Source organism: Dermacentor andersoni, chromosome 7 (genome assembly GCF_023375885.2).
Source record: "Dermacentor andersoni chromosome 7, qqDerAnde1_hic_scaffold, whole genome shotgun sequence".
NCBI classification, from domain to species: Eukaryota; Metazoa; Arthropoda; class Arachnida; order Ixodida; family Ixodidae; genus Dermacentor; species Dermacentor andersoni.
Window position 1 is genome coordinate 12,946,411 of NC_092820.1, and position 72,089 is coordinate 13,018,499.

The 72,089-nt window shown below is 45.6% G+C and overlaps 1 long non-coding RNA gene across 1 annotated transcript; it reads right to left on the bottom strand.

Moving 5' to 3' along the window:
• Positions 1-1,056: 1,056 nt before the first annotated feature.
• On the bottom strand, positions 1,057-40,887 carry LOC129386007 (uncharacterized). Its single transcript, XR_008613476.1, has 2 exons — positions 40,746-40,887; positions 1,057-2,577 (listed from the first exon to the last, which is right to left on the bottom strand). It is a non-coding gene; the product is annotated as an uncharacterized lncRNA (long non-coding RNA).
• Positions 40,888-72,089: the final 31,202 nt, after the last annotated feature.

Sequence of the window (72,089 nt, forward strand, 5' to 3'; positions counted from 1 at the left end):
CTACTTGTTCAGCATTCAAATTTGGACTGGCCATAGTGCTTTCCTTGCTCTCTTTCCCAACTACATATCCCATTTTCAAAATGATGCGTTTATGGTCACTCCCTATGCTGTTAAACCCTTCCTCATCGATGATCATTTCTCTCAGCTTATCATGAATTCCTTCTGTCATCAGACAGTAATCAATGGTCGATTGCCGGTTTCCCACTTCCCACGTGATCTGTCCTTCACACTTAGCCCCTGTATTCACGATCACAAGGTTATGTTGCTTGCAAAGGTCTAGCATTGACTTCCCGTTATTGTCGGTATAGCCATCTAAATCCTGTGTGTGGGCATTCATGTCACCTAATAGGACAATTTCAGCACCACTCCCGAAACCCTTAATATCAGCGCTTATGCATTCCACTAACTCTTTATTCTTCTCTGTGCAATTTTTTCCGGTCCACAAATACCTTACTCCCAGCCAAGTTTCTTTCCCACTCATTGTACCTGATAACCAAAGATGCTCTTGACATTGTGAATTTACTCTTTTCCATCTGGCTCCCTGATGGATGAGCATTCCGACTCCCCCTCCCTTTCTTTCCGACTTAGTTCGGTTGCACCCTTCCCAAACATAATTCTCAATAACTGGCGGCTCTTCTGAGTCTCTAAGGTGCGTTTCTGTAACCGCATACACCCCTATTTGTTCTCTGTGTAACTGCTCCTCAATCTCTGCCCACTTTTCCTTTCTTCTGCCGCCCTGCATGTTTATGTAGCCTATTGCATGGCGAGCTCTTGTTCTTGCTTTCCTCCTTTTTCTGTTATCGACAGCGATGCTCAGCTGATGTTCCCCTAGGGGACCTTCTTCATTACTACCTACTCTGACCTCCTGAGCGCCCGCGGGCACCCTAAATAAGCAGCAGCGCGACTCCCAAGTCGCCAGCCCACTTCTCGTGCTAGCCTGTAATTGAAGTGGATCCCATCTTGTTTAAAACCACCACATAACCACCATATAACCACTACATAATGAAGAATAGAAGCATCCCCTGGGGAATAAAGAACTGAAATGAATAACGAAACTGAATATAACAACAGTATTTATTTATTCATTTATTTATTTATTTACCATACCCTCAGGGCCAGAGGCATTATAGAGGGATGTGGTACAAAAGAAAAAGTGGTACATAGGAAGTAAAGAAAATGCAGTGATTATTATGAACAAAACAAAATGCTGAAATACAAGAGGTTTCTTTCTGTACAATGCTGGCTGCTGTGTCACAAAAAAGAAATTTCTGGTTATAGAATGTTAGCTCAAATTTCATGAAAAAGGCTACTATCACTAGTAGTATTTACGATGTCAGCGGGAAGGTGGTTCCAGTGTACACATGCACAAAGAAAGAAAGACTGGGAAAAATGCATCGCATGACATAGATAGGTCCAAACTTTATGACAGTGATCGACAAGCTGTGATACATAATGGGGTCTTGTAAAGAATTGTGTGTCCAGTGTAGGATGATGATAAATCCTGTAAAAGCGTGCTAGACGTGCAATTCTATATTGAATTGACCGCAAAGGAATACAGATTATGTTTATGGGAAAAATGCTCGCAGTTCTATTATATTAGATGAGATAAACCAAACTGAGTTATATTGGACAAGTTCTAAGGCCATTTTCAGGTAAGCAGAGAAATGGCAAAGTGGCAGAAAAAATTACATCCACACAGCTAGGCTCAGAGCAATCTTTCTTGTTCAGAAACATGTGAGCTACTAACTCAAGTGCACAATTAGAAACTGTTTGCATAGGTTGGCAGAATAAGTCGATACTCACTCAGCAATATTTTCACAGGCTATGTCCTCGCTCACACTCATGTAGAAAACCTTGGGCCAAGCAAAATATGAATGACAACGATAAGGTGTATCTGTCCTTCAACAAGGTCAAGGTAAATGGAAAACTGTTCCATTGGGACGAGGCTCAGGGGAAGCAGATTCCGTTTAGGCCATAATCAGACTGCCCCATTCATGACCATGCACTTCAGTCATCAGCAACAGAGAACTCTCAAACTTATTCCAACAATGCCAAACGAAAAGGGCAGTTTCACAGTGTAGAAGAACCTTGAAGGGGCCCGGAAACACTTTTTGAACATATTTAAGAAAACTCCGATCTGTTAATGAGGCTCCAGTGGGCCAAATATGGGCCAAATATTATTGCACTGCAATGCAGCAGGGAATTTACAATTTCATATTAAAACTGATGCTCGCACTCATATCCACAATGTTTTCATCGAAAGCTCATCGAAAGCAGTTGGCCAACCAAAGCTACTTGCGAATTTCGTGATCATAAGAAGATTCTCAGTAACACATTATTGCTAATTTAGAGTTGAAGAAATGGAAAATCTATATGCCTTTTATCGCAAAATGTCAAAGATTATTTTTTAATTGCGTGCTGCACCTGCTGTGCGCGGCCTCTGAGATGGCAATGGCGTGCTGTGCAGCGCAGTCGACTGTCACAGCGCGCCACGACGAGCCCTGTCATCGCTGCGATGCTCAACCTTTGGCCGGGGCTTTGCCCTCTTGGCTTGTCCACTGTGTAGCTTCCAGTGCCCTGGCGGAGACAAAAAAAGAGAAAGCCGAGTGTCGACACAATTAATCCACACTTTTATTTGAAGGATTCGAAAAATTTTGCCACCATGAGATTCACCAGACAATTTACTTTATAGTGAGGCCACTTTACTATTAGTTAAGAATGTGTTTCAGGGCTCCTTTATTGCCAGAATCGCCTAATAAATATGATGATTTTGAAAGTGTTCTCCTTAGCTAGGGTCCAGATGTCACAATAACAGAAAGGTAGCTAAATAGTGAAATTCCAGACGCAGATGTTATAACCAGATCCCACGAAATTGTGCACTATAATGGCAACTCCAGGGATGGTGGTGTAGTGTTGAAAAATGCCTCGAGTATACATCTGTTCCACATAACAGAAATATCGAAATAACATGGACTGCCTGCGCCAGCTAAATGTTCTTGTCAGCACTTTTTTATAGACCTCCCAATGCTGACATTTCAATCCTGGAAGGATTGCACGATTTTCCGTCTCTCTGTACTAAGCGCTATGAAAGCATAGTCTTGTGCAGCAATTCCAACTTGCCGAAGGTAAATTGGGATTCACTGCGTGCTATGGTGATTCCGGTTGCACAGTGGACACTTTCCCCAATATTGTAACGAACACTTGAGGGAGTTCAGAAACAACTATTTATTGTGGGCGAACTTGTGCCCTGGGCGTAAATAAAAGACTGCCGCGTTCTAAACAGGAGATCAGGAATGCCTTCTCTCTCTCGAGCGTCGCTTCACCTCTTCTTCTTCTTGTTGTACACGCCGACAACGGCCACCTACGATGCGAGTGCGTGCGGCAAAAACACATGCCATTATTTCGTCATCTTTTCCTCCAATACGCCGTTGTCCTATTGGGAGGGCGCACGAAGCTGTCCACGTTCTTTAAATATGTTTCTGCATTGCATCATTATCCTCCCTCCAAAACGCATTGTCCCGATGCGTAAAGCGACGAAATTGTTCACAAGCTGTTGTCCATACTAAAGTGGTAATGGCACAGAATAGATGTTTGGTAGAATATTCACTGCCTGTCATAATATGGCTTCAGTCTGACCACATGTACAGTTTCTGTGCGACGCCGGCATCGTGATGAACTCACGTGTCCTTCTGGCGGAACTTCGTAGTTCAGAGGACTGATGCAACAAAGCACTCGGTAAGGGCCGAAATAACGGCGCAATAGCTTTTCGGACAGGCCACGCATCCGCACAGTCCCTAGTACATACTCGACTTCTCTTCACTGCAAGTTGTATCGGTCCGCGTCGATGCGCTGCCTTTGTTGGATGCAATGTCGTGCCAGCTGACGTGCTTCTTTGGCCCTCTGTGTAAAGTCGCTGATGTCAGGGTTCCGTTCTGTACTGTCGCTGACAGGCAGCATTGCCTCCAAGGGTGTGGTAACTGTTCGACCAAAAACAAGCTGGAATGGCGTTACTTGAGGTGTCTCTTGCAATGTGGTATTGTAGGCGAATGTTGCATAGGGTAGCATCTTGTCCCATGTACTGTGCTCTAAGTCTACGAAAATTGACAGCATATCGGTCAGCGTCCTGTTCAATCGCTCGGTTAGCCCATTTGTTTGAGGGTGATAGGCAGTTGTTTTCCTGTGGCTGGTATGAGTGAGTTTCATGATGGATTGCATCAAACCAACTGTGAACAAAGTTCTTCGGTCAATGGTAATAATTGTAGGGGCACCATGTCATAATACTATCTTGGTGACAAAGAATTCAGCCACTTCAACGGCTGTTACACTGATTAAAGAGGATGTCTCGGCATATTGGGTTAGGTAATCCGTCGCTACTACAATTCATCGTTTCCCTGATGATGTCGGAAAGGGACCGAGCAAGTCCATTCCTACTCATTCAAACGGAGCTCCTGAGGGTTCTATTGGTTGAAGGAGGCCTGCGGTTTTTAATGGAGGCATTTTGCGTCTTTGGCAGTTATGTTGTACTGAATTCAATAGCTTTGGCCAGTAGTACTTAGCATGAATTTGGGTGAACATTCTGCAAACTCGGAGGTGTCTTGCTGATGGGCCATCGTGACAGGCTTCCAAGATTTCGGATCGCAAAGCTGAAGGAATGATGAGTAGAAATTCCTCTGCGCTGTGCTCAAAATTTCTTTTGTACGGGACGCCATTTCTCATTACATACAATGACAATCCCCGGCAGAAAAATCGCGGAACGTGGACGGGGTGTTCTTCGAGGTGCCTGATGAGTAGGAGCAACTCGGCGTCAGACTGTTGGTGTTTGGCCGTCTCAGGTGTGGTCACGGCTCCAAGAAACGGAAAGTCGTGTCCATCTTTCACAGGAGCAGATTCAACCAGCGCACGTGATAAACAATCAGCGTCACTGTGCTTGCGACCTGACTTGTACACGACCACTATGTCGTATTCCTGCAGCCTCAGACTCCATCTAGCGAGTCGTCCAGAAGGATCTTTCAGGTTTTCAAGCCAGCACAATGAGTGATAGTCGCTGATTGCTCGGAACGGTCTACCGTAATGTATGGTTGGAATTTTCCTATGGCCCATATTACTGCGAGGCATTCTTTTTCTGTGGCTGAATAGTTGGTTTCAGCCCTCAAAAGAGTGTGGCTAGCGTATGCAATCACTCCTTTCTCCCCGTTTTGCCACTGAAATGAGGATGGCACCGAGTCCTAAATTGCTAGCGTCTGTGTGAATGTCTGTTACCGCTTCCTCATCAAAGTGCGCAAGGACCATGTGGTTTTGAAGTAGCCATCGTAGCTCATTGAATGCATCTTCTTGTTCACTTAGCCAGACGAAAAGCATATCTTCTTTCATTAATCACGTTAACGGCTCGGCAATCTTCGAAAAATTTTTGATGAAATGCCTGTAGTAGGCGCAAAGCCCTAGGAATTGCCTAACGGCCTTTTTATCGGTTGGTCTAGGAAACTTTTCTACTGCTGCGGTCTTCTCAGGGTCAGGACGGATGCCTTCGGAGCTAATCACATGGCCGAGGAAAAGGGGCTCATGGAAGCCGAGGTGACATTTTTGTGGCTTTATCGTCAGCCCTGCTGAACTAATAGCTTTGAGCACAGTACTTAGTCGTTCCACATGCTGAGCAAAGATGGTAGAAAAAATCACGACATCATCAAGATAAACCAGACAGGACTGCCACTTTAACCCGGAGAGCACAGTGTCCATCATCCGCTGAAAGGTGGCAGGTGCGAAACAGAGGCCGAATGGAAGTGCCTTGAATTCGTATAGTCCGTCTGGTGTGACGAAAGCTGTCTTCTCACGTTCTTGTTCGTCCACTTCTATTTGCCAATATCCACTTTTGAGGTCGAGAGAGGAAAAGAATTTCGCTACCCGTAGTCTATCGAGGGTGTCATCAATCCTCGGAAGTGGATAGACATCCCGCTTTGTGACGACGTTTAGCTTCCGATAATCAATGCAGAAGCGCAAGATCTGATCCTTTTCCTTTGCCAGCACCACAGGCGAAGCCTACGGGCTGGTCGATGGTTCAATTACGTTGTCTCTAAGCATTTCTTTGACTTGTTTGCTGATGATCTCTCTCTCCTTTGGTGACACTCGGTAGGGATGCTCACAAATAGGCCTCACAGCTTCGTCGACAATGATACGGTGTTTGGCGATGGATGTTCTCTGGACTTTTGATGTCGTTGAGAAACACGAGGCCAATTCTCGTACAGGTTCTCTATTTGCTGCTTCTGGTTCTATGATAGTGCTGCTTCGATGTGGACAGATGCAAGTATGGAGTCTACGTTGTCAGAATCTAGTAGTGCAGCATCGGAAGGGCTCAAATCGGTAATCTGGTCATAATCGTTCAGCCGGGCAATGACGGTTCCCTTCGCAACATGCTGGACTTCATTTCCAAAAGTAGTCAGGAAGAGATTCGAACACCCGGCGGCCTGTCCGGGTTCAACTAATCCACGTAAATTCTGGAGTATTGTTGGCGACAAGAAAGCTGACTCCATTTAGTTCATGTAGATGGCAGTGATTTTGACGAAAACCAGTGTTGCACTGTGTTAAATGAAGCATTTACATTATTTTTTTTGTGATGATAACCTTGCCGGTTTACCAAATATTCCTAATTCCTTGTTTTGTGCTACGGATCCCATATTATTTGATTGGGTTAGTATTAACCGTTTGATTGATAATCAAAAGATCTCAGCTTCTGCAGGTCCTGATCTTATTAATTCAAGAATGTTAAAATGTACTGCATTATTTTCATTTATTATTCTATCTAAACTGTATACTCAGTCAGTACAGTGCTCATCGCTTCCTACAGACTGGAAAACGACGAGGGTGGCTCCAGTCCATAAATCAGGTAACGCAGTATGTCCCGAGAACTACCGACCCATCTTATTAACTAGCATTCCATGCAAACTCTTAGAACACGTAATATATTCTCACCTCATCGATTTCCTGGAAAGCAACTCATTCTTCCATCCATCTCAACACGGTTTTAGAATAACTTTTTCATGCAATACTCAACTTTTTTGTTGCACTAACAATTTGTTTGCCGCCTTAGATCAAGGATTTGATATCGACTGTATTTCTTTAGATTTTGCCAAGGCTTTCGACACTGTATGTCATAACCTACTTATCCATAAACTTAATCAGCTTAATATTGACCCAAATGTGTTGTCTTGGATTAAGGAGTTTCTTTCTAATTGAACTGACTATGTCACAACCAATAAGTGTTCATCTGCTTTGTCAACAGTTACATCCAGAGTGCCACAAGGCTCCATCTTGGGGCCTTTACTCTTCTTGATTTATATTAATGATCTTCCTAACTGTGTAACGTCATCATCAATTAATCTGTTCACAGACGATTGCGTAATATACCGAAATATCACTAACCCTGATGATTCAGATAAACTGCAAGGAGATCTTCACAATGTATCACTCTGGTCTAAGAAATGGCTCATGAAACTGAATGCTAGCAAGTGTAAATCGATGTGCATATCACGTACGGCCAGCAATAGCAATCAGTGCCAATATGTAATGAATGCCACTTCATTAGTGTCCGTTAACACTCACAAATATCTTGGCCTTCACCTAACTAATGACCTTTCATGGAATATGCATACTAATTGTATTACTGCTAATCTTAATCGCATGTTAGAATATCTTCGTCGTAACTTTTCTAGCGTTCCTACTTCGGTAAAATTGACACTCTAAAAAACCCTAGTTTCTCTCAAAACTTGAATACGCATCTGCCATTTGGGATAACAATCAAGCATCACTAACCGTAAACCTTGAAGCAAATTAAAATCGAGCAGCTTGCTTTACTATAACTATTCCCGCCATTCCAGTGTTACATGTATGAAAAAAACCCTGAATCAGGAAGATCTTTCATTACACCGCAAATGCGCTCGTCTTTGCCTATTCCACAAGGTTTATCACTCTAACCACATGCTCAAGAATCAACCTATCGCCCCACCTTTCTACATTTCATCCCATTCTGACCACAGATATAAAGTTGCCGTCCCATCCTCCCAAACGAACAAGTATCACGATTCTTTTTTACCCCACACAAGTGTCGACTGGAACCACCTTCCTGCTTCCATCATTCAGATCACAGTTATATCCTAATTCAAAACAGCAGTCTACCACAGTATTGCTTAACATTGTCTGCATACCATTGTCTGCATATTACATTGCTTTGCTATGTACCACTCCTTTCTGTAGTACCTTAGGGCCTTGAAAGTATGTATAATAAATAAATAAATAAATAAATAAATAAATAAATAAATAAATAAATAAATGGCAGCAGTGAGCCGTCTGCAGTCATTTGCAGAACAATGACACACCAACACCTGTCACTTCTCCCCATTCCTCGGTCCTACCACATAAAAAAAGAAGTCTAAGCAAACGTTGAAGGACAGCTGCGATTGTGGTGACAGGAAGGCATTGCAAGCAATTCCAGATGGCAGCAAACAGATGCCGTCAAAGGATAATTGCAGCCGCTGGGGAGGCGTGGATGTAAAGAACACAGCGAAAAAGGTGTGCCAAGTGTTCCCAAGCCATGTGCAGCGCTGTACAGGCAACACGAGTGGTTCGGGCTTTGCTGGCCTGTTGATAGCAAGCACACAGCTCTGTCTGTATGGGAGCGTGCTGAAAACAATAAAGAAAAACCTGCAGGGTGGCATGAGGGGAGAAAAAGGAAGAAAGAATGTGGCTTTTCCTTGCCTTCCATATAAGACAGAAAAAGAAACGAAGAGAACTTGTTGCAGTGAAGCTGACATTTCCCTTCCTGCTGGATTACCAAAAAAAAGGCTTGTAGTAAAATGGGGAGCCCAAGGGTATTCTGCCGTTTTAAGAACAACACAAGTGCCGAGCCGGAGAGGGTGTCAGGGCAGATTCTCTATGCATTCGTTCTCTCTCCATTGGTCTGACATTTCTGCCCGGCAATCGTAAACGTGTCTCTTTGGAGTCACTGGCCACTTCTGTTTGCGTGCAGAGAACTGTGGTAGCAAAATGAGAGGACATGCTGCAACAACCAAGCAAATGAAACTTGCAATTTACTTCAAGGAAGTCCTAACAGATGAAACAGGCAGACGAGAAGAGCTACCTCCATCAATGGACTAAATTGACCCTTCCTCTGCACAGCTGAAAAGCCAGGTGCATTAGAACTTCTGTAGCGACTTAGCAAAATGTGCAGGCATATGTGAGTTATCCGAGAACGAATCGCAGCAGGCCCTAAAGGATGACAAGCATGACAACCATGCACCACCAGGAAATAATGGCAGCCACCACGCAACTCCAAGTGACCTTTGATCTAGAGTCAGCGCCATGCAAAGTGACGCCTTCACCACGGAGCAATACCCAAGCAAGGTGAGTAGCGTGGCACCTACACATTCTGGTTCACCCGCCCTCGGTGGAATGAGTGCAAATATTTGACTTGGGGCTTTTTATCTCAAAGACTTGATGTACTTGATCCAGAGACGATGGAGAGGCTACTGCTTGATCCCTGTGCCCCTCCAGCTAACTGTGATTATCCAGCCACAGAGAAAAGAAACCTGAAGTTCCAACCTCACTGGGTAGATTGTTACCCAAGGTTTGTTTATTCAGACAACTTTCCAGGAGCATTATGCAAATATTGCATAGTCCTCGCAGGCGAGTGTGCCGGAAAAGGGGAGAACCAGTGCTTGGGCTGCTTTGTAACTAAGGCGTTTACCAATTACAAGAAAGCCATGCATCCAGCAGTTACCACACCATGTCAACAATGCTATCCGAGAACTTTCTAGTAGTTCAGTCCCGCTCACAGCACGACATCTTAACACGACTTGACCATGACCTTAAAAGGCAGGCAGAAGAAAACAGCAAGAACTTGCTACCAATAATAGAAACAATCCTTCTCAGTGGCAGGTAAGAAGTGCCGCGTCATGGCACAGATGACACTGGCCCAATAAATAAGTCTCATGTGCTCCCATTGACAAATGACAAAAATTTCCCTGCACTGCTTAGGATGAAGGCCAAATGTGGAGATGGCTCCTTGAGAGCTCATGTTGAAATGTCTCTGGCAAATGCCTTGTACATAAGCCCAAAAATTCAAAATGAGTTGATCACCATCTTTGGTAAAATCATACAAAGAAAGATAGTTGACAATGTCAACTCGGATTCATGTTTTTCAGTTCTAGCTGATGAGGCCACTGATATATCTTGCACTGCTCACATTTCTCTCTATGTGGGATGCATTGAACACTAGGCTTTGGAACTACCCATACTTAGAGAAGATTTTGTAGATTTAGTTTCCGTGTATGATTTAATAATAATAATCTTTATTTTTTTCCATTAACGTGATGGGGGAGGTAAGGGAAAAAAAGCTGAAACAGACAGCTTGACTAGTTCCCGCCCCCCCAAAGAAAAAAAATACATTCCATAAAGGCAGACAGTTCAGCTATCGACAAGAAATAAAAACACATTTTTTGATTGTACAAAAATAATACCTATAACTACAAGCATCTTTGTGGCGTATAAATATGCACATTCCCAAACGTGTGAACATGTAACTGTAGTAATGACATTACGTTTACAGGACACTACTGGAAGACATATGTAAACACCACAACACAACAACAACTTATTAACATCTGCATAATGGTATATCATGAACATTCATCACTAAATTTCACAATGAAAAAAAGAGTTCAGGAAGCACGTCAGAAGACAAACAGAAATTTGATATGCATACCAATTTATACAAACGAGAACAATGTTCAGGGAAATACAACTGAGGCAGAAAAGAACAATTTTAATTGCTGTTTTGATGTATGTTCTAGCTGTATAGCGTCTGTGACAAAAATTCAATAATTCTGGCAGTTTTCTTTTCATCATTTGCTGTCCATAGGTAGTTCTACATGTCTCTACATTGCAAATTTCCCTACTACGTGTATCGTATAAAGGAGCTTTCTTTGACAGAGAAGCTAAAGCTGAGAGAAAGTTTGTTTTCTTTCACATCCTTTTTATATGTTAAACACAGACGGTATGGATACATGTGAGTAATTTTCATAATTTCCAACTTTTCAAACAAAGGCAGAGATGGGTGATCTCGAGGAACACCGAGAACATGTCGCAACATTCTTTTTTGCATTGTAAGAATTTTACGTAAATTTGTAACAGCCGTAGTTCCCCAAACTAAATGTGCATAATTAATATGAGAGTGAAATAATGTATTGTAAAGAATAACCTTGACCTGCACAGGCAGTATCTCTTTATTAATGTACGTAGCTCCTACGACACTTGAAATCTTAGAAACAACATGTTCCATGTGGTCTTCCCACGTTAAGTTCTCGTTGAACACAACGCCAAGAGTTTTGAATGCGCGGAGTATTTCTATTTTTGAATCGCCTAACAAAAGATCTGTATTTATAAAAACGCTCTTATTCCTCAGACGGAAAAGTATGGCTTTCGTCTTGGCCGTGTTTATTTTTAATACATTAGCACTTGACCACTCATTCAAACGTGACAGTGAGCTATTTGCTTCAGAAATTAAGTCATTCGGACATGCAGCAGAGAAAAGCATAGTCGTGTCATCGGCATAAATTATATGTTTAACGTTCGGATTAATACATATAAAGTCATTCAAATAGATATTAAATAAAAGTGGTCCAAGGATACTTCCCTGAGGTAGTCCTGATGTTTTTTTATCTGAAAAGAAACCATTGAGGTAGACATATTGTCGATTTTCTAAATAAGATGCTAAAAGTGCTAGTGCATTACCACGAATTCCATATGTATCTCATTTTTTGAGTAAGAACGAATGTTTAAGAAAATTAAATGCTTTTGTGAAGTCTACAAAAACACCCAAGGCTACTTCTTTTTTTTCAAAGGCGTTTAAAATAAATTCTTTCTGCTCCAGCAAAGCCTGTTCCATTGACCTGTGTTTACGGAAGCCAAATTGTGATAGGGAAAGTACACTGTATTTATCGCAGAAATTCATTATTTTGGCGTAAATTACTTTTCCAGCCCTTTAGAAAAAATAGGGAGTATGGACACGGGTCTGTAGTTTCCAATGTCAGTCTTATCGCCTTTTTTATAGAGCATTGTCACCCGAGCAACCTGCAATCGTTTTGGAAACAGTCCCTGTAAAAAACGCAGATTAAATATGTGTGTTAGGCACGGTGAAATTAGTTCTATTACATATTTGACAGGTGCAACTTTTATACCGTCTGCATCGCTGCTTTTACTGTTATTTAGTCCTCGGAACGCCGAAATAACATCAGGCTCTATTACAGGACTAAAAAAAAGGGATTCCTGGTTTTTAGTTCTGATATAATCGAGTGCCCCTTCAGTCGGACGTTCTACTTTAAAATCAACAAAGTATTTGTTAAATTCATCCGCTAAACAAGCGCCTGTGATCTCTTCATTGTTACGCTCAATCTTTGTAACAAAGCTAAAGTTTTTGTGGCGATTTAGGACTGTATTTAGTTTTTCCCATATTTCGTTTGTCTTTCCTGCAGAACTCTGAAAGAAATTGCAAATGTAATCATTTCTGACAGCTCTAATCTCCTTCATTAATTTATTGCGGAATACTTTAAATGTCTTTAATATATCTGGGTTGCGTGTAGCCATGAATTTTGCATACAGTTTATCTCTAATGTCAATCTGTCTGAGAAGTTCTTTTGTAATCCATGGCTTGCATATCTTCTTTGGCTTCGAAAATACTTTTTTGGGGAAACATTTATTATATACTACATCAAAAAACAGACTCAGAAAGATGTTAAATGCACTTTCAGCATCTGTCTCGTTCAGCACAATATGCCAATGTACACAAGAAATTTGTAATTTGAAAATGTCCATATTTGTTAATGAAAAGTCTTGAAAGTATTGCTGTGGGGGTTTCATTTTACGCATATGTTTATCTAAACACATATATATACCGAAGTGATCACTTATATGTGTGTACATAGTTCCAGCCTTCATATTAGATGCATGCAAGTTGGTTATAAACATATCAAGTAACGAAGAAGATACTGATACTGATTCACTACTGGCAAGGCACTGCAGCAAGGATACGGCATTAATGAGCGGCCTCCTAATGGTATTCAAGCCTTCATTCGTCAAACCACGCTTAAAGTGTTGTACGTGCATTGTGTTGCCGACTCATTAAACCTTGCTCCGCTGCACACATGCAAACTCTCCAGCATTCGCAACTGTTTGGGAACTGCATCTGCAACTTGTGCATTTGTGGGGGCTTTGCCACAGAAGACGAACCAGCTGCAAGACAAAGTCGAAAACACAAAAAAAATCAGTTCTCTTTTTGGCAGACAAGGTTGGTGGAGAATCATGGTGCAGTTCAGTGTTTTCTTGAGTTATACATGCCCATTGTCCAATTTCTCGAATATTTGGAAGAGGGCATGTGATCCTATACTTCATCAAAGGCTTTTCGACAGCTCAGTGCTATCCCAAAGCCCGAGTTTATCGTTTCACTTGAGATCTTTAGCAACCTCTTTAACAGTGCCGCTTTGCAAGTTTCTACAAAAAGTTGGCTGTGACTTGCCTCAAGCATGTGATACCGTAAAGAATGTCATAGGCTTTCTTTCCAGAAAAAGGGCAAGTGCAGAAACAGAATTCAATAACATGTTTCAGAAGTTGCTCTTTGCTGCAAATCACAATGTTCAGATGGCCCTACCATGCATCACCAGAAGGCAGATGCAAAGAAGCAACGTATGTTCTGTTACTCCTGAAGAACACTACCGCAGAAATGTGTATTTGCTTTTGCTGACGGACTTCAAAAATCGACTGAAAGACCGTTTCGATGCCCATAGGAAGGTTGTGGTTGGGCTTAACATGCTGCTGCTGAAATTCTACACATCGGCTAGCTTTTCTGCTACTGATGACACAGTAAGGTTTTACCTTGGCAACACTCCTTTGGCTGATGCCATCGAAGCAGAGTTGACGCTGCGGATGAGCAAATGCTGCCAAATCGAAGAAAACGATCACCCAGCTTGAGTTTTGCATGCCTTAGAGATGTGCAACCGCAACTTTTTTCCTAACATCCACAGCCTGCTTTTTATCCTGGCTACCTCCAGAATCATATGAACCAAGACAGATTGAGCGGACTAACAGTGCTCAGCGCCTATAGAGAAATTTAAGTGACCCCCAAAACGGTCCTCACAGATTTTTGCAAGTTGCCAAGAAGGAACAACTTCTTTGTTCAAACTGCTCTCAATGTTTCAAGAGTCCATTAAAAGCTAGCCCCAACTAGCCCAAGCTGCAACCCTTTTATGCTCTCTGCGAGTCCAAGGAAACTTCTCAGCAAGCAGAACGTGAAAATGGTAACAAAAAGACCCGAGTATCAGGCTACTTGTTTGTTCTACATTCATACCTTTCTTGTGTCACGGTTACATTGTGTTATGTCAGGAGCCGTCGGTAAACAGGGATCGGTATCTCATCAAAAACAAACAGTACCTTGAGAAGAACTTATTATGTGCACAAATAATGGGTCTGCATGCCCAACAATGTGCAAGCAAAATGTAATTCGATCTAACATCACCATTTGCGATAAGTGCATGTATTCATCTAAATATAAATTGTAATTAGTGTTCAGAACTGAAGGGAAAAACATGTTTCGCTGACTGTGGAAAAAAATTTTGCTCATAGCTTCCAGTATACATGTATAGGCAAGGTGCACGGTAACAACAAAGCAAAGGCAGTTTTCATTCATAATACACACACTGCGGTGGTGGTGGTGTGTCTTCGGTGGTGTTATAGTCCAAACTTTTATTTCTTGCCTTAACCAGAATTTAAGTTTAACACACAAATTCTTTTTCACTTGTTTAGGTACAACTAATTTAAATGTGCCCTCTAATTATTATAGGTAAGCGATGTGCTTGATTCACATACAAAAATAAGCCAGTATAGATCTTTCAAAATGGCAGCCGTTTTGCCCTCCCTGAAAACCCCCCTGGTGTTAGCGTCCAGTCTCGCACATCACAATAAAAACATTTTACTTCAACCATGCCGAAATGAAAGCGCATTAGATCTTCTTGAGATGGAATATGATAGTTTTACTAGTAAACACATGAATGGTCTATTATATCTAAATGACTGATGGTTGTATTTTAAAAGAATAGTCTACATGCGTATCAAAATATGTGCCTCTGAGATAAAAGAAATGGCTAAGCACGTGAACCCTTGGATCACATGGGATATACTGCAACTAATGTGACAAGTCAAGTGGCTTTCAGTGAAGAAAAGCAGAGGCTCATGTATTAAGAATGGGATGCTTTCTAATCTGCACTGGGCTCTGATGGCCAAAATAAAAGGCTCCAGATACCACTTCTTTCACATGAGCATGCACGAACATCTCTTTAACACGACCATCAATTTGTAAGAAGCCATGCGAAGTGGTAGCCGCCGTAGCCACGGTTTATTTAGGCCAGCCTTCCATGGTGCCACAGGATCCCAACACTGCCGCCGCTCAGGTCGAGTGCGCTAGCGTGTTCTATTCTCGCGCTGCATGCATGCGATCAGTCTTCTTCGCTAGCTCTGAAGGCGATAGTTGCACTGCCGTCTCCCACAAATTCATGACCCAGACAACCAAACCCAGCCTTCCCACAATTTGGTGACCTGAATGACCGAGCCCAGCCATGCCAGCATCAACACACCGACTCTACCAAGGCCAGTGACGCAGCCTCATGCAGTCTGGCAGACAGCCCGCCGTTGTAGCGTGTCTGGGACTTCTACATCGACATGCTGGACATCTGGTGCATCCAGCTAGACAGCCACTTCCTTCTCAACAAGGTTTCAAGCTCTCGCTGTGTTCCAGGCCCTCCGGTTGCCACCCCAGGGCCCAGACTTCTACGACAATTTGTGGGCAGCCGGTCTTGCTCACAATGTCACCTCAAGCACTCAGTCATAACTGCTATTGCCATTTGAACCATCGCATCATTTCGTATCTTGTCATCCCATATCGCCTGCATCCACCTGTGCCGGTCATCAGCATGCTCCGGCCCCAGCATCACACCTCTACTCGATCCGTGAGCCTCATCCTCATCTCAAAGGCAGCTACGCAAAGACTCTTTCCAAGGAATTCACTGGGCCAAAGGCGAGCCTGTTCTACTACCCTATAGCCAGTCTCTTTCCTTCTTTGGACATTTTCGCAAGCTATCCGTTTTCCATTCAAGGGCACCTCACTCATCGCAGATTCAGAGGCCCTGCTACCAGCTCTACTAGGTGGAAACTTCTCTCGCAAGTACGGCGACAACACAAGCACAACCTTTGCAATGCATTCAATGACCATCGCAACCCTGATGCTAGTGGCATTCGAGATTTCACCACAAGCAGCAGCAGGCGAGCCATCCGATGTTCTGTGCTCACACCCTCCACAGATGCATGGCCTATCCAGGTTTTGGAGGAGCAGTTCTGCCATCTGGTTTCTTTAGCTCGAGAATCACTTCTATGTCAACAACATGAGTGACCAACACTTGTGCTATCTCAGCGCAAGTCCTGAGCTGCCAGACAGTCTACTTTTGGAGCTCCGACTTCTACAGGCCTGGGCATCTATGAGAACCTGTGCCAGGTCACAATTTCGCGCTACAGTATCACTGTGGCCATGCCTCGCTGACAACCTACACTGCCGGTGCTGCCTAGTACATCTCTCTACCAATGGTGCCACCATATGCAGACTTTACGTGGACTTTACTTCAATTGTGCTTCGCACTAGGAGGGGGGCCCTGTAGCGGCATGACTATCGCCTCCAGAGCCAGCGAAGAAAAAGACAGCTCGCGTGCATGTAGCACGAGGATAGAACACGCTAGTACACTCGATCTGAGGAGCCGCAGTGTCGGTCACTCCCAAGATCCCACGGCACCACAGATGACCGGCCTAAGCAAACCATGGCTACAGTGGCTACCTCTCCGCGCCACCTCACACAAATTGGTGACCAGGATGACTCAACACAGCCTCATTCCCGCAATGTGATTTCAGCAAAGCCTTCTATAGGGTCTCTCATTTTGATTTGATAACAAAACTATATAAGCAACTATGGCTTTGCACCAAACCTATAGTAAACTGGATATCTACATTTTTGTGCATATGCAGGCAATTCATCGATGTTGAAGGCCATTACTCTGGATGTCTACCCGTCCACTCCGAAGTGCTGCAAGAAAGCGTGCTCGGACCGCTACTTTTCCTAGTACCGTATTTTCTGGTCTATAAGTTGCGCCTTTGTGTAAGTTATACACCCCTCCAACCTCAATATAAAACGCACATCTTCGTTTGGTAAACAATGTAAAAAAAATACAGTGACGTTTCACTCCGTGAACGTGGGTCACGCGCAAGCACGTCAGTGCCATTCCTGTAGAATCTCAATAGTAATGATGTGGACACTCCAGGTGCATTTCTGCCATCGTGGTCGCCGTGATGTTCCGTATAAAGTCCAACGGCGATAACATCAACCCCACGCACTGCATGCTGTATATGCAAGTGAAAGCGCACGACGGTGAGCCAAATCGCACACAAGGGAGGAAAGCGGCGAGGAAGCGTGGGAGGTAGGGAGAGCGTGGCTCGTACTCTGGTAGCAACTGCGTAGTTTGCACAGCAGTGCACGCCGTATCTTGAAAGCGATCTGTAAATGCGACGACTTCGGGGTCGGTCAACTCGCGGCTGGTCTGCCGCCGCTTGCATTGCTGCTCCGTCCTTCTCGCACAGCGCTCGGCAACTCGATCACAAAAAGAACCCGGTACCTCCATAGCGCGCACGCAACCCGTAGCAACTGCCAGGGGAGGTCAACGCAGTGTGCTTCGCATAGCCATAGCATGCACTCCGAGTTTGACGGCAGTTTTTCCGAAAAAACAAAAGCGATGATAAGTCACACCAATCTTCAAGACGCAACGACGAAAAATTCAGAAAAAGCCACAACATATACACCAGAAAATACAGTATGCATTTCTGACATAACAGCATGCATCGACGATTAAGTATTAAATTATTCGCAGATGACTGCTTAATTTACAAAGTAATTAACGATGCTAATCACCAAGTAATCCTGAATAAAAGTCCTGCTGCGATTTCTGAATGGTGCAATACCTGAGAAATGAAACTGAATGAAGAAAATACCAGTTTTATGTGCATCACCAACAAATAACACCCTATAGCATATCAATACGCTATTAAGCAACCTGAAGTCACTGAAACAGACGCTTTCAAATATTTAGGTGTAACAATCAGCAGTCGCTTGAACTGGTCGCAATACTTTGATGTTTGTGCGTCTTCTTCGCGTAAACTCAGCCTGCCAAGGCACAAGCTCAAACACTCACCTCCATCTGCAAAAATTTTTGCCTTCAATACACTGCTAAGGTCGCAATTGGCATATGCTTGTGTCAGCAGGGACCTTCTCACAAAAGAAAAACATTACCAAACTGGAGCACATAAACAGACTTGCCATCCGCTTCACGTTTAATTGTTATGGACATTACGATTCCCCATCTCATTTTATGAATGAAAATAATATTGCCACCCTGGAATCCCGAAGAAAGGTAGGACGGCTAAAATTGCTTTTCTACTTCTGCAAATGTAAATTACAATTTGATCATTCATCCTTTCTACAGCCCCTATCAGTCATCTCCAAGGAATCATCACCCTCACAAGACAACCTGTATGTTTGCGTGCGCAAATTGCTTTAAGTTTTTCTTTTTCCAGGAACAATCAATGGAACTTCCTGCCAGCCTATATATATTCCTGTCCAACAACATAGCATATGCCATTGCAAAACTGCATTCACAATAAATGTGCCTGCGTGTGCGTGCTTTAATGTGTGTTAGCCTGCATGTAAAAAGGATCAGTTATGCTTGATAAGACTGCGATTACTTGTGTTGCAAATCTTTCTTCACTCTTCTTTTTTCCACAAAAAAATTCATTGATTTTATTTCACCTTACGTGATCCCTTGCATTGTAGATCATTCTTTTTATTGTGACATTTTTCTTTTCCTTCTCCTATGAATGCTCATATTTCTTATGATTACCGTATAACCAAATCCACTCCTGCTTGGGCCACATGTTGGCCTGCAGTATTCTGTAAATAAAGAAAATAAAAATAAACTATCTTACGAGCGGCCTGAAGAAGTTCTTGTTGTACTTGACTGAGAATGAAACAGTGGGCAAACTGCGACATGATGGCTCCTACCTTACTGATGCACTTTACACAGTGTTTCGGCTCACTGTGTGGCGATGAATGAAACAGATGCCAAGTGCTCGAGACTTGATGTGCCTAATTGCCATGCTCGTCAACACGAAAAGACTTGTCCATCGGGTGTGTGCAATGGGATTATGCACCAGCGCAAATCCTACTACCCTTTGTTCACTTCCTGTACACCAGGCAGTGGTTTCTCTTCGAATTCCTGTCTGTGGGTTGAGCAGTGTGTTGACCCGAGGTGACCTACGCTCCCCACCTCTCCACCAGTGAGTGGGTTTTCCCCGTATTACTCTGTGTGGATTACCAGGGAGTGGTTTTTCGCTGTATTCTTCTGTGTGGGCTGACCAGTGTGCTGACAAGGCCCTCTACCAGGAAGCAAGTGAGAACGAGGTTTCCCAGATGGTGTGGGGCATAAGAAGGCCACCGAGATGCCACGAACACATCTCTGCTCATGCGTGCAGAAGCATGCTGAACGTTTTTGTACTTTTTGTCTTGGAGCACACCGCTCACCCGTGACGATCTATTAAACTTCTGTTTTGTCTTTGCCGAACCCTCTCCGATGACCAATATAGTTCAAGCTCCAAGCAGATGCTGTTGAAGGTCGCCGAAACATAGTCCCCGTACGAATTTCTACCAGCTGAAACAACTGGTAAGCAGCGGAGGGATATGGATCTACAAGCCTCGTCTACCAAGTTGCAACTGAATGCGACGCTTGCAATGGTCTAAGCTGGATTTTGGGCTGCAAGGTGGTGAAGTGTGAGACTTTCGCTGTTGAGTTTTACCAGATTTTGTTGAAGGGTCAGACCAGAACGGGTAATTCCAACTATTGTTATCGCCTAATCAGGTCGTGGCAAGATAGTTGTGTACAGTAGAGAGAGCACCACTGAAAACAGCCATGAATTCGAAATTACTGCGTAAACCGAAGTTGTTGGAGCTGGCGAAGGAGTTGCAACTGGACATCAGTGACGCACTCCGAAAACCCCAGTTTTGAGGCTATTCTTGCTTTAGAGGCAATGGATGATGAGCTTCCGAAATGCCCAGAGATCATTAGAGAGTGGGAGACTGCAAAAAGTCAGGCAGGAGGGAGTGAACAATGGGAATGTGAAGAACGAGAACAATAAAAACAGAAAGAGCAGAAGCGTGAACAATGGGAACGTAAAGAACAAAAAGAAAGAGAACACGCACTTGAAGTGACTGGAGCTTGAAATGGAACGGGCTCGAGCAGCAGGGAAGAGAAGCAAAGGAAACAGCACAGGAGAGCGCTTATCATTAAAGATGACAGAGCTAATGCGGCTCTTTAAGCTCAAGAGGACATTGGTTTGTTCATGGTGAACTTGAGCGGATGTGCGAGAAGCAAGAGTTCTCCCGCAAAGCGTGACCACAGCATTTGCTCACACCGTTACCGGGTGAGGCAACGGACGTAATTGTCACTTAACTAGAGAGGAAGCTGAAGATTACGATAAAGTCCAGTTTGCTGAGGAAGTATAAGCTGTCAGTGGAAGCGTTTCGGCAGAATTTCTGCAAGATTGAAAAGGCTAGGAATGAGTCCTATACTGAGTTTGCATATAAGTTTATGTCAAACAGAATGGGAGCGTGTGTTTATGTCAAACAGAGTGGGTGTATGTACAGCACTGCGATGTGGCTTACTAATCCACTCTGCTTCTTCGTCCAGGTTACAGCATGGGTTTACTTGAGTGCCATACTGCTATCCTCATCTACCAATGATACCAGCAAGTTGCCCTGTCAATCCAACGACGCGTGAGGATCCCCTTGGCTATGCAGCAGACATTTTCACGATCATCCCTCTACCACAACAACAATTTGTATCAACGATAACATCATTTTCTGCTACCTATATGAAGAGCTGGCGGAAACCCGGCATCCTTAGTGGGCCCATGAACATCACTGTGATGTGGCTTACTAATCTGCTTTGCTTCTTCGTCCAGGTTAGTCCTGTTACATGTATGAATGCTAAGAAATCGAATAACGTTTGTCTGTTGCTGTTCCCATGCCCGGGAGTTTTGTTTTGCATGTTCCTTGAGTACTTTGACATTGCAAACCAACATCTTATGCTGTCTGGAGATGTTGAGCTCAACCCTGGGCCTAGCACGAGAGCACAAACCCTAGTGCAGGGCTCCGTGCTTGATTCCCAGTCTAAGCAATTTGATCAGATGTTAGTGATGTTACAAACAGTAAACACGCGAGCAAAAAAAAAATGGGAAAGGAACAGATGGATTTAATCAAATCTGCTGATGACCTTAAAAAAGCACAGGCTAATTTTCAGGAAAATAAACAGCTATAGACGAAAGATTAACGGAGGTTGAATGCAAAACGGTTGCACTTGAGGAATTAGAGGAGGATGTACAGTGCCTTTGCCAGTCTATTAATCAAATTAAGAGTGAAAATGTTCAACTGCGCTCTAAGCAAGCTGAGCTTGAAGACATGCAGTGGTGAGACAACCTTTTATTCTACGGCCTATCAGACACCCAGTCAGCGTCCTGGGCTCAGTCAGAGGGAAAGCTGGTCAATGTGCTTACGTCCTGCTTGAATATGTCACCCTCTGAAATACTGATCAAGAGAGCACGCAGGCTCGGCGGGTATACTTCGAATAAGTGCAGACCAATTATTGCCAAATTCTGTTCATTCAAGCTCAAACAGCAAATACTCCTCAATAACTGTAAGCTGAAGGAAATAAATATTACCATTAGTGATGACTATTTACCCACTACTCATCTTGCTAGGAAGAAAGTGATTGAATTTGGCAAAACGCAACCCTTAACTTTCAAGCTTTGCTTCAACAAACTGTACATAAATAAAAAGTGCTACACCTACAATCCCTCTAATCATTGTGTGCATGAAATTTCTAATGCCTTCATGCCATCGGTAGAATCTTGTCATGTTTCTGCGCCACCCACCATTGAATAGCACCACGCAAGGGACCCTGGATAAAAGTTACCGGTAAGTAACCAACTTTCGCTTTATTTCACAAACGTGGCGATATTTGCTCTGCTATCGATGCTTCTGATGCCAACATGTGTCTCACTGAAACCTTGTTGTCTGCGAAGATTGATAACGAATTGTTTGATTGTAACAAACACTAACATTTAGCGGTGTGACAGGGGTGCTAGGTGTAGCAGATAGCAGTATCTGATGCTGTTTTATCTTTTCCTATCCATCTTACTAACGATTTAGAACTTGTCTTGGTTGAAGTACAAACATGCTCTAAAAATTGATATTGGGTGTTTATTATTGTCTGCCATCCTGTTCACCCACCTTTGCTGACGACCTTCACGATGTCATCCATATGATTACATTTCGGTATCCGAATAGCCCATTCATTTCACTAGGTGATATTAATTTCCCTAATATAATATGGTCTAATGCGCATTCCTATTGTCATCCTTTTTCCAGTGAAGGCAACAGATTTTTGAATTTGTGCAATGATTTCAAATTGTCCCAGCTTGTAATGCAGGCCACTAGAATTACGTCTACTACTTCTAACATCCTCAATTTAGTACTCACCACTACGCCTGATCTTTTTCATCCCATATCATACCTACCGGGGCTAAGCGATCACTTACTGCTTCATTTTTCTTTGACTTGCACTGTGCCTCACAAGAGCAGCCACAAAAAATATATCCGTGACATAAAAACACTGATTATGATGCTATTAAAGATTAGCTCTCTGCCTTTTTAGATGATGACTTGCCTAACTTTCATGATCGCTCTGTGAATACTAACTGGAATTTATTCAAAGAAAAAGTTTCATCGCTCACCGAGAAATATGTTCCCCGCATAGTCATTGCATCAAACTGGCAATTGCCATGGTTCACTCAATCATTAAAGGGACACTAAAGGCAAATACAAAGTCAAGCGAAAGTGATAGATAAGTGCTCAAGAATCTAAGGCATCAATATTATAGCGAACAGAGCTTTAATAATCGAAAAATCAAGGTAAATGCAGGACATTACAGACTCCCCCAGGACACTCAAGCGCTTGCCTGATCATGAAAGCACTCCTCAGTTAAATTCTGTCACTAGTACTTAACTACTCATTGCAAAACACATCCTCGTATTGTATTATAAGATTAAATACAATGCTATTTGTGCAGTTCCATTTCATGCTCAGAAAAAAAAACTCATTGAAATTACCGTTGACAACGATGCGAGTGGTCGAAAGGTTTCATTTTCACTCAACTCTGCGCTGCCTACACTTTTGCGTTTCAGTACTTTCCCGATCGCGTAGTGCTGCACTGATTTTGCTGGCTTGTGAAACTCGCAAAAACCAACTAGCAGAGAATTCAACTTCCATGTGATGTTGTGGGATGCCTGAACGGTCTACGCCACTTGACCAAAAAGTAGCTGCAGCGACAAATCTGCCGCTCAGCCTTGGCTCGGTGCCGCCGTCTGTCAGGCGCCATTGTACTCACCAATGGCAGCAAAGGGCGGTTATGGCGTATGCAACATCACCACTACACCGGTTGGGTGGCGGGGGATTTGAATTTTGAAAAAGGTTCAGATGCAATTTTCTCGTGAACTCTCTTCTGGCACTAAACAAGGGTTTCGAGGTTTCTGCAATGGTATTTAAACAGTCCACATTGACTTGGTATTTGCCTTTAGTGTCCCTTTAAAAAGGCTCTGTAATAAGAAAAAATTCATTTTCGCTCTGCAAAACTGGTACTCAAGAACGTTGGACTACTTGTCAGGCCGTGGCTACCGAATACAAAAAAGCTCTCAAACATGCCAAGAATTAATTTTTCAATACTAAATTACGATCTCTTCTAATTACTAACCCTAGGCAATTTCGGAGCGTAGTAAAAAAAAAAAAGACAACTCAGCTATCACCCTTAAAGACTCAGGCGATCAACTAATCCAACTTGATCAATGCGCAAATGTTCTTACCTGTGTATCTGTTTTTGCTTTTTCTAAAAATGTATGTTCTGCAACCCCTACTTATCCCGGTACTGACTTTTTACCAACGGACCCTATTGTCTTTGATATTGCTGGTCTAGAAGGAATAATAGATAAGTTAAGATCGTCATGTGGCACTGATAATATAAATTCCAATTTTTTAGTCAGTACTACAGTGTAGAGTGCTATAATACTTTCTCATCTATTCCAGCAATCTCTTCAGACAGCCTGCATTCCAGAAGACTGGAAGGTGATTCCCTTGCACAAGTCTGGGGACGGCCATTCGCCATATAATTATTGGCCCATTTCACTTACGTGCATTCCCTGTAAAATTATGGAACACGTCATTTGCTCCCACCTTGCATCATTCCTACAGTCAAACGCCTTTTCTACAGAACATCAGCATGGATCTTGCAAGTCATTTTGCTGTGAAATTCAACTTTTATTGTTTACACATGATCTAAATTCCATATCTGACAGAGGTTCCATTGTTGACTGTATATTCCTAGATTTTTCGAAAGCATTTGACAAGGTTTCTCATCAACTACTCCTTTTAAAACTACGTAAACTTAACCTTGATGCTAATTTCCTTCAATGGCTGCACTCTTTTCTCAGCGATTGTTCACAATTTGTCACAGCTAATAACACTTCCTCTGTCACTTCTACAGTTGAATCAGGTGTACCGCAAGGCTCTGTGCTGGGCCCTTTGCTTTTTCTCATTCATATTAATGATTTACAGAAGAGGTTACGCTCATCAATTAATCTTTTTGCAGACGACTGTGTCATATATCGCGAAATTAACAGTGACTCCGATATAGGTCTTCTTCAGTCTGATATCACCCATGCTCTTGACTGGGCTAACACGTGCAACATGGAACTAAACATTAACAAATCTAAGTGTAGGCATGTTTCTCGTCGTAATATTACACTGCCCTCATACCATCTTAATACTAGTAACCTCGAATCTGTGTGTTGTTACAAATATCTAGGCGTTTTTGTTTCTTCTAATCTTCCTTGGAAGATGCATGTAGATCATATAATTAACAACGCTAATCGCATGCTGGGCTACATATGCCGCAATTTTTATCTTTCTTCTATTTCAGTGAAACTACTTCTTTATAAATTGTTAGTTCGTACTAAACTTGAATATGCTGCATCTGTCTGGGACCCCAGTGAAGAGACGCTCATTTATCAACTTGAATCTATCTAGAACCGGGCGGCTCACTTCATTCTTTCTAATTATCACTGCAGCTCCAGTGTCGCTACTATGAAAGCAAGCTTATCATTACCATTTCTATCCCAACGTAGAAAAATATTCCGCCTTTGCCTGTTCCATAAGGTATATTATGACAACCCCATTCTTAAGAATAAATTGATAACCCTCCCTTGTTATGTTTCAGCTCACATCGATCATTGTCATAAGGTTGGTATTCCTTCATGCCACATCAATAATATTTTTCAATTTATTCATGCCCAGTGCGTCAGCAAGTTGGCATCGCCTTCCTCAATCTGTCGTCGAAATATCTAATAATCCTAACTTCAAAGCTGCTTTAACTAACCTGCTGTTGTCATATACACAAAAGATTGTAGCATTGTCATCCTTCTCATTTTTGCTTAGCCTTTTTTTTTGTTTCCCACCAATCTTTGTCTTGTAGGCATATATTACTCTTTTGAGTGCCATTTCTTTTGTTTTCTTTCTTTGTTGATAAGTTCTCTTTATGCTTTGTATGCTCAGCAGCTTTTTTTTCTCCATGTACTGTGCACTATTTATCGTTAATTTCCACTATTGTACTGATGTAACCTTGTTCTTTTTTTCTTTTTAGTTTTATACAAATTGACTGCAGTTATTTTTCGGTTTCCACTTTATCGAATGTACCCACTCCCCTCTGTAATGCCCTTGGGCCCTGAAGGTAATGAGATAAATAAATAAATAAATAAATAAATAAATAAATAAAATATGGATGAATGGCTCAAGGAACAAAAAGCCTATAGTGATCACGTGAACGTTGTTCAGTGCTTTCCACTTGAACAATTTTATAACCGGTTACCCGAGATTGTGAGGTACTGAGTTCAAGATAGGCCAGAAGTTAGCGTGACAGCCAGCGCCACTAAGCTAGCCAAAGAATATGTGACGTGTCGGGCTCATGATGCCAGCAATGGTGGAAAAGGCTATCCCAATTTCAGGCTCGGCAGGCCAAAGCCCAGGCAAAAAAAAAAGAAAGCACTTGTCTGTGATTGAGGGTACCCCCAAATGTTGAAAGGGACCCCCAAAGTTTAGGCAGAGCAGCAAAAGAAATGGGAAGTGAGGAAACCCTTTCTTCGCTACAACTATCACTAGCCAGGGCAGATTGCTATGCAATGTAACAAGGCAAAGGTAGTGTTTTTATCAGTCAGCTGCAGCAACGAAAACATGAAGCTGCTCAAACCACACATGCACAACCTTGAGGTAAATAGGAAGCTATGTCATGTACTGAGTTAATCCATGTCTCCAATGGACATGGGTCACAGCTCTTATGTGGAACCTAAGATGCTCACGGGTGAATGCACCTGGATTAAGCAGGCTGTAGAAGCTCACAGGGCATGTCTTCCGGTTGCAAACGTATCAATTAAAGGTCCTTTCAGCACACTTGAGAGGGAAGCTGTCCTATCACCTCAGCTTCCTCCACAGTACCCTTACCTGTTCTCAAGTAGGTCGGATCAGATTCTGCACGAGAAAGGGTTAATGTTGAGAGAGGCTAGCATGATGGCACTAACGAGATTGAAAGCTTGTGAGTTAGCTAAATGAGGTGGATGTCTGTTCGGAACCTCGGAAAGCGGAAATCGAGAATGCCGCCGCTTTGGAACTGCAGGGGATTGAATCTGCACACACAGAGATCTCGGTAGTGGCAGCAGCCGAGTTATCAGAAGTGCAGTCGCCAGATTTCTTTGTAGTGCCTACCTCGGAAGGCCTACAGCAGCTGTTGGAGATAGATAGTTCAGCCTTGAAGTCCGAGCAAAACAAGGACCCAAGCCTGCGAAACATCTGAGGCAACCTAAACAAAGGTGTGGCATGGAAAAACTAATTTTTATGAGGCAGCCTGCTGTACCGGAAGTATGTAGATTGCAGGGGTGTCACATCTGGCCAACTGGTGCTTATCAATAGGCTCTTTTGCACTTGTCGCGCGAAAGCTCTTGTTCTGGTAACTTAAATGTCAAGAGAACTAAGGATAGACTATTACAGGAGTATTATTGGCCAGGTTGTTTCCGTGATGCAGAGAAATTTGCAAAGACTTGGGACACATGCCAGCACGTGGGAAAACCAGGTGAAAAGACGAGAGAGCCAATCAAGCTAGGGCCGATCATCACCGAGCCCTTTCAACAGCTTGTAGCCGACACAGTAGGCCCACTTCCAGTAACAACCTCGAGATACCATCATATTTTGACAGCAATTAGCCCCACTGCTAAGTTCTCCAAAGCGATCCCACTTAAAGAACTTAGTTCGGTGGAAATAGTTAAAGTGCTCCTCTTGATATTCACGCGAGCTGGTTTTCCCGCCAAAGTGCAGTCCGACCAAGGCACTGTGTTTACTAGTGCCCAAACTACGACCTTTCTAGAACGATGTGGGGCAAGGCACATTCATAGCTCAGTGTACCTACTATCTGCAGTCCAATTCCGTAGAGATGCTACACTCTATTACAAAGCGTGTGTAAAGGGTGTTATGCTTCGAAAGGAAGATGAACTGGGAACCGTGCTTGTCTGCTACCATGTTTGTGTTGAGGACTGCACCACATGAAGCAACTGGTTTTTCGCCAGCAGAGCTCCTATACTATAGCCACTCGCTGTGATCACCACTGCGCATGCTCTGCAAATCATGGGAAGGATATGGGGAAGATTTAGTTGTGGTCGAGTACATACTTAAGCTACTAGAACGCTTAAGCAAAGTGCAGAAGTTGTCAGAAGAGGCCATGTCTAAAGCCCAGCATCGGTCCAAGGTGCATTACAACCGGACAGCCAGGACCCGTCGAGTTGAAGTTAGCACTAAGGTAATAATTCTGCCACCATCGCACAAAAACAAGCTCGAGGTGCAGTGGGAAGGTCCCGCAAATGTGGTTCAGAAACTGTCTGACGCAAACTACGTTATAAGCTGGCCTGGAAAGTGGAAGATACAACAGGTTTATCACTGTAATCAGCTCAAGCCTTACAGAGAATGGGAAGCAGTTGTATGCATGATGGTAAACGTTCCCAAAGAGATTCCGGTAGAGCTTCCGGTGCTCGTGTCAGTCACTAACGGAGAGGCTGGGGAAAAGCTAATTATGGAACTAGTCTCTAAAATGCAACTGGAGCCTCAACGATGGAGCCGATGGAGCCGATGGAGTTACAGGAAATCCCACAGGAGTTCCAGGACTTATTTGTAGGTAGGCCAGGAAGGACAACTGGGCTGTCCAACGGGCCTGCGACGCAGCGGAGAGGCTCGACCTCTCTGTCCCGACGTGGGAGCGGCCCGCTGCGCACTACTGCACGCCCTAAAGGACCCTAATAAAGTTTTTCATCCATCCATCCAGGAAGGACATCAGTTCTTACACACAATATCAAGCTCACTCCAGAGCTGGTATGTTCAAAGGCTTATCAAGTGTCACTGCGCCAACGTGACATTATGGATGTGGAGGTGGGAAAAATGTTGAATCTAGGTGTGATCGAGCACTGTGAGAGTGTTTACACCTTGCCTTTGACCTTAGTTGAGGTGCTGGGTAAAAAACGGCACCCTTGCGTAGATTACCACAGGTGAAACACAATCACTAAAGATCAGATTTATCCTATACCAAAGATCTAAGAGCACAGCGAGAAAGTTAGTAGCACTTGATTCATTTCTCCCTGGATCTAGTTCAAGGCTACTGGAAGGTTCCACTCACAGAATGGGCTAGCAGATATTCCACCTTTATATCTCCATTGAGAACATTCCACCCTAAGATCCTAAGCTTCAGTTTGAAGAATGCACCGTACTATTTTTTAAGCCTTATGGATAAAATGTTGCGAGGACAGGAAGAGTTCGCCTTGCTTTACTTACATGATGTCACAATATATTCTGCACCCTGGTCAGAGTGTATGCAACACTGAGGGCAGCATTGGCCCACTTGCGTGAAGCAGGCTTAACCGTCAAGGCACCAAAACGCCAAGTGGCAGAAGCGGAAGTGATCTATTTCGATCATGTAATCGGACTGGGCCATGGCTATTCATCTAAGCTAAAGGTGGCTGCAACATGAGATTTCCTGCAGCCGCGTACAGACTGGCATCCAATATTTCTTAGGGGTCGCCGGGTGCTACCAGTGGTAAATCCCTAGGTATTCTGAACTATTTAGCGCTCTAGCTGATGCTCTCCAAAAAACTGAGCCACAGAGTGTCCTCTGGGATGAAAAAAAGAAATCCTGTTTCAACGCCCTGAAGAGCGCAGTGATGAGTCAGCCCATTCTAAGATTGGTGGACTACACAAGGGGATTTGCGGTTCAATGTGTTCTGAGCGAGCGAGGCATGGGTATCGTACTATGCCAAAAGGGAGAGAGCGAAGAGGAACACCCCATCCTTTACACAAGTTGGAAACTCACTAGTTGAGAACAGGCATACAGCGCTACTGAGAAAGAATGCGCATGTCTCATATGCGCCGTTCAAAAACTGTCTTGCTATCTTGTGGGCTCGAGGTTTGTCATCGAAACGAATCATTGTCCTCAAATGGTTGCAGACGTCTTCCAAAAATGGCTGTCTCCTGCACTGGAGTCTTGCTTCACAGCAATATTCTTTTGAGATACGCTATAAAAAGGGGACTCTCAATGACGCCGATAGCTTGAGTCGAAGCCCCTAGAATAAGAACCAGCCTCAAACGTTTCCCACAACTCTGGTTCTTTCTTCCTGACGTAGAATTGGAAGGGTCGACCTTATATTGTTTCACGCAAGTGGGTTGAGCCATGTCTTTGTCAAGCATGTAACCAGTTCATGTATGTATCTAGTGCTGCTGTAAGTCCAGTAAGACTGTCACTTTTGAGTGAGGAAGTGTGGTGGAGCTCAGCAAGAATTTGTCTCGTGCTTGTTGACTGAGTGGCTGAGTTTTGGTGTAGTTCTGTCAAGGTGTGCTATAAACGAGAAACTGCTGCAGACCCTCCTGAGGCATCTAGACCTGGACCTAGACGTTGGCAACATAGGAAAACGGCTACAGTGCTTCGTGCTACATAGAGCTGTGCAACAACCGACGACAACTACAAGCACCAACCAGCGTCATCCCTCTGGCCAGCGGATGTTGTCCCCTGCCCATCAGGATCTGCAGCGGCAGGGCAGTCTGTTATGGTTCACTATGTGCGGCGATGAATGGAATGGATGCCAAGCGCCTGAGACTCTGTGTGCGCAATCGTCACACTCATCAACATGAAAACACTTGTCCATCAGGTGTGTGCGATGGGATTATTCACCAGTGCAAATCCTACTCTCCTTTGTCCTACATTCACCCTGTCTATGGCAGGGAGTGGTTGCTCTCTGAATTCCTGCATGTGGGTTGACCCGATGTGACCTACGGCTCCGCACAGCTACACCAGTGAGTGGGTTTTCGCCGTATTCTTCTGTGTGGCCTGACCAGTGTGCTGACAAAGCCCTCTACCAGGGAGCAAGCAAGAATGAGGTTGCCCGAATGGTGTAGGGCATAAGAAGGCCAGCAAGACACCACGGACACATCTTCTCTGTGCGTGTGTGCAGGAGACGCACGCTGAACATTTTTGTACTTTTTTTCTTGGAGCGCACCGCTCACCCATATTGATGTATTAACTTCTGTTATTTGTTTTTACATTATCTGGTCTTCCCTGCCAAACCCTCTCCGATGGTCAATCTGGTTCGAGCTCCAAGCAGACACTGTTGCCGAAACCCCATCTCCACAACAACGGTAACCAGCTCGTGACAACTGGTGGCAGGCATAACAATAGCGTCATGTTTTAAGATCATGTTTAAAGGTCTTTGATAGGATATCGCACAAGTTCATGGTAAAACTATGAAACCTTCTAAACAATGACAAGGTATTACAGTGGCTTGACTCTTATCTTTTAGACAGACCACAGCATGTTAAAATAGGTGCGCCTAAGCCATCCTTGCTGCCAGTCTTATCTGAAGTCCCACTGAGCTCAGTTCTTGAACCATTCCTTGATATATATCTAAAAGGCCCCTTACCAGGCCCCGTTGCGAAGGTTGGTTATGCACCAGAAGCTGTAAAGTGCCATCTCAGAAGCATTTTACCGAAGAATTTTTTCAGATCGGTTCATTATTGGAGGAGACAGAAAAAAATTAATGGCCCTGTTATCATGCAGTCAGGAGGCGAGTATCACTGTTGACAGAGACACTCGCTCCCTCTGCCTCTAGTAGCGTTCCCAAGCGGTGCTCCTTCCTTGTCTTCTCCCATACCAGAGCCGAGGGACATACTGCAGCGTAAGCTCTACGTCCTTTCTTGTGCCTTCCACTTTGGATGACTAGTCATGGCAAGTGAGGAAACACGCACATCAATGAAGAATGTGTGACTATGGTTGGGAGCGTGCTGCCTCGAGAGTGAAGGAGTGTGGTGTTTGCTTTTAAATTTCAGCTGCAGCATGCATAATGCTTTGCAGGCATGACTGCCGGCATGTCATGTATGCACTACACTTGTTTGCTACAGATGGCAACACCTGGTAAGAGGCCCTTTAAATGACCTGTCACTCAATTCCCCTGCCATTTCTTTACAGATAAGTGTGTTTTGTATCACAGCACTAAATCCAAAAACGACCAGGTTATTCTTAATAACTACTCAACTGCAGTGTTTGACTGGTGTCACACTTGAGACAAGAATATTAATATTTTAAAATGCCCACACTTCACTATGACACGAAAGAAACAATTATTTCATTTCAAATATCAGATAAACAACAAGAAAATCACACCAGCTAGTTAAATCAAGTATCTAGACGTATACAGCAGTTCAAATTCAAGTTAGAGTGCTCAGCTGTATGCAAAAAATTGTAGCTGCTAAAGCACCAACTGTAGCACTGCATGAGTAAAACAAAATTGGTTGCCTACACATTCCTTGTATGTCCGGCTCTTGAATATACTGACGCTGTTTATGACCCATATCTAAAAAGTTACATCCATTGTACAGAAATGGTGCAAGGCCCTACAATTTATCTAATACACCTATGGTAGACATGATGATGATGATATGTGGTGTTTAATGGTGCATGGGCCAGGTATGGACAAAGAGCACCACAACAAATGGTAATCTTAACGATGTATTGTTAATGGCATGGACAGTGAATTCATCATGGTAGAAGTGACATGGCTGTAAAAGGGCCTAAAAACTGTCACTGTAAATGGCATAAAATATCATCATCATCAGCCTATATTATGTCCACTGTAGGGCAAAGGCCTCTCCCTGCGATCTCCAATTGCCCCTGTCCTGCGCCAGCAGATTCCAACTGGCACCGGCAAATTTCCTAATTTCATCGTACCACCTAGTCCTGTCGTCCTCTAATGCGCTTCCCTTCTCTTGGTACCCATTCTGCCACCCTAATGGGCCAACGGTTATCTACGCATTACATGACCTGCCCAGTGCCATTTTTTTCTCTTCATGTCAATTAGAATGTCATCCATACCCGTTTGCTCTCCAATCCAAACCGCTCTCTTTGTCTCGCAAAGTTATGCCTAGCATTCTTTGTTCCATTGCTCTTTGCGCAGTCCTTAACTTGTTCTCAAGCTTCTTTGTCAGTCTCCAAGTCTTTGCCCCATATGTCATCACCGGTAAAATGCACTGATTGTATACCTTCCTTTTCAATGATAACGGTAAGCTTCCAGTCAGGAGCTCACGATATCTGCCGTGTGCGACCCAACCCATTTTTATTCTTCTGTGAATTCCCTTCTCATGGTCAGGGTTCCCTGTGATTAGTTGACCTAGGTAAACGTACTCCTTCACAGACTCTAGAAGCTGATTGGCGATCGTGAATTCTTGTTCCCTTGCCCGGTTATTCATCATTATCTTTGTTCTTCCACATATTAATCTTAAGCCCCACTCTTACACTCTCTCTGTTAAGGTCCTCAATCATTTGTTGTAACTCGTCCGCAGTGTTGCTGAATAGAAGAATGTCATCGGCAAACCGAAGGTTGCTGAGGTATTCACCGTCGATCCTTACTCTTAAGCCTGCCCAGTTTAATAGCTTGAATATTTCTTCCAAACACGCAGTGAATAGCATTGGAGCGATTGTCTCTCCTTGTCTGACTACTTTCTTTATAGGTATCTTCCTACTTGTGTAGAATTAAGGTGGCTGTGGAATCTCTGCAGATATTTTCCAAGGTATTTACGTAAGCAGCCTGTACTCCTTGATTACGCAACGCCTCTATGACTGTTGGTATCTCTACTGAATCAAATGCTTTTTCATAATCTATCAAAGCCATATAGAGAGGCTTATTGTACTCTGTGGATTTCTTGATAACCTGATTAATGACATGGATGTGATCCATTGTAGAGAATCCCTTCTTGAAGCCCGCCTGTTCCCTTGGTTGACTAAAGTCCAGTATTGCCCTTATCCTATTGAAGATTATTTTGGTAAATATTTTATATAATACTGGGAGTAAGCTAATGGACCTGTAATTTTTCAGTTCTTTAATGTCTCCCTTTCTGTGGATTACTATAATGTTTGCATTCTTCCAGTTTTCTGGGACCCTTGCAGTTGACAGACATTTCGTATAGAGAGCCGCCAGTTTTTCAAGCATTATGTCTCCTCCATCTTTGATTAAATAGAGTGTTATTCCATCTTCTCCTGCCGCTTTTCCCCGTTTAATGTCTTGCAAGGGCCTTCTGACCTCATCCCTAGTTATAGGAGGAGTTTCTGTATCCTGTTCGTTATCGTTCAGAATGGAAAAAAAAAACATTTAAATTATGGGGTTTTACGTGCCAAAACCACTTTCTGATTATGAGGCACGCCGTAGTGTGGGACTCCGGAAATTTCGACCACCTGGGGTTCTTTAACGTGCACATAAATCTAAGTACACGGGTGTTTTCGCATTTCGCCCCCATTGAAATGTGGCCGCCGTGGCCGGGATTCGATCCCGTGACCTCGTGCTCAGCAGCCCAACACCATAGCCACTGAGCAACCACGGCGGGTGTTCAGAATGGAGTTCTCCTGAGTACTCTGGGTACTGTACAGGTCAGTATAGAATTCTTATGCTGCATTTATTATACCTTCGAGATTGCTGATAATATTACCCTGCTTATCTTTCAGTGCACACATCTTGGTTTGTCCTATGCCAAGTTTCTTTCTCACTGATTTCAGGCTGCGTCCACTGTTTACGGCTTCCTCAGTCTTTCTCACGTTATAATTTCGAATATCACTTATTTTCACCTTGTTGATCAGTTTTGACAGTTCCACGAATCCCATCTTATCTCTTGAGTTGGACACTTTCATTCTTTGTCATTTCTTTATTAGGTCCTTTGTGACTTGGGAGAGCTTGCCTACTGGTTGTCTTGGCGCCTTGCCTCCCACTTCAGTTGCTGCCTCTGAAGCCAGCCTCATTACGGTTTCATTCAATAGCTCTATGTCATCATCATCATCTCTGTTCTAAGGCTGCAAATTTGTTTGCAGGTACCAGCCTAAATTTGTTTGCTTTTACCCTTACTGCCTCTAAGTTGACCTGTTTCTTCTTGACCAATTTTACTCTTTCTCTCTTCCAATTGAGGTGAATCCTAGCCCTCACTAACCTATGATCACAGCACTTTACCCTACCTAACACTTCTACATCCTGCGCTATGCTGGGATTGGCATAAAGTATGAAATCTATTTCATTCCTTGTTTCACCATTAGGGCTTTTCCAGGTCCACTTTCTGTCGCTACGCTTCCCGAAAAACGTGTTCCTTATTCTCAGCTTATTCCTTTCTGCGAATTCTACCAGCACCTCTCCTCCAGCGTTTCTAGAATCAACCCCATAGTTGCCAATTGCCTGTTCACCCGCTCGGTTTTCCCCCACTTTTGCATTGAAGTCACCCATTACTACTGTATTGGAGTTCACACTTTTCTCATCATTAATTCAACATCTTCATAAAACAGATCTACTTCCTCATCATCGTGACTGGATGTTGGAGCGCAGGCTTCTTCTACCTTTAATCTATACTTCTTAAGTTTTATTACGACTATGGCTACCCTCTCATTAATGCTGTAGAATTCGTCAATGTTGCCCGCTATGTCCGTATGGATTAAGAATCCTACTCTGTATTGCTTCTTATCAGGGAGACCTCTGTAGCAGAGGACATGGCTGTTATTCAGCCACGTATAAGCCTCACCAGTTCTTCTAATCTCACTAAGGCTGATGATATCCCAAACAATGTCTGATAGTTCCTCAAAGAGTCCTGCTAGGCTAGCCTCCCTCAACTGAGTTCGGCAATTAAAGGTTGGCAGGGTCAATTTCCATTGGCAGCCTGTCCGGACCCAGATATTTTTAGCACCCTCTGCTGCATTACAGGTCTGACTGCCGCCTCGGACAGGTGCTCCGCAGCTGCTGGGGACTGAGGGCCGTGAGTTAATCGTAGATATCATTGGGGAGGTTGTGGCTGAATGCTGCACCAGGGAGGCCAATTCCTGTTCTGGTGAGGGAGTGTCTTTGTTCAAGCTTAGTAGGCCTTCCTAATTTGGTTGTACCTGGATTAGTATAGCCCCACTCGCTCTCGGCATCTTTCACCGGTGTCAGGTGCCACTCCAAGCCTGCAGATCTAATGCACTGGAGGATGTCATACGCAGATACACTATAAAATGTATAGGTACTAAAATAATGACACTAATTAGTTAGGGACGTGGATGATGACAATTGTGTTTTGGTAAAAACATACGACAATGAAACAACAGTGACAGTAGAGCTTCAAGAGGGCCCTCGAATACAATGGCTGTTAATCATGTGTTAGAGTTACCTGGCCAAATTATTTTCAGGGTGTCGGTTTCGGCTAAGAAATCTAAAACTATTATCAGTTTAAAAAGCGGTTCATCACTCATAAAAAAATGCAGGGTGAAGAGGTATATTCTCCTGATATGTAGAAGGGAAATACTTTTTTTCTTTCTATTGCCATTGAGGCTGTCAACAAGAACTTCATTCTGGCAAATGAGAAAGCTCAGAAGGTAAAACGCAAAGCCATTTCTTTGTTGGAAAATATGGGCCTCACCAAGATTGTGAAAAATGTAAAACAATGTAAGGTACTTGCTCTAGAGGTTTTTTTCACTGCAAAAACGCACAAACAGGATGTGCCTTTCCGTACAATAGTCAGTGAAAACAACTGTTGGCAGGTTTTGGTTAGCCGCTTTTTGCAAAAACAATTGAAGCATTTAACTATTGACGATCCTTATGCCATAAAGGATTCTTTCGATGTTGTTTCCTTTCTGGAAGACAACCATTCAGTAGCTGACATTTTTTCTGTTGACGTCGAAGATCTTTACTATTCAATACCGCATGATGAGCTATTTCGCAGTGTGATGACGTGCATCGAAGAAAGTGGCGAGGTAGATTTTCGCAATGTGACCGGGTTGTCTTCGGAAAGTTTCATGTCCCTTCTTGAATTTTATTTAAGTGCAACTTTTATCCGGTTCGAAAACAACCTTTTTATCCAGAAAAATGGTGTGTGTATTGGTTCATGTGTGGCGCCTGCTCTTTGTAATATCTTTTTATCGTTTGTCGACCGCGCTCTTAAGAGTGCCTTAAACAATGACTCAGTTCAAATTTTTAGATATGTTGACGATTTTCTTGTTGTGATGAAACAGACTAACAATGACTGCTCCGTGACGGTAGCTGATATTTTAACTCTGTTCAATGACAACGGCAAAGGATTAACTTTCACACATGAGCTATCTAGGGACGGAAAACTCCAGTTTTTAGATTTGCAGCTTTCCTTACAAACAGGCCACGCCTGTTGGATGTATTCGCCACGTGCACGTAAGGAACTTTTACCTTACGCGTCTGCGCACTCAAAGACTGTGAAACGCGCCATTGCTTTGATGTGTTTAGAATCTTCCTTAATGAAATCTTGTCATCACTCTGCGAAAATGAGTTTCATTGCTCAGTTAAATAGGCTGCAGGCTGCTGGTTACCCAAGTGTGGTGGTGACGTCAGTCTCGGAGGTATTGCTTCAGAAACTGAAAGGGAAGCGGCACAAAAGTAACCGCATCATACAAAAGAAGAGGCCTGAAGTTGTGCCGTATTGCCACAGAGTGGCTCACAATCTAAAGAATGTCGCCACTAGATATCAAATTCCGGTAGTGTTTTCCGCTCCTCAGAAACTGTCAATGTTGTGCAGCCGTATTTCTAAAACAAGTAAAAAACCTGATTGTGAAAAGAACCACGTGAAGTTTGTAGATTGCAGAGTCGGTGTGGTTTATAAGATTCCCTTGTCATGTGGCAAAGTGTATGTAGGGCAGTCAGGCCGCTGTGTTAACGAGCGCCTTAGAGAACATGAGCGATCCATACCAACAGGCACAGGTTCCCATTTGGCTCAGCATTGTAAAACATGCAAGTGCAAACCCATGTTTCGTGATACCACGATTTTGAAAAAGAGCTGTGACACCACCGCCCGAGAGTTATCGGAAGCTTTTTTCATTCAGTCATTGGGGTCACAGTGCATTAGTGTGCCTTCCTTAACCTTGTACAGCGCTGAATTTGGTTTTTTGGATTCTGTCGCATGAGTGCGCTCTTGGGATCGGATGTTGGTGGCTCCACCGCATGGTGCTCACTGCGCATGTTCCTCTGGTTTGAGCGGTCTATAAAGGAGTGACGCAATAAAATGATGTCAGTTGAGAGTAGCGCCTTGTCCTGTCGTCTTTCTTGTCTCTGTCGTTTTGCGCTAAACAAAGTATTCATGAATCAACTTTCCATTGAGGAACATGTGCAGGACATGCAGTTTGTTTTTTAAAGTTTAGAACGATGGGGAAGTGATCACTTCCATAAAGGTTATTAATGACATCCCACTCTAGATATGGCACAATTGTACTGGATGCTACGCTTAGGTCTATGGAAGAAAATGTTTTGTGTGTAGAACTGTAAAATGTTGGCCTTTTCTTGTTTAGCAAGCAGGAACTTGAAGAGAATAGGATGTTTTCTATAAGCCGTCCTTTCACATCACAGCGAGAGCCGCGCCACAGTGTACTAGGCGTGTTTAGATCACCGACGACTATGTAAGGGTGATGGGTGATGATTATCATCAATAAAGGTTTGAAATGTTCTAGAGAGTTGATAAGTTGGGGATATGTATACAGATGTGATGGTAACTAGTTTACTGAATAGCACTGCTTCGATAGCAACTGCCTCAACAGGAGTTCAGAGTTGCAGTTGCCGACAAGCAATGCCTCTGTCGACTATTATTGCTACCCCGCCAGATGATGCAACAGCATCGCCTCGGTCTTTCCAGAAAATAGCATATTGCCTGAGAAAGCTTGTACAGATTTAAGATATGTCTCTTGAACACACAGCACCTTTGGATTGTATTTGTGTAAGAGTTCTTTAATATCATCAAGGTTGTGGATCAGACCTCTCATGCTCCAGTGTAATATTTGTGCATCCATATTGTTTGTGTTTATGTGCTGTGTGTTAAGAAGAGCCAGTTGGCTTATGGAGCCTTTCCAGGCCCCGTGATCTGGGCTTTGTCTTTCTTGGAGGGTCACGAGAAGCGCGCCGCTCCAGATGCGCTGAATGTGCCGCCTGGCTTGTGGTTGTGTCCATCGACTCCTGGGAGCCGCTGGACTTCTGCTCACTAGGGCGGGGTGTTCTCAAGGTAGGCCTTGCCTCGAAAAGCAGAGCCTTGGAGGCCACCAAACCAGAGGTAGATGGGCCCTCCTTTAGAGACGGCACAGCAGCACTCGCTGCTGTCGCCTGGGGGCACTGCTATGGCCACACTCTTTGTGGGCCGATGCCCCAGTCATCATCATCATTTATTGACCCTTAAACACCCTGTTGGGGTATTACATAAGGGGGGAGCATACATAAGAAAAAGAAACATACAAACAATCATGACTGAAGTAAGAAACAATAACATTCAGAAGGGTAAAGAAGCTGTAATAAAATGAATGTCAAACACAAAAAGTAACAAAAGCATTAAAGAAAAGTGCGATGTAGTAAAAATAAGTCAAATCCATTAAGCATCAATACTCAGAAAGTTCGTTAGTATGTTTTGAAACTTGGTAGGGTTACGTTCGATTACTACGCAGTCCGGTAAACTATTCAATTCTGCAATAGCTACCTGCAAGAAAGAGCTGTTGAAGGATTTAGTAGAGCCGTGAAGATGTCGAATACTGAGGTTGTTTGAGAGACGGCATGAAGTACGGTTGAGTGGCAAAAGAAGTGTGTCGCGTAAATGCGGGAAATTGTAATAGAGCTTTTGAAAGAGGCATAAGCGTGAGATTTTTCGGCGATGTGCTAGTGATTGGATGTGAAGGGATGATTAGATGTTTCTAACACTTAGCCGATAGTCGTGCTGGGATGTAATAAACCGGGCTGCACGATTTTGGAAGGCTTCCAGTAGCTCAACAAGGTACGCTTGACGGGGATTCCATATTACAGACGCGAATTCCAGTTTAGTACGGATAAATGTTTCATATGCTAGTTGACGGATCACAGGGGGTGATGATTATAGTGACCGACTTATGAATCCCAGGGATCGATTAGTGGCAGTAACCAGATTTTGGATATGTTCTGACCATGCAAGCTTGCTAGTGAAGGTGATACCTGTTATGTATCTCCTGGCGCCCCCTACAAATCCGACAGTTTTAATAAAGGCTAGGCCAGTCGTGGCCGCCAGAGTTGTTCTCAATAATGGAGTCTGTCACTCGCGGCTTCGTGCCGTCGCATCTAAAATCCCAACGCAACCAACCCAAACAACATAACATGGTGTCAGAAGTGTAAGCAGATTGTCCCCGCAATGCCTGAAATCAACAAAATGGCCAACGTTTTCATCCAGCCCCCGGCTCACTTCGAACCTGGTGACACTCCTCAGACCGCATGGAAAGAATGGCGGGAAGCATTCACCATGTATGAACTGGCTTGTGAGTACAACACTAAGCATAAATCAGCGCGGAAGGCACGGAGGAAGGAAACTGAGGAGAGGCCCTGACGTCACTCTTTGTGAAGCTAAAGTGAAGCCGGAAGTTGAAGTTGTTCATGGCATTGCTCCGCCTATCGGACCAGCTCTCCTCTCTTGTTTACATCTCTTACAAAACCACGCCGCGCTGCGCGCAACCGTACTGCTTGGCCGCGCGCGGTCCTCAGCAATACTAAACAATCGTTGGCACGTTAGCATGATTCCACCAAAGAGGGCAAAATTTCCCGTGGATATTCCTTCGTCCGTTGCCGTTGCCATGGCGTGGTACATTGCGTACAGCGTTGCACGCGCATTCATTTCACGAACTTTAGTTCCTCCTGTCCCACCTGGCCACAGCAACATCCGGCAGAGCACGGTCCAGATAACGCAGCGCAACAAAACACGGAAACTAACGCAAACCTGCCCGCACGGCGCCTTTGCCACGGTACGAAACCTACGGAGCAACACGTGTGCGCGCACAGACCAATAACAAAGCCGCCATTGTGGCCCGAAAGGCGTGGCCGCTACAGCAAAGAAATAAAAAATCAGCAAAAAAAGGAGAACCTACTACGTCATTTCCTCCACACTTTTCTCCTAGCGTGCGGAGGGAGTAGGGCCTCTCCTCAGTTTCCTTCCTCCATGGCGGAAGGCATTGTTGCTTCTTGTACTTGGCCCGCATGCTCGTCGCATCGCACAGACGTTCCCTCCAGACCCTGCCGCCAGAAACGAAGATGCAGATCCAGTGAAATACATACTTGACAAGTTTTACGAGTTATATCGCCCTTACAAGAATGTCATACAAGCAGCGGCAGTGTTCAACTCGATGGCACAAAAGCCAGGTCAGTCAATTGACGATTTTGTTACTGACCTTCGACGACAGACACAGAAATGAGTCTTTGGTGACAAGTGCGACAGACTCATCGGCGACCGCGTGGTGGTTGGAATCCTCGATGGAGCTCTCCGCGAACGGCTTTTTCGGGAGCGCGACCTCACTCTGGAAAAAATCGTCTCAGCGTGCAAGGCAGCGGAAATATCAAAGAAACATGTGCAAGAGATCGTAACCAGGGATCAGCAGCCAGAAGTGAATGCCGTTCACACGTATAATCGGAAACCCACGAAGACAACTGGTCGTCCGCTAGGTATCAACAAGCCTCAGCAGCCTCATCACTCGTCTCAAAGGTCTAATCGTAAATGTTCTCGCTGCGGAACCTCGCACCCTCCACAACAGTGCCCAGCTTTTGGCAAAAACTGTTACAACTGCGACAAACTTGGCCATTTCGCGCACCTGTGCAAGCAGCCACGTCGGTAGACAGCAGCGCAACGACCGCGAGTCAGACTGCTTCATGAGCATCCACAACAAGACTCACAGGAGGAATTATACTTGGGCTTCTGTACTACGTGCAGTGTCAATGCTGACGCAACAGACTGGAGCAAAAGTGTCAGTGTTAATGGACACGAGGTGACATTCAAGTTAGACACCAGTTCGGACGTCAACATAATTCCAGAACATATGTTCAAGCAGTGGCCGTGCAGACCAGCAACCAAACCAACCACAGCTAAAGTGACTACGTACAGTGGCCACCAGCTTCCAATAGACAGTGAATGTGAACTGTCTTGTGCGGTAAACAACAAGGAGTGCCGTCTGAAATTCCTGCTGGTGAAGGAGCCACTCAAGCCGATACTAGGGGCCGCTGCATGCACAACTCTGCACTTGCTTTCCCGTGTGAAGAGCCTTCAAGCAACGACAAAGTCCACTGACACAGTGTTGCAAGAACAGTTTCAGAAAGTACTGAATGATTTCCCTGACATATTTGTAGGAATCGGCCAGCTTCCGGGACATTATAGCATCCAGCTGCGTGAAGGTGCAGTGCCGACAGTTTGTGCTCCTCGCAGAGTACCTAGTGCACTCGAGGATAAGGTCAAAGCAGAGGTGAAGCGCATGGAGAACAATGGTGTAATCACGCGAGAGTCAGAACATAGTGAATGGGTCCATCCCATAGCGGTGATAACCAAAAAAGACGGAACTGTTCATTTGTGCCTTGATCCACGGAACCTCAATGCAGCACTAAAAAGGCAACACAACCGCATACCAGTACCAGAAGAGCTTTTTGCAAGCCTGAATGGCTCAACAGTCTTCTCTGTCCTTGATGCCAAGAGTGCTTTCTGGCAACTGACTTTGGATCAACCAAGTTCACGGCTTTGCACATTCGCAACACCATGAGGCCGTTACCGTTTTCTTCGAGTACCGTTTGGGCTTGCGACAGCCCCCGAGCTGTTCCAACAGGCCATTGACAAGGTATTTGAAGGACAGGCCGTTGTGAAGCTGTATTTTGATGACATACTGGTTGCCTCAAGGACTCCAGAAGAACACAAAGTCCATCTCAGAACTGTTCTGACCATAGCTAGACAAAACAACCTGAAGCTTAACAAATCAAAACTGAAGTTAGGACTTTCAGCCATTAAATATCTGGGTCACCAGCTCTCCTCAGATGGGCTATCTCCAGACCCTGACAAGGTAGATCAATTGAGGCCATGTCACTTCCATCAAACAAGTCAGAACTGCAAGGATTCTTAGGAATGGTGACATATCTCACGAAGTTCATCCCTAATTTTTCGGCAACTACCAGTCCTCTGCGTGAGCTTCTCAAGGCAGATGCAGCGTGGCACTGGACAAGCCAGCACACAGAGACTTTCAAGCTCATCAAACAGAAGCTCACAACAGCACCTGTGTTGCATTATTTTGACCCATCCAAGCCGATCACAATTTCAACAGATGCCAGCTCATACAGCCTGGGATTAGTTCTCTTGCAGGAAGGCAGACCAATCGCATATGCTCCTGCAGCCCTTACACCTCCCCAACAACGTTATGCTCAAATAGAGAAAGAACTTCTAGCTGTGGTGTTCGCATGTGAGCGGTTCCACTATTACACTTTTGGACGCTCTGTAACAGTGGAAACAGACCACAAACCTCTTGTTGGACTGCAGACAAAGGATCTAACAAAAATGTGACCAAGACTGCAAAGACTTTTGCTCCGGCTACAGTGCTATAGCACTAAACTAGTGTATGTACCGGGGAAACAGCTAACTGGGGCTGATGCCTTGTCAAGATCCCCAAACCCCGAATCGAAGATGGAAACTGCAGACAGTGATCTAGGACTGTTGGTGTCCAGTCTGGTTCTGGAGTGGGCATGTGAGCAGCGTTGCAGCGACAATGACTAACAGACCGCCTTTGTTTGCCATCCAGGTGCTGCTTCCACTTGTGGCGCACAGCATCTACAGTATCTGCCATCCTGCTCGTGACAGTGCTTCTTTGCACCAAGTGACGCAGTTTGCCTCCTGTCAATTGCCTCCGTTCGTTCATCAGGCGGCGCCCTCAAGATTTGTGAACAGTCCTTTCCACTCCAGAGATGCGGCATGGTCATCGACAGCAAGTTCAACGCCAGTATTTAAGCGCTGCTATCCGTGGGACCGCCGGTTCAGTGGGCACGTGAGCAGCGTCGCAGCGACAATGACTAACAGACCGCCTTTGTTTGCCATCCAGGTGCTGCTTCCACTTGTGGCGCACAGCATCTACAGTATCTGCCATCCTGCTCGTGACAGTGCTTCTTTGCACCAAGTGACGCAGTTTGCCTCCTGTCAATTGCCTCCGTTCGTTCATCAGGCGGCGCCCTCAAGATTTGTGAACAGTCCTTTCCACTCCAGAGATGCGGCATGGTCATCGACAGCAAATTCAACGCCAGTATTTAAGCGCTGGTATCTGTGGGACCGCTTCAGTGGGCACGTGAGCAGCGTCGCAGCGACAATGACTAACAGACCGCCTTTGTTTGCCATCCAGGTGCTGCTTCCACTTGTGGCGCACAGCATCTACAGTATCTGCCATCCTGCTCGTGACAGTGCTTCTTTGCACCAAGTGACGCAGTTTGCCTCCTGTCAATTGCCTCCGTTCGTTCATCAGGCGGCGCCCTCAAGATTTGTGAACAGTCCTTTCCACTCCAGAGATGCGGCATGGTCATCGACAGCAAGTTCAACGCCAGTATTTAAGCGCTGGTATCCGTGGGACCGCTTCAGTGGGCACGTGAGCAGCGTCGCAGCGACAATGACTAACAGACCGCCTTTGTTTGCCATTCAGGTGCTGCTTCCACTTGTGGCGCACAGCATCTACAGTATCTGCCATCCTGCTCGTGACAGTGCTTCTTTGCACCAAGTGACGCAGTTTGCCTCCTGTCAATTGCCTCCGTTCGTTCATCAGGCGGCGCCCTCAAGATTTGTGAACAGTCCTTTCCACTCCAGAGATGCGGCATGGTCATCGACAGCAAGTTCAACGCCAGTATTTAAGCGCTGCTATCCGTGGGACCGCCGGTTCAGTGGGCACGTGAGCAGCGTCGCAGCGACAATGACTAACAGACCGCCTTTGTTTGCCATCCAGGTGCTGCTTCCACTTGTGGCGCACAGCATCTACAGTATCTGCCACCCTGCTCGTGACAGTGCTTCTTTGCACCAAGTGACGCAGTTTGCCTCCTGTCAATTGCCTCCGTTCGTTCATCAGGCGGCGCCCTCAAGATTTGTGAACAGTCCTTTCCACTCCAGAGATGCGGCATGGTCATCAACAGCAAGTTCAACGCCAGTATTTAAGCGCTGCTATCCGTGGGACCGCTTCAGTGGGCACGTGAGCAGCGTCGCAGCGACAATGACTAACAGACCGCCTTTGTTTGCCATCCAGGTGCTGCTTCCACTTGTGGCGCACAGCATCTACAGTATCTGCCATCCTGCTCGTGACAGTGCTTCTTTGCACCAAGTGACGCAGTTTGCCTCCTGTCAATTGCCTCCGTTCGTTCATCAGGCGGCGCCCTCAAGATTTGTGAACAGTCCTTTCCACTCCAGAGATGCAGCATGGTCATCGACAGCAAGTTCAACGCCAGTATTTAAGCGCTGCTATCCATGGGACCGCCGGTTCAGTGGGCACGTGAGCAGCGTCGCAGCGACAATGACTAACAGACCGCCTTTGTTTGCCATCCAGGTGCTGCTTCCACTTGTGGCGCACAGCATCTACAGTATCTGCCATCCTGCTCGTGACAGTGCTTCTTTGCACCAAGTGACGCAGTTTGCCTCCTGTCAATTGCCTCCGTTCGTTCATCAGGCGGCGCCCTCAAGATTTGTGAACAGTCCTTTCCACTCCAGAGATGCGGCATGGTCATCGACAGCAAGTTCAACGCCAGTATTTAAGCGCTGCTATCCGTGGGACCGCCGGTTCAGTGGGCACAAGAGCAGCGTCGCAGCGACAATGACTAACAGACCGCCTTTGTTTGCCATCCAGGTGCTGCTTCCACTTGTGGCGCACAGCATCTACAGTATCTGCCATCCTGCTCATGACAGTGCTTCTTTGCACCAAGTGACACAGTTTGCCTCCTGTCAATTGCCTCCGTTCGTTCATCAGGCGGCGCCCTCAAGATTTGTGAACAGTCCTTTCCACTCCAGAGATGCGGCATGGTCATCGACAGCAAGTTCAACGCCAGTATTTAAGCGCTGGTATCCGTGGGACCGCTTCAGTGGGCACGTGAGCAGCGTCGCAGCGACAATGACTAACAGACCGCCTTTGCCATCCAGGTGCTGCTTCCACTTGTGGCGCACAGCATCTACAGTATCTGCCATCCTGCTCATGACAGTGCTTCTTTGCACCAAGTGACGCAGTGTGCCTCCTGTCAATTGCCTCCGTTCGTTCATCAGGCGGCGCCCTCAAGATTTGTGAACAGTCCTTTCCACTCCAGAGATGCGGCATGGTCATCGACAGCAAGTTCAACGCCAGTATTTAAGCGCTGCTATCCGTGGGACCGCCGGTTCAGTGGGCACGTGAGCAGCGTCGCAGCGACAATAACTAACAGACGCCTTTGTTTGCCATCCAGGTGCGTAACCACATTCCTTTGAATGCTAAGAAAAGTGACAATCGATGCTTACTGCTGCTCCAGTGCCCACGGGTGTTTTTGAGCGTGTTGACTGAATGCTTCAACAGCTGTCTTCTCTTGCTATTGTCGGGAGATGTGGAAGTAAATCCAGGTCCTTCTCACACGTGTACCAAAATTATCGGCGGTGCTTCGAGCACAGACACCTCGAGCGAGGAAAGCAACAGTGCTGCTGTCATATTAACACAATCGGAGCAAAACATGGAAATACTTCGTATCTTGAAGGAATTGCAGGCACAGTCAGTCGCGCTTTCAGCAAGTAACGGAGATATAAAGAAAACCATGGAAGAACTACAGAGCGGACAGCAGAGTATTAATTCAGCTCTCACAAATATGAATTCCAGGCTTACGACAGTTGAACACTCACTTGAAGCAATTGACAAAGTAAAGCAGGACCTCGAATGCACTGCTCTTCATATTCGCAAACAAAATCAACTGCTGCAGGCACGAATTCATGAATTGGAAGACCAGAGTCGTAGAAATAATTTAATTTTTCATGGTATCGCCGATAAGAATGCCCATGAAACATCGGATGAAACGGAACAAAAACTTCTAAATGTCCTGTCAAAATACGTTGACCCCGAACTCTCGCCGAATGACATAGATAGGGCTCATCGATTAGGGCGGTATTCTGATTCTGGATGCCGTCCGGTGATTGTGAAGTTCAACAACTTCAAAACCAGAGAAAGAATTCTGAAGTGTAAAAAAGACATAAAAGAAGAAGACATTCAAGTGACAGAAGATTACTTGTTTGCCACACGCCAAGCACGCAAAAAACTTATTGGCTTCGCCAAATCACTGCCCGGCTTCCCATCTTTTAAGCTAAAATACAATAAGTTGGTCGTAAACGACAGATCCTACATGTATGACCCTGTAAACGATAAAACATTTGAGATTACCGCAGAACACATCAAGCCGGTAACCCAGCGCACGCCTTCGCCTCTCCCCGCTGCATCTAGCTCTTGTAAATCTGCCTAACGGTTACCGAGGGGCAGTGACCGTTGTTTAAGCGCACCTCAAACATCAGTTTTATTTACTAATATCCGAAGTGTCATCAAAAGACTTACTGAACTCTCCTCTGCCATAAGTGCGTGTTCCGCTGACATCGTCGTCCTAACTGAAACTTGGCTACACGAATACATATGTGATTCTGAGATATTTGATTCATCAAATCAGTTCCACTTCTGTCATTGTGACAGGAAAGATTGGCAAGGTGGTGGCGTACTAATAGCAGTCAGTAAAAAAATAGAGTCATATTCTCTTCACATAACGTCAAGCATCGAAATTATATGGGTATCTCTTCAACTAGGCTACCGCAGAATAATCCTAGGCGCATGCTACCGACCGCCTAATGCCTCTCCTACATTTGTTGCAGACCTTCACAATACCATTAATGTCATAGTAACGCGTCACCCCTCATCATCTATCTTTCTATTGGGTGATTTTAACTTTCCGGGCATCAATTAGTCCTCGGTGCAACCATCCTCCTCTTCGGCACTATGCAAGGAATTCACTCATTTATGCTCACTGTTCAATCTTACCCAAATTGTTACTCAGCCTACAAGAATTACTGAAGTTACAACAAGTACATTAGACCTCGTACTAACAACATGCCCAGAACTGTGTTTGGAAATAACCTACATGCCCCAGTTAAGCGAGCATTCTTTGCTAAATTTTTCTGTAAACATTCAGATCTGCTAGTCACACTCTGCTAGTCAAAATCTGCTAGTCACACTAAAATAATATGCATGTATCATCGCGCAGACTTCAACAAAGTTAATAATGAACTAGGCTTTTTCCTGGCCACCTTCTTCGACAAATTCGACTCGTGATCGGTGAACACAAACTGGCTCTTATTCAAGAACAAAATATTAGATCTCACCAGCCGTTTCATACCCACTCACGTAGTATCTTATCACCTGCATGCGCCATGGTATAACGCGCATCTTAAGCGCTTGTCTAACCGTAAGAAACGCTTCTTCCGTTAAGCTAAAGAATCACGCACTGAACATCATTGGTCCCGTTATCGGTCTGCAGCTTACACTTACAATTCTGCGGTCAGGAACGCTAAAGCAAATTACCAGAATAGCACTCTACCAGGTATGTTGCTCAATAACCCAAGAAAATTTTGGAGCATCATTAACCCCTCTGAAACGTCTAGAATAATACTAACGAATTCAAGTGACGAACCTATATCCGATACTGCCTGTGCAAATGTACTGAACGATGTTTTTTCGAGCTTTTTTTTCATATGGTGAAACTACAAATTTCCCTCAATTGGATCATAACAACTTCCTCTCAATGTACCCTGTAGTCATCCATCCTGATGGTATAGCTAAAATAATTGACAATCTTAAGATATCTTCCAGTGCTGGTGTCAATTGCATTACTACAAAGTTCCTGAAAAGTAGTAAAATGTATTCATCACTTGCCTTAACTAAAATATTTCAGCAATCATTGGAAAACGGTGAACTACCGGCCAATTGGAAAATAGGTAAGGTGGTTCCTGTACATAAATCTGGTAATAAACACTCGCCTTTTAACTACCGGCCCATATCTATTACCAGCATCCCATGCAAAATCTTAGAGCACATACTCTTTTCACATATTGTCACTTTCCTTGAATCAAACTCGTTTTTTCATCCTTCTCAGCACGGTTTTAGGAGGTCCTATTCATGCGAAACACAGCTACTCTTATTCACGCACAAACTTCACGCAATTTTAGACTGCCGCTCTATCGCCGAATGCATCTTTCTAGATTTCGCGAAGGCATTTGATAAGGTTTCCCATCATCTTTTGTTACTAAAGCTTCGCATGGTAGGATTAGACACTAACATTCTAAAATGGCTTGAAGTGTTCCTTACCCATCATCAGCAATTTGTTTCCGTCAACAATGTTAATTCCACCGTTCACCCTGCTCTTTCCGGTGTGCCCCAAGGCACAGTCTTGGGGCCCCTGCTTTTTCTTATATTTATCAACGACTTACCCAGTAACCTTTCTTCTTCTGTACATCTTTTCGCCGATGACTGCGTCCTTTTTCGGAAAAATAACAAATGATAGTGATAAGCACATCATTCAGTCTGACCTTAACGCTATCTCAACATAGTGCAAAACTTGGAATATGACTTTAAATGCTGAAAAGTGCAAACTTATGCGCATCTCTCGTGTTAATAGTGAATTGCCAGTATATACTCTTAATGGTGTGTTACTTGATCCTGTTACAAGATACAAGTACCTCGGAATTCATATTACGTCTAACCTTAGCTGGCATGCGCACATTGAGCACATCACTAACAAAGCTAATCGCATGCTTGGATATCTGAAACGCAACTTTCACGCAGCCCCAACTAGCATCAAACTTCTACTCTATACCACACTCGTACGTTCCCAGCTGGAATATGCTTCATCAATCTGGGACCCTGGTGTTAAGAGATTGATCGACCTACTGGAGATAGTACAACACAAATCAACGCGGTTTATTCTTTCTGACTTTCGGCGTACATCAAGCGTCACCACTATGAAGACTACCCTGGGCCTAACTTCACTTGCATCACGACGCAAAATTGCACGCCTGTGCCTTTTTCACAAAATATTTCATCATGAGTCTATTGGCTACGAGTTACTTCTTCGCCCTTCATATGTTTCACGCCGCACAGATCACATACATAAGGTAGGCATTTCTACATGCAAAACTAAAACATTCTCGGATTCTTTTATTCCTCGCACGTCATATGACTGGAACCACCTTCCTTCCTCAATTGCCACAATTCCTGACCCTGTATTGTTTCGGACTGCTGTTACCGCTTCTATTGAATGATATATTGTGTTGATCACTTATTTTAACTTATCTATGTCTTGGTAATTGTTGTCTGCTGTTGCTTGTGTTTTCAGCGTTATGTATTACCCACTCCCCTCTGTAATGCTTTGCCCTGAGGGTAAAATAAATAAATAAAAAAAATAAAAAGCGTCGCCCACCAAGCTCAAGCAGATCCAGGAAGCAACAAGTCGGGATCCAGTCTTGCAACAACTAACCAAGTACATTCAACAAGGATGGCCTGATCGCCCTAGTGATGTTCATACTATGGCAAGACCTTTTACACGCATGATCAGTTGATTGAATCATTGTTCAGGGACCATAAATCTCAGCAGCTGCACAAAAAAAATTTTCACAGCTTGCACTAGTGTTGCAAGGCTGGAGTCAACAGTGGAGCTTGTGATCACCTAGCTTTTACATGGCTTGCCTAAGTTTGTAGGTTTTGCTAAGTTGTTGGTAGACTTGGCTAAGTTGTTTCTAGGTTTTGTGAGGTTATGCTAGGTTTTTTTTAAGTTTTCTCGGCGGGCTTGATGCTGGAATTTTCGAGCAGTTGCAGGCCAAGATCACTTCACAGCAATGTCGAGCATTCAGGCACCGACTCTCGTGTTCCCTGGACTGAAACTTGAGATCCTCGACTTGGCGTAGCCTCTTCTCAGCCACAGCTTCAGCGCGGTGTTTTGGGTCAGCTCGGTGGCAACGCATCGCTTTTCGTTTGATAGTACAGCGCTCTTCTCGGTAAGCCGCTTCTTCAGGCATCCGGACTTTCTTCGGTCTTCCCATGGCAGCAGCACGTACGCACAGAGTAAAGGAGGTGAGAGGTGTGTCGCTGCTGTTCCGAGCTTTTACTCACCAGTGATGCCAAGACTCCACCCTACGCGCATGGGGTGCAAGGAGGTTACGTGGCTCGGTGCTCTCGCAGGTGCTTGCTAGGCAATGCGAGGCAGCGCACAGCTGGGCTGAGTTTTCTGGTAACGCTCCACAGTGGAACTAAAGCTTAAAAAGCTGCACTGTTAAAACAAATTTCTATGCCTTACAACACTCTGTTGCTGCTTGATGCCCTGAGCCTTTAGATGTGCTCAAAAACAACATCACTGCGACATTTCCATCTACAACTTCTCATGCTTGCCATACATGTAGGCCTGATGCACTGCAGCTTTGAACATGCCATTATGCGGCTAGTGGCAAGCCAAGAAATTGGCTGGGTAGAAAAAGCTCTTCGCATTGAGTTACACTGTCACCAGGCTGTAAAGCCTCTGTCGTTTGCTTTGTTTGGGAGGTCCGACTTCATTTCTTACTTTAGTTGGGTGTTTACAGGAATTCACAGGAGTTGAGGGAATTTCCGATGGTGAAGGGGCAGAGGTAATTAAGTGAATGCAATGATTACAAACACTCAATTGTGCAATTTACTTATAGGGAGTGTCAGGAAATGTGAATTTGACGCATAAGCATGTTTGCCAGCAGTCGAATGGCAGTCAGTGTCAACATGTACTAGAATTCGGCTCAGTCATGCTGCTAATGCTTGCAGCTTATTAATTTATAGTGTGATTTCTTCAGGAGCCACAGTCCTGAGTTCCGATCGACAAAAACTGCAACAATCAGCCACTGCAGCTCTGAACATCGTGCGAGTTCAGTATATAGGTATTTGAAAGCAGCAGCACAGCAAAACTGCATCTGCTACTCCTTGTGAAGGGGTCAGACAAGGCGACACAATCTCCCCAATGCTATTCACTGTGTGCTTGGAAGTATTCAAGCTGCTAAACTGGGAAGGTTTAGGAGTAAGGATCGATGGCGAATACCTCAGCAACCTTCGGTTCGCCAATGACACTGTTCTATTCAGCAACACTGCAGATGAGTTACAACAAATGATTGAGGAACTTCACAGGGAGAGTGTAAGAGTGGGGCTGAAGATTAATATGCAGAAGACAAAGATAATGATAAATAACCTGGCAGGGAAACAAGAGTTCAAGATTGCAAGTCAGCCTATAGAATCTGTGAAGGAGTATGATTACCTAGGTCAACTAATCACAGGGAACCCTGACCATGAGAAGGAAATTCAAGAAGAATAAAAATGGGTCGGATCGCATACGGTAGACATCGTGAGCTGCTGACTGGGAGCTTACCACTATCATTGAAAAGGAAAGTATACAATCAGTGCATTTTACCGGTGCTGACACATGGGGCAGAGACTTTGAGACTGACAAAGAAACTTGAGAACAAGTTAAGGACCGCACAAAGAGCGATGGAACGAAGAATGCTAGGCATAACTAAGTGACAGAAAGAGACCAGTTTGCATCAGAGAGCAAATGGGTATAGACGATATTCTAATAGACATCAAGAGAAAAAAATGTCGCTGGGCAGGTGATGTAATGCGCAGATTAGATAACCGTTGGACCATTAAGGTGACAGAATGGGTAGCGCAGTAGAGGACGGCAGTTGACTTGGTAGTGCAACGAAATTAGGAAATTCGCGGGTGCTAGTTGAAATCGGTTGGCGCAGGTCACGGGTAATTGGAGATCGCAGGAAGAGGTCTTCGTCATGCAGTGGACATAAATAGGCTGATGATGATGATGATGATGTGAACAGTACAGGCATTCCACATGACACTTTGCCTTTTTGATGGAAGGCATGCTGAAAAGCCTCCATGCACCAAGTTATTCAAAATTTCGACCGCAGCGCAGATACTCTGCGGAACAGGGACTCGCATTTTTTACTACCCGAAATACCCATCCTATGCAACATCAAGTGCATACAACAAAATTTTAGAGGCCCTAATTGTTGGACTAGTTGGTCATGCATTCTGACTGCAGTAGCCTAACTCAAGGTGGCTAGAAGACGCGAACAAAAATGAGACAGCGAGCGCTAGTCCTTGCCTGTTTTTGTTTGTCCGTCGGCTGGTTTGCGCAGCGCTACGGCAGACAAGCCTTCACGTGGACGATGGTCTCCAATCTAAACAGCTCCTGGAATTCCTTAGCAGAATTTTGGGTTTTGTGCTTCTAGAAATCGTCGAGTGCCGCATGGAAGCTAGGCGCATGACCAGCGCTACCTGGCCTTCATTGGCTGCAAGCACGGCGGCAAGGCGTTCGACATTTTTCCGAACATGCAAATACATTTCCTGCAAAATCTATCTAGCTCAATCGGGCGATCAGCTCGACGCTCGGCTGAGTTCTTCAGGGAACTAGGCGCAGGATGACCAGCGGCATTCAACAACCGGCCAAGACGTAGGAGAAATGCAGTCCACTAGCCAAAGCGTATCAGCAGGCATGGCGATAAGCGTAGGCATATGAAAACCAAGAAGCCTTACGACAGTGCTTTGTCCTCCACAGGGGCTGGTCTGCTAGGGCCTCAGTTCACCTTCAAGTTTCTGCTGCGCCGTGGCGAGCCGGGAGGCGAGCCAGTCCCGGCGCTGCTTGAGCAAATGGATGCGCAGGCTTTTCAGCTTGTAGCCCAAGCCGACGCCCAGCAAGAAGGAAACAAACAGCATGAACGATAACTGCTTGCCACTAAGTGTCACTGACATGCCGCCGTTTGTTCGTTAACTATGCAGACAGCTTGCCGACTACCACGGTATGCCCGAGAATGCCTCGAAGGGACCGGGAAAGCTGTCTGCTTTATGCATGCCGTCTGATTTTGCCGCTTGGCTTGGCTCGTTGGCTTACTTAGCTACGCGTCCTATGGTGTCTAGCCCACGACTCACTCAACTCCAGACCTGCACAGATCTCCCTCCTCCAGCACGCCTGGTCTAGTTCGCCCCTTTAGCCGCTAGGGAAAGAACGTACAAGCAGAGTGGCGCTAGTTATAATCTGTTTGCTGTCGTCTGCTTCTGCGATCTGTTCAGCGCTTGTCTTGCCATTTCGGCAGGCACAAAGCGCTTATATTGGCGGTAAATGAATAAATTCACAAGCAAACATATTTGCGAATGCTTTGCGCTTGAATAGTGAAACTATAATAACGTCCTCGATCACCTTGCCCGGGGGTTGCCCCGAAACCAGAATGGTGCGCTTTGCACCGCCGTGGTGGCGCACTGCGAAGGGTCAACATCGAGGACAAAACTGCACCCCGTGCAGGGTTCTTGCATGCAGCGCTACTTTGCCCCTGGCGAGCAAGACGTGCGCGAACACGCGCGCGCGCACATTTTATTGTTTGCAGGTGCTGAGCATCTGCGGCAAGCGCTCGAACCTTGTCAAACTGCGTGCTCCGACATACCTGGTTGCAAGCAAACACCAATGGATCTCAGAATTAATCCTGACGACCCGTTCAACGAACCTGTCCACTTTCGGCCGCTATTCACCACATTGTTTTTGGACGACGTCGATCAGCATGCCGTCTTCGCTGTCAGATGAACTTGAAAAAAAGCTCATCGATTGCGGCAATTAGCAGCGCTTCCTTTCTCATTGCCGACATCCCCACTGGCTAACTCCGTCAACTCCGTTGCAACCGCAGCTGTCGGGCCAGAGCATCCGCGGTTCTGCATCGGCAGTGCGCGCGCGCGTCCCGCAGTGCTTGCTGGGATTGCACCCCGGCGCACCGCCGATTTTCTCGGTGCGAGACGGGGCAATGGAAAACCGCTCCAACAGGGTGCGCTTCCGGTGATCGAGGATGGTCGGTGCGCACCGGTGCGGTTGATCGAGTATGAAAGTGCGCACCAAGGCGCCCCGGAGCGCACCGGTGCGAGTGATCGAGGACGCTATAAGAGGAGGAGCGGTGCAAGAAATGTAAACAACGAGCATAGGTGGCAGCTGCAATGCTAGATCGACGGCATAAATTTCCCTTTCCTAACATCCGTAAGAGAATGGAAAAATTGTTTTAAAAGATTCATAGTATAGTCTAGCTTTTTTAGTTGATTACAGATAGCCTAATGTCGTAGATGGCATTATGATTTACTGCTGTGTGCCGTAGTGAAAGGCAGATGATTAAGTCCTCCACCCGATATATGCGCAATAGGCTGATCGATTCTGTTTCAAGGGAAGGTGAGCATATTTCGTCCTTGTGTTTTTTCTATTCTTCGTCCCTGTTTGTGGCGCACAATAAGTTTTAAGATAACCATATCTTGTTTTTAATGTCGTTGAATGTCTAGCTCAGTAGAAAGCTTGCAAAAAATTAAGCGATCCCAGGGCTTTAATATGTATTGCACTGCAGGCCTTAAATCGTGTCACGGAACTCTTCAAACTGTAAAGCTAGCTTTTCTGCGTGGTACAGCGGTAGCATAACGGTGGTGCTTAAGATACGTACGCAGTGAAGCTGTGTGCGTAATTCACTTTTTGAACTCACGACGCATTCACGGACAACTTTAAGAGCTAAAATGAGCGGTAATCGTTCTGTCGTCGAACGTTACGGTGGTTTCAAGCTCCTATAAAGAGCGCAGAAGCGAATTTTACAACGTGTACAATGAAACTGTTAATAATCGTTGTTAATAAACTGTTAATCGTTGCGAACACACAATGTGATTTGTAATAATCTGCTTGAAAAAGGCAATAGGAGCGGCTATTTAACGCTATATTAGAGAGCAGCGGACTACACGCTCCGACATTTTTTAGGTTCGGGCAGTCAACTTTTGGAGCCAAGTGACCAATGAAAGCCTTGTGACATCACTGTCACTGTGTTAGCAAAAATCATCAACTAGACAAGCAGTTCGTCACAACACAAGAGCTGTCGTACTAATTACAACGCCGCACCTGCAGCCGCCCGCCGCGTAGCAGACAGATGGATGGGTGGATGGATGTTATGAGCGTCCCCTTTGAAACGGGGCGGTGGGTTGCGCCACTAAGCTCTTGCTACTATGCACTTTTAGGCAAAGTTACACCCTTTGGCTTGCCCCTTCTGCTACACAACAATAATCGTTATCTGCCTTGATGCGTTTCCTTTCTTTAACGCTGCGAGCCAGGGACTTTCCAATAACGAACGGCACGCGCGCTATCAGAAGCGGCACTCCAAAGGGTGTAAACTGTTCTATGCTGATAACGCGCGTGCCGTTCGTTACTGGAAAGTACCGGGCTCGCAGCGTTAAAGAAAGGAAACGCATGAAGGCAGATAACGATTATCGTTGTGTGGCAGAAGGGGCAAGCCAACGGGTGTAACATTGCCTAAGAGTGTGCTGCCTAATATCCTACCTAGGTTAACCCATGAAAAAAGAAAAAAGACACTATGAACTACCACGTCCAAACTTTCTGATCCCCTATTGCGAATTGTGCTTTTGTACGTCTCCGTCTTTTGTCGTTTCCCTACTTTTCTTCCACCAATCCTCCAATCGTCCCTTACTAATGTCTATTGCGGACCTGTTTGCTTTACCACTGCTCCCGCTGAACCCAAGGGCTTCAAGGAGGCCAGTGGTGCCTAAATCAACCGCTGGGTAGACGTCTTCACATTCTAATAAAATATGCTCCGTCGTTTCCCTAGCTTTACCGCAGCAAACACATGCTTCTTCTTCCTTATTATATCTCGCTTTATAGGTGCGTGTTCTAAGGCATCCCGATCTCGCTTCGAAAAGTAATGAGCTTCCCTTTGAGTTATCATAAATGGTTTCTTTCCTGATTTCGTTTTTTCCTCTTAAGTAGTTACTCATGGCAGGTTTCTTTTCCATTGCCGCCACCCATGAGATTAATTCAGCCTCTCTGACTTTCCACTTGACCTTCCTTGTTGCTGTGTTGCCCACCCCACAGGCCGCATACTTGCTGGTAAGCTTCCTAGTTCTTTTCCTGCACTGTGAATCAATGTTTTGCCTGTACAGATACCTGAACACTCTCCCAGCCCATTTCTTTCTTCCATATTCCTCAGCCGTTCTTCATACTCAATTTTACTGCGAGCTTCCCTCACTTCAAAACTAGTCCAGCCCATATCCCCCTGCACAGCTTCATTTGTAGTCTTCCCGTGAGCGCCCAATGCGAGGCGACCCACTGACCTTTGGTTCCCGTCGAGTCCTGATTGTGCCGCTGATTTAAAGCAAACAACCGCATTTCCAAAAGTAAGTCCTGGAACCATTACCCCTTTCCACATACCTCGGAGGACCTCGTACCGATTGTATCCCCATAGCGCTCTGTGCTTCATTATGGCTGCATTTCTCTTCCTCTTGACTGTTATGGTTTTTTCCTGTGTTTCCATATATCCATTGCCTTCGTTCATCCATATACAAAGGTATTTATATTCTGTTACCCGAGGCATTTCTTGGCCCTGTATCTAAACTGTCTGTTCACTGTTTTCAATGAATTTCATAACACCTCATTTTCTAACACTAAATTTCATACCTAAATTGTTGCTTTCCTGCCCACAGATATTAGCCAGACGTTGCAAATCACTTTGCTTGTTAGCTAGCAGCACAGTGTCGTCCGCATAAAATAAACCTGGAAGCTGCTGCTCTACTAGTGTACCCGCCTGTTTGCATGAGAGATTAAACCTAATATTACTTCCTTCTAGCACCCTTTCCATTCTCACCATGTGCATCATAAACAACAGTGGAGATAAAGGGCACCCCTGTCTCGGTCCCTTGTTGATATGAACTTTCTCCGCGCTCCTCATCCCTAATTCCCATTCAACGCAAACGGTATTTTCTAGGTAAATATCTCTCAAAAGCTGTAGACAATCGTTACCTAAGCCTTCCCCTTCCAGAATACCCCACAAAATGTTGCGGTCTACGTTGTCGTAGGCTCCTGTAATGTCCGTCCAAAAAGGCCACATACAACGGTCTGCTTTCTGCTTTTGATATTTCTATACACTGAGTATTTCAATACACGAACAGGTTATAAAAGCGCCACCAATGGCCGTCAGTTGAACGAAAGTGGGCGCAAGCTGCTCCCATAGAAGCCGGATATCTGTGCAGGTCTGGAGTTCCAGTAGGTCGTGGTCTAGCCACCATAGCTCTCATAGAGTTTCCTACAAAAATTACTAGAGGGAACTCTGGCGCTGCAGTCGTTGTCGACTGTCCTACCATGGGAATGATGGGAAGTACATTGATTTGTCTGATCTTCGTGCTTGTGGATTCAAACGTTCTTGTGGCTTTGTATATTACGCTATTTAAATCTTATTTCGTATATTTCTGCGCAATCTATATTCTTCGAAGTGCAGGACACGCCGTGTACCATGTACTTGCATGTACATGTACTTCCCATAATTCCCATGCTGGGACAACCGCTCCCATTAGAACTCCATCCCGTAGACACTAGCGCCAGAGTTCCCTCTAGTAATTTTTGTAGGAAACTCCAACGTTACTAGACTGGGTTCAGTCGTCAAACTCTCCGTAGTACATCGCGGGTGCCCCCGTTTCTTGTTTTGCCGCCAGAGGGCGGGAGCACCGCAGGTAGCTCTACGCGGGCGGAGCTCCGCGTTTGCGAAGGGGCACGGTTCCTCCGACTTCGCAGCTTACGTACTGAGCAAGGGTTTGCAACGATGCGTCTTTAAATGTTTGTATAGTCTCGCGTTTAGGAGATTGATTAAAAATTTTACGTAGCTGTGAAAATGCTGCTGCGCTACCCCAGAATGCGCTGTGAAGTCCATAGTCGAAGGCCGCAGCAGCCGCGGCCGTCCACTGCGCTCTATTAATCAGCTGTTGCTGATGAGTAGCTGCATGCTTAGTACTAATTATTATTAATGCGAACGCATGGTATGACTCATGAGGCGATGTTAGCGCGACCACACAATGGTCCAAAAAAGTCACGGGAGCCCAAGCAAACCAATCGAGGCAGTTCACGACGCCAGTTAAGGCAGCGTGGATTAAGGCAGAGTGAATTAAGGCACAGGAAATTAAAACAGAATAAGGCACTCGAACCCACGACCATTGGGGGAACATTTCGAACCTGCGACCGTTGGTGTCAGTTAGGGCGATGTTAATTAAGACCCAGTTTATAAGATATAGTTAAGGCGCTCTAACCCGCGGTCATTGGTGAGAGTTGAAGCCTCGACCTTTGGTGATGGCAATGAATTACCTGACTAGGTGAATGAATCAATTAATGATTAAATTAGGTAATTCACTAACAATAAATTGAATACACACATATATATATATATATATATATATATATATATATATATATATATATATATATATATATATATATATATATAATCGTGAACTACGCATTACCTAACTACGCGGATTTAAAATAATTTGAATATCTCCAAGCTACGGCAAACAACATTAGCTTGGTTGTGACCAGCTACGCGGCATTCGCATATATTAAAACTCTGCCTGAAGTTAGCTGGGACACACGGTATATACGCACTCTCAACACTTCATTTCAGGATGAAAAAGAATAGATAGTTTTAGAATAGGGCCCCGAATATTTTGGGGTTCCAAAGAGCTTTGCGGGTGTTAGCGTTGGGGCACGCAGAGTGAAGAGATTTAGAATAGGGCTTTGCATTTGCAGATAGCGTCTTGCGCTGACAGCGCCACTACGGCGTCTAAGAAAAACGATTAAAAATAATTAAATAAAGTATACCACCTTATGATATTGCTACGGAACAATACGTGCGATCACAAAAAGGCGAGCAGTGTGAAGACGACGACGACGATCAGAAGCTAGCGCGGGCTGTTGCCTCTTGGCCAAGGGCAGCGTATTTTTCGTGTAAATATACTTGTATATAGCTTATCGTGTGCGTCTTCCTCCGTAACATATCTGGTGGAGGTGGACGTTCCCTGTACCTCGTCACGGAGCTTCGCAGTGGACGGTACGTCGAGCCTGCCTTCATGGCTCCCGGCGACGACAACCCGACTCCGCCGGCTCCGACACCTGCTGCCACCTCGACGACCTACATCACTCTCCCCGCTCCCCGTGATCCTGGCGTATTCTCGGGCAAAGATGGGGAAGACGTCGATGACTGGATCAGCCTGTATGAACACGTCAGCCGCAATAACCGGTGGGACCCTACTATTATGCTCGCCAACGTAGTTTTTTACCTCGGTGGCACACCTAGAGTATGGTATCGCACGCACGAAGATGAGCTCACCAGTTGGGATTCACTTAAGACACAGCTTCGAGACTTGTTCGGCAACCCCTACGGTCACCAACTTGCCGCTCAGAAGGCGCTTTCCGGCCATGTGCAGGCGTCAACAGAGCCCTATGTCACGTACATTCAGGACGTCTTGGCTCTGTGCCGCAAAGTTGACACCCACATGACTGAGTCCGACAAGGTTGCCCACATCCTCAAAGGCATTGCCAATGACGCCTTCAACTTGCTCGTTTGCAACAACGTAGCGACGGTGGATGCTGTTATAAAAGAGTGCCGGCGCCTGGAACTCGCTAAAAGCCGATGTATTGACCAGCAGTTTGCCCGTCTGCCCAACACCCCAGCGACATCTTCCTGTGCCGACACTCCTCGTCCCAACAACACTGCCGATGTTACCAGGATCGTCCGGCGTGAGATCGAGGCCGCATATCCGGCTGCCTTCGACTCCAGTCACACCAGCACATCTGCAGTCACGGTCTCACTGACCCAGGCAGTTGTCCGCCAAGAGTTCGAAAACATGGGTCTTCACACCATCTGCTCGGCTCATCGTCCTGATACCCGCCCGGCTTCTTCGATTCCGCTCCGTCCCGCATCTTCTTACCCACCACGTTTCCGCAACCCATCTGAATGGCGCACTGCTGACGACAAGCCCATTTGTTTCCACTGCCATCGAATCGGGAACATTTCTCGGCACTGTCGCAGTCGCTGGAGTTCCCCGACCCATGCCCGACCCGGTCTACTTATACTGTCTACTCTCGCCCCCCAGGTGGCCCTTCTCCTCCCTATGCCGCACGCTCCGATAACGCCGCCGCTGATTCTCCTGCACCGAACCGCTCCTATTCTCGTTCGCCTTCGCCCCAACGACGACAATCTCGCTCTCTCCAGCCCCGTCGCTCCTATTCGCCGACTCCCTTCGGACGCCGCTCCCAGCCGGAAAACTAGACGATGCAGCGCCTCGAGGTGACGCTGCATTGCTCCCTACGCCGCCAAATCCTCTACTGACGTTGCCCACTCATCTGAACCTTCTTGACGTGCAAGTCGACGGTGTTTCTGTGTCTGCACTCATAGACACTGTGGCGCATTTGTCCGTAATGAGCGCTGACCTTCGTAACCGGCTCAAGAAAATTATCACGCCCGCCACGACGCCTGTTGTCCGTGTCGCCGATGGCGGAAAAGCCCCCGTAATTGGTATGTGTACCGCCCGCGTCTCCTTCGCCGATCGCTCAACAATCGTGCTATTCACAGTCATCGCCCACTGTCCCCACAACATCAACCTCGGCTTAGACTTCCTCGCCGCACATTCTGCTCTCATCGATTGTTCCGTCAGTACTCTCCGCCTTGACCTGCCTGTTCTGGATTCTGCTGAACCACACCCCAGTCGCCTCAGTTCCGTCGACTTCGTTCGCTTGCCACCTTCGGCACTGACCTACGTTGACCTAGTGTCATCCCCACCAGTCCCCGATGGTCACTACATCGCGGCTCCTATGCAAGACGTCCTCCTTACACACGGAAATCACAGTACCTCATACAGTTTTGTCTATTACGGCGAATTGCGTCTGCCTGCCAGTGGTCAACTTTGGCTTGACGACACAAGTGCTGCCACGCGGGATGTCTCTGGCCCAGCTTTGCTCATTCGATGGTCACTCAGTAGCATCCATTGCAGTAGATGACACTTCATCCGATACTCCTCTACCATCGCAGTCGGCAAATTGTACCATCGCTGACTTACAGAAAATGATTGCGCCCGACTTGCCGTCCGAGCACGCTCGTGAACTCTACCGCGTTCTGTTTTCGTACCACCATATTTATGACTTTAACGATCGACCTTTGGCCCAAACTACAGCTGTCAAACATGGCATTATTACCGGCGATGCCCCTCCTATTCATCGCCGCCCGTATCGAGTGTCACCAGCTGAGCGCCAAGTTATTCACGCAGAAGTTCGCAAAATGCTTGCCAAGAACATTATTTAACCATCATATAGTACATGGGCGTCACCTGTTGTACTGGTCAAAAAGAAGGATGGCTCATGGCGCTTTTGCGTGGACTATCGGCACCTTAACAGGGTTACCAAAAAGGACGTGTATCCCCTACCTCGGATTGATGACGCCCTTGACTGCCTCCACGGTGCTCGCTATTTCTCCTCTATTGACCTTCGCTCCGGCTACTGGCAGATTGCCGTGGACGATCTCGACCGCGAGAAGACTGCTTTTGTAACACCCGACGGTCTTTATCAATTCAAAGTGATGCCGTTCGGTCTATGTAACGCCCCTGCCACTTTTGAACGCATGATGGACTGCCTTCTCCACGGTTTCAAATGGTCCACATGCCTGTGCTACTTGGACGACGTTATCGTATTCTCCCCAACGTTCGCTACGCACCTCGAGCGCCTCTCAGCAGTCCTGGACGTTTTTCGTCGAGCCGGTCTGCAACTCAACGCATCGAAGTGTCAATTCGGCCGTCGCCAGATTACCGTCCTTGGACATCTCGTTGACGCGAACGGAGTGCAACCGGACCCAGGCAGGATCCATGCTGTTACGCACTTCCCTGTTCCGAAGTGTGGCAAGGATGTGCGCAGCTTCATCGGCCTTTGTTCATACTTCCGCCGTTTCGTGAGAAATTTCGCCGCCATAGCACGACCACTAACCGAGCTTTTAAAAAAAAGACACCCCTTTCCAGTGGGGCGATAACGAGGCCTCTGCATTCTCACAACACCTCCCGTTCTGGCCCATTTCGATCCTTCTGCGCCTACCGAAGTCCGTACTGATGCCAGCGGTCACGGAATTGGCGCAGTACTGGCACAACGCCAGCATGGCCACGACCGTGTTATCGCTTACGCCAGCAGGCTCCTCTCACCCGCGGCGCGCAACTATTCCATCACTGAGCGTGAGTGTCTGGCCCTAGTTTGGGCGGTTGCGAAATTCCGCCCATACTTATATGGCCGACCATTTTCCGTTGTCACAGACCATCACGCGCTTTGCTGGTTATGCTCACTGAAAGATCCTACAGGAAGACTTGGTCGCTGAGCATTACGCCTCCAAGAATATTCATATACTGTCACCTACAAATCTGGCCGACTACGCAAGGACGCTGACTGCCTGTCTCGCTACCCGGTCGACGAACCGGACGACGCCGACAGTAGTAGCGCCAACGGCATTTTCTCTGTGTCTGCCTTCGCTAACATCGCCGATGAGCAGTACCGAGACCTATCGCTGCGAGCGCTTATCGAGCGTCTGCGCTCTACACCTACCGACGCATCCGTTCGCCGATATGTCCTCCAGGGCGGCATTCTGTATCGAAGGCAGGCACGTACCCAGGATTTTTTTTCGGGGGGGGCCCAACCCAAGCTAACTGTTCTATGCAAATGAGGGGGGGGGGGGTACCTTTACTAGTACAAATGTGAATAACGTCCACCATTCGCCATAAAAACACGTAAACCCACAAAAGAGAAATGAAATAAGGTGTATCTTACAGGTACGCCTGTGCGATACACGTCTCCTTTACTTGGCAAACAAAGAACCACGCCAAATGGACTCGCGCAGGAAAGAAGCGCAGGAAGAACACTGCCAAGTACAAGTAAAGAAGCGAAAGTGTAAAATAAAGATTACTTTAGTAGAATCAAATTTTAAAAACAGTAGTTTGCAAAAAAGGCACACGGATCACGCGGAGTTGTGTTACTCCGCCAGCCAATGACAGAAGCAAGCAAAGTCGTCGTCATGCGGCCTTTTCAAAATGGCGTCGTACTTGATACCTCCGGAGCGTCTGCTGTTCTTTAAAACTCTTTTCATCGGCGGAAACAATGAGCTGTGCAACAGACATGGACAAAATGTAGCGAGCCTGAGCATTTCACTCTTCAAAAGTCTGCTGTGCAGTTCATTTCACTGCTGAAACCGTTTTACTCATGACACTTCACTGCCAAATGAAGTGAAACTTCCAAACAAATAGTTGTAGCGAAGCAAGCATGTTATTTCTGTTCAATAATGAATTAGGCACTCACCATTCCACTATAATAGGCAAGGGGAAAGGTATAAAATTATGCTCTAAAATTTTATTTTTGTAGTTACCGCCTTATTTGGGTAACAGAAGGAGGTTTGAAATACGAATTATTTGCAGCCTCGCGGAGGAACAGAGGCTGGCGGTTATGAGGGCGTGGGCGGGGCCTAATTGCAGACTTAAGAGGAAGCTGTAGCTCGGGTGCTCATATCTAAATACATGTAAAAGGAGAATTTGTTTTTCTCAGCAACAACTGCACAAATTTGACGAATTTTGTTGTATTTAAAAGAAAAACGTAAACCCTAGTGACTGTTGGTTTCGAATTTTTGCTTTGTATCGTCAGTTTTATTAAACATTATCAAAAATCTAAAATTTTCAGCAAACGAGACTATCAAGTTTACAACTCTGTCTTTCGGCAACAAAAAATGATATCACAATTGTGTGAATTGTTTCTAATAGCACATTTAAAGCGGACCAAAGTGATATGTTGCATATGAATCTCAAAAAATTGAGTAATATGGAAATGCACATTTTGCAGAACTCTTGTAATCAACGTAACAAATTCACGTAAGATATAAAATGATATATCGTATTTGTCCGCTTTGAATGGTCTAATGGATGCCGTTTACAGAACCGCGACATCTGTTCTTGATGCAGCGCTATGGATTTGTAAACTTCGTGCTTCTATTTTTTTCGGACTGTCGAATATTTGAAAACATTTTTTAAATACTTCAGGCATTAAATCGATATTCCGCTTCAAACAGTCACCAGAATTTAACTGTCTCTCTCAAATGCAACAAATTTCATTGAAATCGGTCCAGGGGTTATCTCAGAAAAACGTTTTTGCGTTTTACGTGTATTTGAATAGGCCGCCTCGGATTTGGGCCCGAGCTAAAGCTTCCTCTTAAGTTGTATCCGACTATAGTAGCGTTTTTAAAAATTATCTCTGGAAGAAATATACAGAAATATATATTTGCAGAACAATCACAGTTCTTTTGGATCCCTCGTTTACTGCTCGAACTAATTAAGTGCCACAACCGACTCTTGTTATTTGGGAAGTTACGTAACGATGCGTGGCCGCCAGTCGCGTACAACTGCGAATGGCGCAGGAGGCTGCGACTCTACACGTACTGCGCCCACCGCGGAAGGTTAGAAAAACATCTAAATAAGCACAGCAGAGAAGTGGCAACGTTAAGCGGCTCGAATGATAACTGTAGAAGCGTCATTCAAAACACACGGAATTGTCCTCCACTTCCGGTGGCGTTTTCTCTACTTCCTTCTTAAACAAAAAGATGTTGATCGATGAATATATTAATAAACAACGGTTACATTTGTTAATTTTCGCTTTTCCTTCCTGTTTGGCTGTTGCTTTGGCTCTCTCCCTTAGTAGATCCCTTAATTTCTCAAATCCTTGCGACTTTTGTTTCCAGTTGGCAATCTTGCACGAAAATTTAAGAGCTGTACAATTAGGGAAAGACCAGACGAGTTAACAGGTGACAGTCATATTGCCTATGAGTTTCAAGGTTATTGCAGGGATCGATGATGGATGCTATCTCGCATTATTTTATTTTCCACCTTGTCTAACCCATATCACGGGTATATGATTCTGAGGATCTGTCAGCGTCGCGGCGAGCCATCACTCGAGGAAATAATGAAACAAAAATAAAAGTTAAACGCAATTGGCATTTTCTGTGGCCGCAACTCGTTCTACGTGCCTACAGACCAGCTGACCACGAACTAAATCACTTTCCTGGTCCCTGAATCAGTCTAAACGAAGAAGGTTGAATTTACGAAGCAACAACGATGGACGTGACCGTTGAATAGACGGTAACAACTGAATGCATCTCGAGTTAATCGCGCGGGCACCGAATTGATGAGGAAACTGGCCATCACATCCCAGGAGACGCCGATGACTACCGCCATCCAAAAGGAGTGAAAAAGGCAGCAAAATGTTGACCGCTCAATAGCTGTCAAGTCTCAACATTGATTTAGTGGCGCTTTAGGAATGTATGTGAGAAATGGTGGCGTGGTCGGGGAGCGGGGGGGGGGGGGGGGGGGGTGTATGAGTCTTAATTTCGGGGGGGGCCCGGGCCCCCCCCGGGCCCCCACTTGGGTACGTGCCTGATCGAAGGAACTTCCTCCCTGACGGCTCTGATCTTCTTGTCGTGCCAAAACAGCTACGACAGACTCTGCTCTTTGAGATGCATGACGCACCCACTGCAGGACATCTTGGGGTAACCCGCACGTACGACCGCGTCTGCCGCCGCTTCTATTGGCCTGGTCTCGCTCGCTCTGTTCGACGCTATGTTGCTGCCTGTGATCCCTGCCAGCGTCGGAAAACACCTCAGGTGCTACCTGCCGGTCATCTCCAGCCGATCACCGTCCCTGTAGAACCGTTCTTTCGTGTTGGATTAGAGCTGCTCGGTCCCTTTCCCACGTCATCCTCTGGGAACAAATGGGTAGCCGTCGCGACTGATTACGCCACCCGATACGCTATCACTCGGGCTCTCCCTACCAGTTGCGCCACTGACGTCGCGGATTTTCTCTTGCGTGACATTATCTTGCTTCATGGCGCCCCGCGACAGCTGCTTACTGACCGTGGTCGAAACTTCCTCTCGAAAGTTATCGCCGATATTGTGCGCTCCTGCTCCATTCAACACAAGCTGACTACCTCATACCATTCTCAAACCAATGGCATGACAGAGCGGTTAAACCGTACTCTTACCGATATGCTGTCGAAGTACGTTTCCAAAGACCACCACGACTGGGACATTGCCCTTCCTTACGTGAGATTTGCGTACAATTCTTCCCGGCACGACATCGCCGGATTTTCTCCATTTTACCTACTGTACGGTCGCGAACCTACCTTGCCTCTAGACACGGCACTTCCTCCTGCGGCGATCTCAACAAGCGAGTATGCGCGCGACGCCATCGCCCTCGCCGACCATGCACGCCAGCTTGCCCGTGCTCGACTGACGGCCTCACAAACCACTCAGCAGTGTCAGTACAACGCCCGCCATCGTGACGTACAGTTTTCGCCTGGTGCGCTCGTGCTCCTGTGGTCGCCCTCTCGTCACGTCGGACTTTCCGAGAAGCTCCTTTCGCGATACACAGGGCCCTACCGCGTGCTGCGCCAGGTGACGTCTGTGACTTACGAAATTTAACGAAATTGCTCCTGTGGGTTCAACCTCGTCCTCTCCTCTGGCATCTAGTGATGTCGTGCATGTCAGTAGGCTCAAGGCCTACTACACTGCTTGCGAGTGCGATCTTTAGTCGCTCCGGGACGGCGCTTTTGCAGCCGGAGGTAGTGCTACGGAACAATATGTGCGATCACGAAAAGGCGAGCAGTGTGAAGACGACGACGACGATTAGAAGCTAGCGCGGCCTGTTGCCTCTTGACCAAGCGCAGCGTATTTTTCGTGTAAATATACTTGTACATAGCTTATCATGTGCGTCTTCCTCCGTAACAATATAATTAGTAATTTTGACTTGCGTGTATTCGTGTTTAATTACAATTGAGAGGTTATTCTTCAAGCAGCAAACAATTAGTTGTGCTTAGTTTGGAGCAACAAAACCAACTTTCAGCCTTCACCAGCCAAGCTTAGCTGTGTTAGGCCTACGAGCCATAAAATCCACAATCGAATTCAATATCAGGGGCGTCTAATGAGTCAATCTTCATAACACACGCTAGTTGAGAGAAAGCGATAACCGCAGTCACTCCTCCTAGCTTGCGAACTTCACGCGTTACCGCGAATCTAACCCAGTTTGGTGCTAGGTTAGAGCCGTCGCTTCGATGGGTGCCGCCATGTTTGCCGACGCAAAGCTTTTGGGACCGCTATTTGGGCTCCCGCTAAATCGGTGAAATAGCGTTCCCAACGCAAAACCCAAACGAAGTTTGCGTCTGCGCATGCGCAGTGGCTTCGACGCTATTTCTTTGGGGCCCCAAAACGTTTGGGGCCCCTATTCTAAAACTCTGTAGTGCAATGTTGAAACCTACGTGAGCTTTGCTCCCTTGCGAGCAGACTTGCACATTCAAAGTAGGTTATCGCTGCAGGAACGGAGCATAAATATGCATTCGCGTCACCAAATAAAATTGGATGATACGACCCGTAAACTCTTCAAACGCACACGGCATTTAAAACGCACGAGAGTGTCGCAAAAAATGCACCGAAGCTGCAGCAAAACACGCATGTATACAACGCGCCACAACAGATAAACAACGGACAGTGCTTCGTCGCCCCGTCTGCGCCGTGCTGACCGAGCAAAGTGCGACAGCAGCGCCACGAGATGCGAGGATCGGTCGTGGGTCCACGCAGTCACGGGAGTTTGAAAACTGAACCTAGTCTAGTAACGTTGGGAAACTCTATGTCAGGGTCAACGTTACTAGGCTAGGTTCAGTTTTCAAACTCCGGTGACTGCGTGGACCCACCAGAATGCCCAGAATAGCGCCCCAAGTTTCTAGTGCACTGTAGCCCCAAGGGCGCTATTCTGGGCATTCCGCCATTTTCTTCAATGCGTGACGTTACAGTGAACTAGAAGAACATTTTCTAGTGCACTGTATAGTGACGTAGGCGCGACGTAAACAAAATGGCGCTGGGGTAGGGTGGCTACATAGAGTTTCATATTAGCATACCTAGAGGCAAATCTGGCGCTGCGATCGTTCAACCATCATGGGAATGATGGGAAGTACAGGCTTCGGATTGGCATTCTATTGACTGGCGAACTAGTGTGCAAGTATTTTTTTGGCAGTTTTGGTTTCGCTCCAAGCGCAATTGCTATAACCTGCAGTTGGACAGTGCAACGCAAAGCTATCTGCCTTTGTTATGTTGCTCGGAGTGGCGATAGCACGCTGGGCCAGCGACTGGGACGATGCTTGTGTCGCGGTGTGGCGTCGAAGCCGTGACGAGAAAGCGGCGGCATCGTAAACGTTGAAAGAACATGTTTTGAGCGTTTAGACCTTTGTTCGTTAAGTGTGTTACGTTGGCACTGTAGCGTTACGTGCTTTATGAAACTTCAGAATAGGACAAAGAAGGCACTACTGATACAAAACATATACAGTTGTACTTCTAGTGGCTTGACAATCAAATTTTATTGAGGGCTTCATTATGTGCTCATTTATGTGCTCATTGAAATGCGTGTCTTAGGACTTTGAGAACACAAACTTACTTGTGGTAGGAAAGATAGCTGCTTCCTAGCTGTAGTCTAGTGTCGCACAATGGGTACCCGCAAAGCCACGCTGTAACGCTTCGGAAGCGGTACGCCAATATAAAATATGATGCAGCATACTCGTAGGAGGCCACTAGCGTCCTAGCTAGCACTGCAGCAGATGTGCTTAAAAGTACTTGAAGACGTTCAGCAATCGTGACAGCCGACGCAACCTTTCGAAAGAGCGAGAGAGTTCGCAAGTGCCTGTCGTCTGCGAGAAAAGTCTCGCGTTTGCAGCGAGCAGGCGTCGTAGCAGACGACACTTGTAGCATTCCTCTCAAGGGCGCAACGCTTTGTCACAATACAACATTTTTATTTCCAGAAATACATGATGAGTATTTTTGTATAAGTACTTGCACGGTTGTTTTGCTGTTGAAAAAAATGAATAAATAATTATTCTTTGGCGTTAAATTGGGAACAGAATCGCACAAGTATGCATACCCTGGTGTGTCCTGGTGACAAACCATAGTAAACCATGCTTCCATCTCAAAGTCATACAAAGTTTATGCAGCGTGTTGTACATTATATAACATACTGCAGAAATAGAATTAGATTTTACGCGATAATATTTGAGTATAGCTTTGTTTACTGCGCCAGAAACAAACGCCACTAGTCTAAAGACCGAAGTCAATCCGAAGCCTGTACTTCCCATCATTCCCATGTAGGTTGAGGCAACGCGCATGAGAACCCCCGTAGACACTAGCGCCACATTTCCCTCTAGGGTATTTTTAGAAACTCTATGGGTGGCTAGAGGGGGAGGTGTTAATACCGGCGGCGCAAACGTGACCCCACAGCGCACCGATGCCGCGGGGCGGCGCTGTTGACCAAGGCGGGGTAAGCCAGGTAAGCACGCAGCCGAAATGAGCGCCTCGCCAGCCTCGCGTCGGCTGCATCTCTACCAGCGAAGTGAAAGTGAGCCCGTTTCGGGTATCGCGCGCTTTCTGCTAGCGTCAAAGAATGAATCTTTATCATGAAAACAATGTTATGTCAGCCCAAATCATTACTCCTGTGAAATTTTACGGGCCCAGTTCGCGCTGTATCGAGATTAAAACGCGTTTTGCCTGTGCGCATTTCGTAAGCTGGCTTTGGGTGTTAGGAGCTAGTGGGGGCTTCGAAATAATTTCGACCACTTCGGGTTCTTTAACGCGCACTGACATCATACGGCATACGGGCGCCTTGCATATCACCTCCCTGAAAATGCGACCGTCGTCCTCGAGATCAGCAGTCAATCACCCTATGCGTGCCGTAAGACCTGTAAACTGCAGACATTACCTTATAAAGTCTGGACTTATTTACAAACCACTTTTTGTCTGCGCTTGCAGACCTGTAGCATGTCATTTTGATGCTCATATAAGGAATTTGCTATGATTGCAGACAGTGAAGCAACAGATCTGGTCATGAAATCGTTTATTAACAAGTGAGCAAAAAAATATACAACACACAATGTTTCAGTGTTTTCCGTTTCTTCTCACTGTTCTGCTGATTGACACCTTTAAGCAAAAAGTGAATCCTTGTGAGGCAATAAAACGTATAACTGAGGCTGTCAGGGTAGTAGAATGGACTATAGGCAACCAATCTTTGACATTTAACCAATTGACTGCAACATCTCGGCCACAGCTTTGGCATGCTAGCGTGTTACACTGAATTCAAAATTATGGGGTTCTACGTGCCAAAACCACTTTCTGATTATGAGGCACGCCGTAGTGAAGGGCTCCGGAAATTCACAATGTGTGGGCAAAACACGTCTTCTCGCCACATAACCCGCAATGTAATAAACTAGCCGTGCGTCGCTGCGGTGCTCAACATAACTTTGGTGGTCCACAGTATCTCGCCCTCGAATGACGGAATATCGGGAGGAACACTCCAAAACAGGCGACGAGACCAAATGACAGCGGAGGGCGCAGGCCAGCGCGGTAATACCACGCCGTAATACCACGCCGTGAGCAGCAGCGCCACGTTCCCCCTGGTGGCATCGGTGCGCAAGGGGGTCACGCGCGCCCGAAGGAAAGCGCCGCCGGTATTCACACCTCCCCTTCTAGCCCCGTTTTGCTTACGTAACGTGACGCCAACTTGACGTTTCGCCTAAGAAACTGTAATGAAGGCACTGAATGTAGCGTTATCGGTAAAGCAAAACAGTTTTCCTCCGCAGTGAAAATAAAGCAGCTATCTTAAAGCGTACGATTATTCCGTCGAAAACGCTTCTCGCTCCCATCGTCTGCTGCGTACAAGCCGTCGTCTGCTTCAATAGCTAGGATGCGTGTCCCCGGAAAATGGAGTGAGTCATCGCATGTGGGCGCCAACGCGCTTGTTTTCTTGCTTGAGACAACATACGCCACCTACCAGTGGTGATGCGCCCACGTTCTAGGCCACGTTATCGCTATCTCATGAAACGCAAGTGACTCAGCCCGACTCGGCTGGCTGAGAAACGGCCGAATATCACCGATAGCGTTGCGCGCGCCAGAGATATCCACTAGCGCGACGCAAGCGCCGGCGCTGCCATCTCTTGTTCATTTCGCTGGTTACTCGCACCGCGGGAGGAAACTTCAAGGTGCCGCCTTGCGTACATTTCTTTTTATAAATTAGAAAGAGGCCATTGTCATAACTTTTGATTGTGCGAAGAGGCATTAATCTTGATTACAATACAAATGCAGCAGTGAAAAGCGGACAACATTGCCGAAAGCTTGCTATGTTCAACCAATATTATTTAGTATAAACGCGTTCTTTCAAAAAATTATGGCCCCAAACACAAATGCCAACACTACCCGAGAGGGATGCAAATACTATGAGTACGCGTTATGAACAAGATATTTTCGTGGCGCCAAACGACGAGGAAAATGTGGCGGTACGCATTCCTCTCGGGTGCCATTGCATGTGGCTGCTCATTAGCATAACTCGCGCGGCTCGTCGCACCAAAAATTATGGCGGGAAATCTCAGCAATGGCGGCCCAGCGCAACGTCGCGCATCGTCAAAATGATGTTTACGAAACAGCTCTTCCTGTGACGCTCCTCACG